Source organism: Pteropus vampyrus, unplaced genomic scaffold, assembly GCF_000151845.1.
Source record: "Pteropus vampyrus isolate Shadow unplaced genomic scaffold, Pvam_2.0 Scaffold818, whole genome shotgun sequence".
In the NCBI taxonomy this organism is placed as follows: domain Eukaryota; kingdom Metazoa; phylum Chordata; class Mammalia; order Chiroptera; family Pteropodidae; genus Pteropus; species Pteropus vampyrus.
This window is the reverse complement of record NW_011889599.1, coordinates 794472-860752: the sequence shown is the minus strand read 5'-3', so window position 1 is coordinate 860752 and position 66281 is coordinate 794472. Positions and strand designations below refer to the sequence as shown.

Sequence of the window (66281 nt, the reverse complement as noted above, 5' to 3'; positions counted from 1 at the left end):
TATATACAGAGAGAGGTTTATTTTTAAGATATTGGTTTATACCATGATGGAGGCTGGCAAGTCCAAAATCTGCAGGGTCGGCTGGCAGTCTAGAGACCAAAGAAAGAGTTAATGTTATAGCTTAAGTCTGAAGTCCATCTGCTGCAAAATTCTCTTACTTGAGGGAGGTCAATCTTTTATTCTATTCAGGCCTTCAACAGATTGGAGGCAGCCCTACCCACATTATAGAGAGCAATCTGCTTTACTCAAAGTCCACTGATTTAAATGTTCATCTCATCCAAAAACAGCCTTACAGAAATATCTAGAACAATGTCTGACGACATATCTAGGCATTATGGTCCATGGATGTTGTCACAAAAAAATGAACCAATACAGTCAGTAATATTTATTTGTTTAATCATATACCTAATCATAATGAAAATTAATCACAATGAAAACTCTCTTTTGGTGGGTGCCAGCTATTTGTTTTTACATATATTATCATTACATGTGCATGCTATATATTGTTCCCAATCTCAGACAACCATTCAAGATAAAAAGAATTATTTTAGATAAGAAAACTTAAGCTTAAAGAAAGTTATCGCCCAAAATAGCTGATACTTGCGAGAACTGGAATTCAAACCCATCATTAGTTAACCTAAAGCACCACAGTAATTTCCAGCCACCCCTGCCAGGGACAATTAGATGTGGTGAAGACTGCACATTTTCCATCAGTATTACTCTCCCCTTCTTTCATGGGAATAGAATTTTAGCCAAGCACACAACCATCCAGAATAAAGACTACATTTCCCAGATGACTTGAGTTAGCTGTGGACACATGACCATGTTCTAGCCAAAAGGATGCAAGCAACTTCTTGGTCTTGCCCTAAAGAACTTCTTGGTCTTGCCCTAAAGAAGAAGAACTGCCCTCTCTCCTCCTTTCCTCTTAATATAGGTTGGTATGCAGATGCTGTCCTTCTTGGACAATGCAGCATGAGGCGATACCTCAGAGTTGTCAGTATACTGCACAGAAGGCACCATATGGATCCCCCAACAATACTACTGATCCTGTTCTGTTTTTGTTCACATTGTTACATGGACATAGAAAAAATCCCATTCCTTCATTTTAGTTAGGTTTGTGTATCCCTCCTAAGTAGAAAACAAATGTGAAGTTTACAAATATCATAAGAAGAGAAGGCAGGCTCTGAAGTTCACCCAACCTGCTGGTTTCTTTATCTAATGCTTTGAACTGCTTACGTTAGTGGGGGGGAAAAAAAGCAGAAGAAGGAGAACATGCATACTTCAGTTGATGTTCTAGATTCTAAAAGAACTCTATGGAAATAGGAGTGATGTCAGAAACATGGTGGCATGAAGGATCACCCTGAAACTCTCCCTTTGAAATAACAAGTTGAACATCTACAACTCAACAAATAACACCCAACCTGCACACAAAGCACATCTGAGAGATCTGCACATCTGAGCCTCTGAAGGTGGGCAAATCCATGCAAGTCTAGGAGGCAGGTTAGTAGTGAGAAACAAAGTCTAAAGTCCATGCAGGAGGAGGGGAAGAAGACATTTCGTGGCTGGGTCTTGGCCCTTTGAAGCTCAGAGCAGTGATGCCTGAGTGATCAGCATATTCCACGCAGTAGAGCCCAGTGGTCAGGGCAGAGAACAGAGCAGAGACTGAGTGCAGAGGAGCAATGGCTGTGGCTTAGCAACAGCTGTTGCCAAACAGAAGTCTGAGTGAGGGGAGCCTGGCCATGCCTCCCGCCCCATATCTTCTCAGAGCTAACATCATGGAGCCCTAGAGGAATTTGTGCAACCAATATTGAAATATACACTACAGTCTGTACCAGGAACAGGCACGATGATATCGAAGGAAGACAGCTGAAACCGAGGGGACAGTACTAAGGGAAAGAAAACAGCCACACACACCACACTCTCCTAATCAACCCCATCCCAAGTCAGGCTGAGTCAGAAGGAAGCAGCAGAATATTGCATCTACCTGTTGGAGCGGTAACGAAACTTCAGACCTCTTCAGAGACTCAGACTCCCAACACCCTTCACACTCTTTCATGGGGCTGGAGCCCTGGGGCAGAGGTGACCAGATAGCAGAGGAGACACACAGACACATACCAGAGAGAAAAAGGCATTTTTGGCCTCAAAGCAGAGATCCAAGAGGCTCAACTCCACCTACTGGAAATCGAAAGAGAAACCCCTTCTTAACAACCAGCTAAAAAGAGATCACTATCTAATAAATTTTCTTTAAAAAAAAAAAAGAAAAAGAAAAAGCATAGTACACTGCCATTTATTTCCAGATAGAGAAGTAGGCCCTCAAATACCATGGATAACCAAAGTGACAAGGCAGCTCAAAAAGAAAGTAAGAGATTAGAAAAAAAGCTCAAAAAACATAGAAATATGCAATTTAAATGACAGAGAATTCAGGATTGCACTTCTGAAAAAACTGGGATGCAAGAAAATTCTGACCTACAATTCCAAGAAATTAGAAACAAAATAAACAAACAAAGTGAATACTTTACCAAGGAGATTGAAACCTTAAAATAGAACCAAATAGAACTTCTAGAGATGAAAAACACTTTAAAAGAGAAGAAGAATGAAATAGCAAGCTTATGAAAATAGAGCAGACCAGATGGAAGGAACAATTAGTGATAACAAAGACAGAAATCTGAAAATGATGCAATGGAAAAAGAGAGACTTGAGAGTGAAAAATAATGAAAGAACTCTATAAGAACAATTTGACACCATCAGAAAAACCAATATAAGAATAATGGGTATACCAGAAGGAGAAGAGAGCAAGAAGGAAACAGAGAGGCTATTCAGACAAATAATTGACGAGAATATCCCAAACCTATGAAGAGAACTGGATCTTTGAATCTAATAAGCAAACAGAACACCAAATTATCTCAACCCAAAAAGGCCTGCTCCAAGACACATTATAATAAAATTGTCAAAATTTAACGACAAAGAATGAATTTTCAAGGCAGCCAGGGAAAAGAAGATGGTAACTTATAAAGGAAAACCCATTAGACTATCATCAGATTTCTCAGCACAAACCTTACAAGCAAGGAAAGAGTGGAACCAAATATTCAAACTATTGTAAGAAAGAAAATACCAGCCAAGAAGAATATATCTAGCAAAGCTCTTCTTTAGATATGAAGGAGAAATAAAGAACTTTCCAGACATACAAAAGCTGAGGGAATTCTCCACTACGAGATTTATATTACAGAAAATATCAAAGGAATCATTCTACCTGAAAGAAAAGGACAAAAAATACATAACTATGAGTAAGATGACCAACAGGCAGACAAAAGCAGGAAAGTGCAACCCTTAATGAGAACACAGTATTAGAAGCTTAAATATTACATAATGACTAAAGGCCAAACAAAAAAAAGAAGATAACAACTACTGCAACATAGAAATGAATGTTCCACATATATAGCGATAATTTGAGACAATAAAAACAGAAAAATGAAGGGAGTAAAAATCTAAATCCAAGAAGGGGAATAGAGATAAGCTGAATGCAGAAGAAAATGAACTACTGTATACACACACACACACACACACACACACACACACACACACACACATATACGTGTGTGTGCGCACAAACTTAATGGTAACCACATACCAAAACTCCAGAACTGAGACACATAACATAAAACAAGAGGGAACAGAGGGAAAATTTATTAAACACCACCAAATTAAAATAACAGACAGAAACATTAGGACAAAGAAACAATGGAGACACTGAGCTGCCAGAAAACATAAGATAAAATGGCTATAGGAAAATCTCATATTTCAATAACCACCCTTAATGTAAATGGACTGAATGCACCAATACAGAGTAGCAGATGGGATCAAAACACAAAACCCAACCACATGTTCCCTAAAGAAACACATCTCAGCTCCAAAGACAAATATAGATTCAGAATAAAAGGGTGTAAAATTATACTCCAAACAAATGGCATTCAGAGAAAAGCATGTGTAGTCCTACTTATACTGACAAAATAGATTTTGATATAAAAAGAGTAACGAGAGATAAGGATGGCACTTCATAATGATGAAGGGAACCATACATCAAGAAGACATAACACTTATTAATATTTATGCTCCCAACCAGGGAGCACCAAAACATATTAGGTGACTATTATCAGCATGAAAGAGAGAAACTGACAAAAACACAATTACCCCACCGCCAGCTATGGATAGATTATCCAAACAGAAAATAAGGAAATATCCTTAAATGACATTATTAGACTAACTGGACATAATCGACATTTACAGAGCCTTTCATCTAAAAACAGCAGTTTATATTCCTCTCTAGTGCACATGGAACATTCTCAAGGATAAACCATATGTTGGTACACAAAACTGGCCTCAAAATATTTAAGAAGATTGAAATCATATCAAGCATGTTATCTGACCATAATGTTTTGAAACTAGAGATCAACTGCAAAAAGAAAGAGGGAAGAACTACAAATACAAGGAGATTAAACAACATGCTACTGAAGAATGATATGATTGGGTCAGAGAAGAAATAAAAGGAGATCAAAAGATACATAGAAACAAATGAGAATGAAAATACAACATATTAAAATTTTCGGGACACATAAAGCAGTACTAAGAAGAAAGTTCATATCATCACAGGCCTAGCACCAAAAACAAGAATGAGCCCAAATAAACAACCTAAAATTATATCTTTAAAAACTAGAAAAGAACAAAGTCCAAAGTCTGCAGAAGGAAGGAAAAAATCAAAATTAGAGCAGAATCGAATAAAATTGAGAACAAAAAGACAATACAAAAAATAAATGCAACAAAGAGCAGGTTCTTTGAGAAGATTAATAAAAGTGACAAACCCCAGGCTAGCCTCACTAAAAAAAGAGAAAGGACACAAATAAACAAAATCAAGAATGAAGAGAAGTTATGACAGATACCACCAAAATATAAAGGATCATACAAGATCTATGAAAATTTATTGAAAAATTATATGAAAAATTATTCAACACTAAATTTAATAACCTAGAAGAAATGGAAAAGTTCTTAGAAAGACACAACCTTCCTAGACTGAATCATGAAGAACTGGAAAATCTAAACAGACCGATCAACAATAAGGAAATTGAAACTATCATAAAAAACTTCCCAAAAAGTAAAAGTCCAAGACTATATGGCTTCACCAGTGAATTCTACCAAACTTTAAAGAAGATTTAGTACCTATTGTCCTTAAACTTTTCCAAAAAATTGAAGAAGAGGCAATACTTCCTAACTCATTTTATGAGGCCAATATTACCCTGATACCAAAACCTAGTAAAGATAACACAAAAAAAGAAAACTATAGACTAATATATGTCATGAACACAGATGCAAAAATCCTAAATAAAATACTAGCAAATCTAGTACAATAACACATTAAAAAGATTATACACTGTGATCAAGTGGGCTTCATCCCAGGGGCACAGGGATGGTTCAACATATACAAATTGATTAATGTGATACACCACATAAACAAAATAAAGAATAAAAATCATATGATCATATTAATAGTTACAAAAAAGCATTTGATGATACAGCATCCATTTATGATTAAAACATTTAATAAAATGGGTATAGAAGGTGTATGACAAACTCTCAGCTAACATCATACTTAACGGTGAAAAACTAAAAATTTTCCCTCTAAGATCAGGAATGAGACAAGGCTATCCCCTATCACCACTATTATTCAATATAGTATTGAAAGTCTTAGCTAGAGCATTCAGGCAAAAGAAAGAAATAAAAGGCATCCAAATAGGGATTAAGAAGCCAAATTGCCACTTTTTACAGATGACATGATTTTCTAGATAAAAATTCTAATGACTCCACTAACACACAATTACAAACAATAAATAAATAGAGTAATATTTCAGGATACAACATCAATGTTCAAAAATTCATAGTGTTCCTATGTTCTAACAGTAAATTTTCAGAAGAAAATTCCTTTTGCAATTGCAGCAAAAAGAATAAAATACCTAGGAATAAACCTAACAAAACATGTGAAAGACCTATATACTAAAAACTATAAGACATGATTAAAAAAACTTGAAGAAGACAATAAAATATGAAAGATATCTTGTGTTCTTGGATTGGAAGAATCAACATATTTAAAATAACCTTATTATCTAAAGCATTATACAGATTTAATGCAAATCCCCTCAAAATCCCAATGACTTTTTTTAAAGAAACAGAACAGAAAATTATGAGATTTGTGTAGAAACACAAAACATCCCAAATAGCCAAAGCAATCTTGAGAAAAAGGAACAAGGCCAGAGGTATCACTCTGCTTAACTTCAAATTATACTATGAATCGACAATAACCAATAGCATAGTATTGGCCAAAAAAATAATAATAATTAAAACACACACACACACACACACACACACACATACACACATACACACATACACACACACATGCACACGCACACACACACACACACCAATGGAACAGAATTAAGAATCCAGAAGAAGTAAACCCTGCATATATGGGCAAATAATTTTTAACAAAGGAGTTTTAGCTCCTTTGTTACAATGGAAAAAGGAAAGCCTCTTCAGTAAATGGTGCTGGGAAAACTTGAAAGCTACATGCAAAAGAATGAAACCAGACTGTTGTCTATCACACCGAAATTAACTCAAAATGGATTAAAGACCTGAATATGAGACCTGAAATAATAAATTGCATAGAAGAAAACATAGGTATTAAACTCATTGACCTTGGATTTAGAGAGGAATTTATTAATTTGACCTCAAAGGCAAGGGAAGTAAAAGCAAAAATAAATGAATGGTACTACATCAAACTAAAAAGCTTCCGCACAGCAAAAGAAACTGTCAACAAGACAAAGAGACAACCATCCAGATGGGAAAATATATGTGCATACAACGTCTCTGATAAGGGCCTAATATCCAAAATATATAAAGAACTCATACAACTCAACAGTAAAAAAAAAAAATCCAATTAAAAACTGGGCAGAGGACCTGGACACTTCTCACAAGAAGAGGTACAAATGGCCAATGGACATATGAAAAGATGCTCAACATTGCTAGCTATTAGGGAAATGCAAATCAAAGCAACAATGAATAACATGAGACATCCCCAGATCTCTCTCCTTGGAACAATAAGCTGAGCATCTAAAACTCATCAAAAAAACAAACTGCACACCGGCAAGTCTGAGTGTGGGATCTGTGCATAAGAGCTACCACAGATCAGAATCCCTGGGTGTCAGGCAGTGGACAGGAGATAAAAAGAAGCTGCCCAACACAGCCAAAGCTCCTTGTAAGAGGAGGGGAAGGGGAGAAGGTGTGGTGACTCCCCCGAACAGCACAGCCAGAGAGAGCTGTGAGCTCCACACAGCCCACAGTGCCCAATCATCAGGACAAAAAGCACAGAAATGGAGACAGCAGAGAAGCGGGGACAGCAAGAACCAACAGTTGATTTTTACAGGTCCCAATTGCAAAACTGAGGCTGAGCCGCAGGCCCCATGCCCCAACCCAGAAGGCTGCTCCCCCCATAACCTCCAAGACCGAACACCATGGAGCCCCAGGGGAATCAGAGCAAATGATACCAAAACTCTTGCTAACACTGACAGGGACTGAAATTGAGGGTAGCAAATGTGATTAAATATCTACAAGAAAGTTTAAAGGCATTATTAAGACTTTACATGAAGCAGAGATCAAAGAAGCTTAGACATTACCTACTGGAAATCAAAAGAAAAATGCCTTCTTTGCAACAGGCTAGAGAGACCTATATATAGTAAATCTTCTTTCTGGGAAAAAAGCAGAATACATTTCCATTAATGCCCAGGCAAAGAAATAGTCCATTAAACACCATGAACAACCAAGGTGGCAAAGCATCTCAGAAAGAAACAGAAAATAAGCTTACAGATATAGAACTATGTGACTTAAATGACAGAATTCAGAATGGTACTTCTGAAAAAAACTCAATGAGATCCAAAACGAATCATATTAACAATTTCAGAAACTGAAAAATCAACTAGATGAGCAGAATGAGTTCTTTAGCAAGGAGATTGAAACCCGCAAATCAGAATTGAACTTCTATAAATAAAGAAAACACTACAGGAGTTGAAAAATGAAATAGCAAGCTTGAGAAATAAAGTCAACCAAATTGAGGAAAGGTTCAGTGATATCGAAGACAGAAATCTAGAAATATATCACAAGGAAGAAGAGAGAAAATGAAGAATGAAAAATAATGAAAGGGAAATACAAAAACTAGCTGATACCATCAGGAGAGGAAACATAAGAATAATGGGCATTCTTGAAGGGGGATTAGGAAGAGCAAGGATTAGAAAGCATTTTCAGACAAATAGTTGACAAGAATTTTCTAAATCTAAAGAATGAGCTGTAGCTTGGAATTCAAGAAGTCAACAGAACACCCAATTATCTCAACCCAAAAAGGCCATCTCCAAGACACATTGTATTAAAGTTATCAAAAATCAACGACAAAGATAGAATTCTCAGGAAAAAGAGGACAGTAACCTATAAAGGAAAAACCATTAGATTATCATCGGACTTCTCAGCACAAACCTTACAAGCCAGAAAGGAGTGAAATCAAATATTCAAAATATTAAAGGAAAGGAACTATTAACCAAGAATAGTGTGTCCAGCTAAGCACTCCTTTAGATATGAAGGAGAAATAAAGACCTTTCCAGCCATACAAAAATTAAGGGAATTCTCCAGTACAAGATCTGCATAAAGGAAATACTGAAAGGTCAGCTCACCTAAAGCCAAATGATAAAAAAAAATAAATACATACATAATTATGAGTAAAGTGACTAGCAGGCTGATAGAAGCAGAGAGTGCAACCCTTACTAATAATATGGCATTATAAGCTTAAACAATAAGAAGAGATATGCTATAGCTAGATAGTAATGAACATTCAGCATACATAGGGACAAACTGAGATGACAATGACTGAAAAGGGGAGGATTCAAAGATTCACATTTGTGAAAGTGAATGGAGATAAGGCACACAGAGAAGAAAATGGACTACTATATATCTAACTATCTTCTACATACTTGTAATTGTAACCACACACCAAAAGTTCAGAACTATAATATATAACACAAAACAAGAAGAACTATAGGGAAAACCCACAAAAGCCAACCAAAATAAAGAAAACAGAAACACCAAGCTACCAGAAAGCAAAAGATAACACGACTGTAAGAAGATCTTATATTTCAATAATCACCCTAAGTGTAAATGGACTGAACTCACCAATAAAAAGGCACAGAGTTGCAGAATGAATCAAAAAACAAAACCCAATCATATGCTGCCTCCAGAAAATACATCTCAGCTCCAAAGACAAATATAGACTCAAAGTGAAAGGGTGGAAAATGATATTTCAAGCAAATGGCATTCAGAGAAAAGCGGGAGTAGCAGTACTAATATCAGACAAAATAGTCTTCAAAATAAAAAAAGTAAAGAAAGGTACTGAGGGACACTTCATAATGATAAAGGGAATCGTACACCAAGAAGACATAACACTTATGAATATCTATGCTCCCAAACAGAGTTAAACAAAATATGTAAAGCAATTACTAACAGAACTAAAGGGAGAATCGGACCAAAACACTATCATAGAAGGGGACCTGAATACCCCACTGTTGGATATGGACAGATCATCCAAATAGAAAATGAATAAGAAAATTATATCTTTAAATGACACATTAGAACAACTGGACATAATTGACATTTACGGAGCCTTCCATTCCAAAACAGCTGCTTATACATTCTTCTCAAGTGCACATGGAACATACTGGGACACAGAGATAGCCTCAACAAATATAAGAGGGTTGGAATCATACTAACCATATTCTCTGATCATAATGCTTTAAAAGTAGAGGTCAACTGTAAAAAACAAAACAAAACAAGAAGGACCACAAATACATGAAGAATAAACAACATGCTACTGAAGATAAACTGAGTGAGAGAATAAATAAAAAGAGAGATCAAGAGATACATAGAAACGAATGATAATGTAGTACAACATATCAAAACTTTTGGGACATAGTAAAAGTAGTACTAAGAGAAAGGTTCATATCATTGCAGGTCTATCTCCAAAAGCAAAAATAGCCCAATCAACAACCTAATGCTTCACCTTAAAAACTAGAAAAGGGAGAACAAATGAAGCCTAAAGTCAGCAGAAGGAAAGAAATAATTAAAATTACAGCAGATAAATAAAACTGAAAAACAAAAAAGAAAAAAGAAATGCAAGAAAGAGCTGGTTCTTTGAGAAGGTTAATAAAATTGACAAACCCCTGGCTAAACTCACTAAAGAAAAAAGAGAAAGGGCACAAATAAACAAAATCTGGGATGAAAGAGGGGAAATTACATCAGACACAGCAGAAATACAAAGTCGCATACAAGAATACTATGAAAATTTTTTCAACACCAAATTTAATAACCTAGAAGAAATAGACCAGTACTTAGAAAGATACAACCTTCTTGGACTAAGTCAAGAAGAATTGGAAAATCTAAATGGACCAATCAGCAATATGGAAATTGAAACAATCATCAAAAACCTACCAAAAAGTCCAGGACTATATGGCTTCACCAGTGAATTCTACCAAACATTCAAAGATTTAATAACTCTTCTCCTCAAACTCTTCCAAAAAACTGAAGAGGAGGCAATGCTTCCCAATTCATTTTATGTGGCCAATATTACTCTGACACCACAACCTGGTAAAGATAACACAAAAGAAGAAAACTACAGACCAAGATCTCTCATGAACACAGATGCAAAAATCCTAAATAAGGCACTCGCAAACCGAATACAGCAACATATTAAAAAGATTATACAAGTACCACGATCAAGAGGGCTTCATCTCAGAGGCACAGGGATGGTTCAACATATGCAAATCGATTAATGTGATACACCACATTAACAAATTAAAAAATAAGAAGCATATAATCATATCAATAGATGCAGAAAAAGTCTTCGACAAGATACAGCACTCATTTATGATCAAAACACTTCACAAAATCGGTATAGAAGGAAAGCACCTTAACATAATAAAGGCCATGTATGACAAACCCTTAGCCAACATTATACTTAATGGTGAAAAACTAAAAACGTTCCCTCTAATCAGGAACAAGGCAGGGCTGTCCACTATCGCTACTGCTATTCAATGGAGGTCCTAGCGAGTACAATCAGGCAAGAGAAAGTTATAAAAGGCATCCCACCGGAAACAAAGAAGTCACACTATCTCTATTTGCAGATGACATGATTCTCTATATAGAGAACCCTAAAGACTTCACAAGAACACTACTAGAAACAATAAGCAAATATAGTAAAGTTTCTGGATACAAAAGCAACATTCAAAAATACATAGCATTCCTATACTCTAATAACGAAGTGTCAGAAAAAGAAGTAGAAAAATAATTCCTTTTGCAATTGCAACAAAAAGAATTAAATACCTAGGAATAAATTTAATGAAACATGTGAAGGACCTGTATAATGAAAACTATAAGACCCTATTAAAAGAAATCGAAGAAGATACAAAGAAATGGAAAGATATGCCATGTTCTTGTACTGGAAGAATCAACATAGTTAAAATGACCATATTACCTAAAGCATTATACTGATTTAATGCAATCCCCATCAAAATCCCATTGGCTTTATTTTTAAAGAAATAGAACAAAAAATCATCAGATTTGTATGGAAACACAAAAGACTCCCGAATTGCCAAAGTCATCCCGAGAAAAAAAAGAACGAGGCTGGAGGCATCATTCTGCCCAACTTCAAATGATACTGCAAAGCAACAGTAATTCAAAACACATGGTATTGGCAGAAAATCAGACACATAGACCAGTGGAACAGAATCGAGAGTCCAGAATTAAACCCGTATTTATATGGGCAAATAATTTTTGACAAAAAAAAAAACCAAAACCATACAATGGAGAAAGGAAAGCCTCTTCAATACATGGTGCTGGGAAAACTGGAAAGCCACCTGCAAAAGAATGAAACTAGACTGTTCTCTATCACCACACACCAACATTAACTCAAAATGGATTAAGGATCTGAATATAAGGCCTGAGACAATAAAATGCATAGAAGAAAACATAGGAACAAAACTCAAGGACCTTGGACTTAAAGAAGATTTTATGGATTTGACCTCAAAGGCAAGGGAAGTAAAAGCAAAAATAAATGAATGGGACTACATCAAACTGAAAAGCTTCTGCTCAGCAAAAGAAACCACCAACAAGATAAAGAAACAACCATCCAAATGGGAAAATATATTTGCAAGCAACACCTCTGATAAGGGCCTAATATCCAAATATACAAGGAACTCACACAAATCAATAACAAGAAAAAAACAAAGGATCCAATAAAAAAATGGGCAGAGGACCTGAACAGACACTTCTTCCCAGAGGACATTCAAATGGCCAACAAATGTATGAAAAGATACTCAACATCACTAGCTATTAGAAAAATGCAAATCAAAACCACAATGAGATACCATCTCACACCTGTTAGAATGGCTATAATCAACAGCACAAGATATAACAAATGTTGGAGAGGATGTGGAGAAATAGGAACCTTCATACACTGCCGGCGGGCCCACAAACTGGTACAGCCACTATGGAAAACAGTATGGAGTTTTCTCAAAAAACTAAGAATTGATCTACCATATGATCCAGCAATCCCTCTACTGTATTTACCCCAAAGACTTGAAAACCCATATCCAAAAAGATATTTGCACACCGATGTTCATAGCAGCATTATTCATGGTGGCCAGGACAGGGAAGCAACCGAAGTGTCCTATGATAGAGGATTAGATAAAGAAGCTGTGGTATATATATACAATGGAATGTTACTCCCATAAAAAGAGATGAAATAGTGCTATTTGTGACAACATGGACAGACCTCAAGATAATCATGCTAAGCAAAATAAGCCAGCCAGAAAAAGTTGAAAATCACATGATATCACTTATAAGTGAGATATAAACCTAAAAGCAACAAATGAACTGGACAAACAGAGACTTATGGACATGGACTATAGACTTGTGGTTACCAGAGGGTAGGTGGTAGGGGAGGAGGGGGTAGGTAGACAGGTAAAGGGGGTCAAATGTAGGGGTTTGGGGGAGGGTGAAGGTGGGTAAAGGGGATTAAATACATGGTAGCTAAAGGAAACTGGACTTTAGGTGGTAAACACACAATAGAATATACAGATATCAAATTATATTGTACACTTGAAAATTATATAATTGTATTAACCAAAGTTATCCCAATAAACTTAATTTTTAAAAAGTTTAAAAAATTTTTTAAATAATAAATTAGAATTGGGGTCACATTTTCATTACCAGTCTGGGCACTACCAAATTAAAAAAAAAAAGTGGATGATATTGTTAGAGTCTTTACATTTTAACGTTGACTGTAGAAAGAAAGAGAAAGATGAAAAAAAAAGAAAGAAATAGTGGGAAGGAAAGGAGAGAGACAGAGAGCAAGGGAGGAGGAAGGAGAAAGATGGTACTTCTCTCTCTAACCACTTGGAGAAGTTCTGATCCATTGATCATTGGGGTTACAGCACATGCTACAGATGTTACAGCTAAGATGATGCCACCATGTGGCAATAGCACAAACACAAATAAAATTCACTCAGCCTTTCTGCTGCCATTAGTTTTAAAAATGTTAAATTCTTGATACATTTTTTTTTTAATGGGATGTGTATTACTTCAAATTTTGGGCATTGAGACATTACAAGTATTTTCGAATTGCTCCATTTTAAACAAGCATAATTCAATTTCAGGTAAAATGCCACTGTGCTATTCAGGAATTTACCACCAAAAGAGAAGAAATGCAGGGTTGTTTTTTTTTTTTTTACAGCTTTATTGAGGTATAATTTGCATACCATAAAATTCACCTATTATTAAAGGTGTTGATAAATTTCCTGAGTCATACGACCTCCATGACAGTCCGATTTTAGAATGTTTCCATCACCTCACGAATGCAAGCTGGGCTTTCTGGCAAAATCCACGTCTAGACCAACATGCCCACCCCACCCCAAACTAATTCCAGTCAAGACCAGCCACTTGTCTACCTCACCCCTCAACTCTCAACATTCCTCCTTCCTCTCATGCCTCCAGTTGGTGACAGCCTTGACTCATCCTGGCTCCTGGACTCACCTTTCCTTCCCCCTTCTCCACCTTGTGCTGTAGGTAGCCACTCTGAGCTGGAAGCAGATGTTGTTTTCTGGGGTTCTGGGCTATGACATGGCCCACTTTCCCAGAGCCAACCCCATCCCATCCCATCTGCTTCTATCTTGGAATGAAGGCTATTTCCTGCCGCTCCAGCTGTCTGCTCATGTCTGACATATCAAAGCTGTGCTCCCAGAATTGCTTGTGCATAGCATTTTGGAGTTTCCTGTCTGGTACTGTTGGATATTTCCCATGGCAGTGGAGTTCAAACTCTTCCAGAACAAATTACTCTTCCACTTTTATCATGGGTCTATCTTTGCCTCCTCATTCAGTCTCTTCCCTACTTGGCCAGTAAAGCTGGTGAGGGGTCCTCAAGGGTACTGGTCCTGGTGGACTTCCTCTCTGTGGTCTCCTTAAGCTACGAGGCCCCCTTCCTTTTTCTAATGAGCAGGGTATGGATTTTTGTCTGCTCTGTTCACTGATATATTATTCCAAGATCCTAGAATGATACCAAATCTATAGCAGGCATTTAACTTATTGAGTTAAATAGAATTGGAGAGCTATAGTCTCCTTATAAGGGTGCTGTCTGAAGAGGGTAGGAATGTTCTTAATTCTCTTCCATCTAGGTAGCTGGAAAGCCCTTTGGGAAATAGGTTCTATTTTATCTATTTTAAGCTTCTTACAGATATTTGGATCTCATTTTTCTGAGGATCCCTAGCTCACTGGGCCATCTTGGGAGCTGGTCTGCCCTGCCAGAGAACTCCCTACAAACCTCCCCTGTTCCTCTGCTCAGGTTAATCTTTGATGTTTTACAGCTGGGTCAGTTCCCCCAGCTGGACCCATAACCCCAACTGAGCCAGCCCATCCTGAGACATTCAAGCAGCTGCTTCAACAGCTAGGCTGCCTTTTAGAGTTAGTATCTCCCAACTCCTCTTTCTGGCCTAGCCTTCCACCGAACAGGGCTTCCCAATTCTCCTCTCCCTGGAGTCCTGGGAGGTCATGTTGAGTCAGAGTTTCAGGTCCTCTCCACAAGGATTCTGGCCTCCTTCCCAGTTTTGTAGCCAGCTTAATTTCTGGCCTCACCGAAGAATTCTTTCCTACTTGTAGTGTGCCACCAGGCTTCTCCCTTCTTCAGTGCGGCAACATGCTACCACCTCTCCCACTCTTCGTTAGAGAAATTCTGCATTGTTGGCCGTTAGTGTGGGCACTAAGGTGACACTACTGTGGTTGTTCCCTTCCCCAGTGATCGACTCTAGAGGAACCCATTCTGGGTCCAAGTGCTGGGTTAACAGGCCCACGGAGACCCCACCATTCCCTCAAGCCTGCTCCTGACTGTGGGTCTGGAAGAGCAGCAGGTAGGCGAGCCCAGGAAGGCTGACCAGGCCTGGGGAAGGGGGAGGTGGGGCGGCGGCGCCGAGACAAGGACCTGGCTGGAGTCCTGGCTGGAGAGTAGCCTAGGTGAGGAAAGGTCTGAGGTGGGCAATGGTTTGGGGGCTGTGCAGAGGGTGGAATAAATAGGCGAGGGGGGTGTGAGGCGTGCTGGGGGCGGTGCTGAGAGCGGTTCTGAGGGCGGAGTCAGGCTGGGGAGGTGCTGTGGGCAGTGCTTAAGGCGGACCTGAGGGCGGGACTGGCCTGGCTGAGAACTGAGGGCCGGTCGCGAGCTTCGCGGAGGGCCGGGCTAAGGGAGTCCGGGGCGGAGCCCAGGCCGCGGCAGAGGGTCGGCGGGGGCGGGCCCGAGCCTGCGGTCCGCAGCGACCCCGCTTCAGGTGTTGCAGCGGCTCCACGTCGTCAGGCGTCTGCGGCTTCCGTGAGCCCAGGCCGCCCTCAACGTCCCGTGCGGCGGCCCGTGGCTGCCGCGCGGCCATGGCTGGGCCGGGCCCGGGCCCCGGGGACCCAGACGAGCAGTATGATTTTCTGTTCAAGCTGGTGCTGGTGGGCGACGCGAGCGTGGGCAAGACGTGCGTGGTGCAGCGCTTCAAGACCGGCGCCTTCTCTGAGCGCCAAAGCAGCACCATCGGCGTCGACTTCACCATGAAGACGCTGGAGATCCAGGGCAAGCGGGTCAAGGTGGGAGGCGTGGCCTGACTCTCCCCGCCGCTGCGCAGCGGGGGCACCAGGGGCGGCCGGGTTCCCTAGAAGGTTCTCCCTTAGCGGGGGTGAGGGCCACAGCTGGCGTCCACGATTGTCCTGAGGTGTCTGGCAAACCCCTTTCGCTTCTCCTTTCCTTCTTCCTGTCGGAACAGACCTGGCCTTTGGGGTCTGGGCCAAGTTCGGTCCGCAAAGCGCCGGCCTTAGGGAGTGCGTGCGTGCGTGCGTGCGTGCGTGTGTGTGTGTGTGTGTGTGTATGTGTATGTGTATGTGTGTTGGGGGCTAGTGTGAGGGGGAGGCCCTGCCCTCGTGAGCTCACACCCTGGGGGACTTTGCTCCAAAATAACTTCGCCAATGTAAGGCAGTAGAGCGCCTGGCTGTGCCGACCCTTCCCCACCGCGGTCGAAGACCCCAGCTTTGCCCTCGGTGGGGAACCCAGCCAGAAAACTACACCCGCCCCCACGACTAGAGCGATCAGGAAGTAGTTGCGTCTAGGACCAGAAGGCCAAAACTTTTTGTCAGAATTTCCGGCCTGGCCACGCCTCCCTGCAGTCTCTTTGTGAACCTGGTGGTGGAACTTTACTCGACTAGGGCCAGCATTGGGTCCCCTCCCCCAGCTGGAGTTTAATAGAAACTGAAAACTTCACAGATACTGGAAGGTAGGGAAGAGGACCACTCTTTGACAGTGGCTCGGAATAGAAACAGCAGGATGTAGTTGCCACAGTCTTCTGGCAATGGTTTGATAAATATTTGTAATTGATGAATCAGAATTTCTTAACCTGGGTGTCAGCCCTCTCAAACAGAGGAGACGGAAGCCAGGACTGAGCATTGTTCTTGCTCAGTAACTTAACTGCATTGTACAGAAATCCTTTTCCATTCTTTCATGGGTTTGAGTTCACATGATCTCCAGGACAATTCAAGAGCACTGGGCAGGGGCAGTACAGGGTAAATGTTATCTCTGTGTTTTCAATAAGTTGATCCCTGATGCCGCAGATCTCTGCCTCCTTGGTCTGCTGTAAGTCTGCTCATGGTTGCCTTTGGCCTGAATAATTAATTAGCTCTTTGTTTCAGCAAAATTTGGGTGATTTCTCAGTGTTGCCTTTCTCCTGCCCCATCATGGAGAAAAAGTAAGCCAGCAGTCTTTACATGACCACAGTGCACCTAGAGTAGATGTGACTGTGGAAGCAGCAACTACCTGCCTGAAGGGTTATTTTATTTTATTTTCTGGTCTCCTTGGGATACAAAAAAAAGAGCAAGATGTAGCGGGCAGCTTTGAATCATTATTTGGGACCACCCCTTCAGAGTAGGTGGTGAGGGAAGAGCAATGTAATGGGTGGGATGTATCCATGGGTGAGTTTGTACCCTTTGATGATGCCGGCAGCCACAGAGAAAGTGGAGTATTAAAATATGGGCATAAACAGCAGTGTGTTCTTGCAAGCTGTCAGCCTGCTCTCACTCCAGTGTTTGTGGTGACCCATGCTAACGGTGGTCAAGGAGGGGGAAGGGTGTTCTTGTTTACCTGGCAAGATAACAACCTGTGCCCCTTTGGAGCCCAGGGTGTACTGTGTACCCAAGCACAGGTTATGCAATGTAAAACAGGCAGTTCATTATTTCTTTTCCTTACTGTCACCTCCAGATTGTTCTTAGGAGACAAGCAGGTGGGACTAGGAAAGGGAGAAGAGTGGGTATGGTAAAGCTTTTAATAGTTACAATCATTGCCCTTCTTGAGAGTCTGTTGTGTGCCAGCTGTTTTATTGTGTTCTTATTATTAACCCCTTCTTATATAGGATGGACTTGCCCCAGAACACACATCTAGTAAGTGACAGAAGTGGGAATTTTTCTTCCAGTTTTTCTGACTCTAAAGCATTGAGGTTTTTCTTCCTAAACCAGACCATTTCTTAGAATCTGATTGTTTGGAGTAGCAAAGCTCTTGGCAATTATTTACCTCCTCACTTTGCAGTTAGAGAAATCTGTAGCCCAGTGCTCTGAATTAAAACTGAGCAACAGTTGATAGGGGACAGACAGTCTCTCAAGTCAGGATTTGGGGGCTCTACTGACTCATCAGGAGCAAATCATTTTTCCTCTCTCCGAGTTTGTTTTCTCATGTGTAAAATTCCTCTGCTATATCTTCCAGCAGTGTAATTTTTTTTAAATAAGGTTATTGAGGTTTAATTTACACACAGTAAACTTCACCTATTTTTAGATAAAGAGGTCTGTGAACTTGGACAAATTCATACAGTCCTATAACCACCGTCACCATTAGGTATAGAATATGTCCGTTAACCCAAAAAGTTCCCTTGTATCCCTTTGTGTCATTGCCCTACCTTCACCCCAGCTCCTGGCAACCACTGATCTATTTTCTGTCCCTATAGTTTCAACAATGTGATTTTAACTGGAACCTTTGATGAACCAGACTTTTTTGTTGTTTCTGCAACAATAAAATTCCACGTCAGGGATTTAGTTTAGAACCTTTCCAGGATCTGTCCAAGATCCAACAAGCATCCAGTGTGATCTCCTAAACTTACTTTCCCTGTAATGCTGGCATTTGTTAAAGCTTGAGGATCCTTAGATGTAGATTACTTCGTAGTTTTCCAGCTCCTCTGAGCTCCAGTGCTTGGGAGTATGGTAGGATGAAAGGGGAAGGCCAAAAGGCCACAGGTTCAGAAGAGCCTTAATTAGCTTCTCATGCACCCGGAACAATACTACTTTTATCTAGTTTTATATTGAAGTTCCACTTGTTTTTATTTGACCAGGGAGTTCGGCTGCTAAAAAATAAAGTGTGAAACATCACAGATCTAATTAAATTCCTTTATTTCTATAGTCACTTCCCATTACAAGCAGAATAATATCCAAACTCCTTAGCAAACCCTTGCCTGTCTTGCTGACTTTCTCTCCCTTTGTCCCTCACTCACTACTCTTCAGCCCTTTCTGTCCTTCAAACACACTTGCCTCAGCCCTTTTGTATTTTTGCCCCTGTCTGTCATATTCTGTCCCAAAGGGATCTGTCCCTAGAGCCCCATGTAACTACTGCTTCATCATTTGGCTTCCAATGAGAATCTCACCTCTTAAGAGAGGCCTTCCATGGCCTCTCAGACCCTCCTTCCCATTACAGGATAATTCAAGTGTAAGTTTATAGCACTTACTAGAACTTGAAATTATTTTGTTTATTTGGTTTCCTCTTGTATAGTGTCAGTTCCTTGAAAGCTCAGGGATCCAGTCTATCTTGCATATCAGTGAATTTCCGCACCTATATCGGTGTCAGACAAATGGTGTTAAGTACATGTCTGTTAATTGATTTTTATTTATAGAGGGGAAGCCGAGGCCAAAATAAGTGAAGTGACCAACCTGCCCGAGGCCATACACGAGGCCGTGGCAAACTAGAACTTAAACCCAGGGTCAGCTTGGCTTCTAAGCCCGGTACCCAGTTTTACACTTGACCACCATTCTGAGTTCCTCTGAGTTCTAATGATGACCCTGAGATTCTGCAAGTTAATTAATCTAGTAAAAGTGCAGTTGTAGCCACTGCTCTTTGAGAGAAGAATGTGGACTTGGCATTTTATAGATGTTCAACAGTAAAGATTGAAAACTCAGTGAATTTCAGGGTGTTTGTCAGCTAACAGAACATCTAGCCAGTCCCAAACAGCTCATATAGCCTGTTCTACTGGTTAGTAGGCCTTTGTATGTAGTGATGAGTTCCTGTGCCCTATCCCATGTGGATTTCTTCTTCTCTAACTATGCACACTGAACTTCAAGAGTGCTGCTAATCTTTCAAATTATAGAGTCTCTGAGCAGGAATACTGGATTAGGAGTCTAAAGGTCTGAATCTTATGTTCAACCCCACCACAACTGTAGCCAACTCCTTTTCCCTTCTTGGAGCCCCTGGCTTTCTCATTTGTGGAATGGGTCTAATGATCTTTATTCTCCGTGCTTCTTAGGTTGTTGGAAAACTATGGACGTGCTTAAAATAGATTAAATTCCCTTTATATATTTTTAAATACATAATTCATCCACATGGTTTAGAACTTCAAAATTTCAAAGACATGAAAGGGCATTCAGTAAACAAATCTCCTTTCTGTGTTTGTCCCCCAAGCCACCCAGTGCCCTCTAAGAAGAGGCCGTGTTAACTCATTTCTTATCTGCCCTGAAAGTGCTGTTGTAAATAAAACCAAGGAGTCATAACTATAAGGAATTGTTTTATTATTGCTGTTGTTACCATTTTCCTTCCTAAATTAAACAGATTATTTCTTAACCTGCTCTCTCCCACTCCTCCCCGACCTCCCTGTCTGCCAGGAAATCTCAGCAGGTTCTAAATCCTTAAAATATTCTGACTGTTCCTCTACTCACTCTTATCTGGGACAACACAAAGGCCTGTTATGTAAACTTGTTTTTGCCGATCACTGGGGACATTGGCCTTAAGATTACACACAGAAGTTCACCTTATAAAATTGTACCCCATTTATTCAGCTTTCTCTCAGGTTCATTATCCCCTTTTTGGGGCTGCTGCCACAGAAGTAAAGTCTATGCCCTTAGGCCTAGGCCTCCCGAATTTAGGACCTTCACCCTTGACTTTCAAACTTCCCTTGGCGCTAAAGTCATCTTTGTTTTATGGCATTTCCAAAAGGGACAGGATAAAAGGAACCAGCTTCTTTTAAAAGTTTACATCCTCAGGCCTTCCAATCAGGGGTCCACAAGCCTGCATCTGCAAGCCTGTCAGGGGAGGGCTCAATAAAGGAACAGTGTCCTCTGCCAGCACTTCTGTCTAGGAGAAAGCTACCCCTCCAGCCTTCACCCTGAAGCCAGACAACTCAGTTCCTTTCCATATGTTCCTGGCACCTTTCGAGCTGTTGCCTCAGCACTGGAGCTCAGAACAAGTGAGTCCATCACCAAATAAGTCCACATGCAGGCCCCTTAAGAAGAAAGTCTGCGGCTCCCTCAGCCCTCCGTCTCACTCAGCCACAGTCTCCACTGGTTTTCACAGCCAGAAGTTGTGGGGACTTCTCTTCGCAGTACTGGAACCCTAGGCTGGGGAACTTGTAGTGGGGCCGGGATCCCTCACTCTTCCAGGGGAACTTCTGCAGCCAAGATATTTTTCCTGATTCTCAACCACTACACACAGGTGTGGGACCAGCCTGTTTCACATCTCCACCCCTCTTACCAGTCTCAAGGTGTCTTCTTCTTTGTGTTGCCAGTTGTAGGATTTCTGTTCAACTAGACTTCAGGTGACTCCCAATGGTGGCTATTTTGGAGTTTAGTTTTAATTTTGATGTGGTTGTGAGAGGAGGCACAGCATTTACCTATTCTGCCATCTTGACTGGAAGCCTCCTGACTTCTTCAATTTTGATCAGAGATAGTAAAAGAACTGTTAGATAAGAGAGAAGTTCTAGGTCCTGCTAGTTGTCTGAAGAAATCTGTTCTTGAGACCATTGACAACCATCCTTACTGCAAAACAACAGTCTTCAGGCAGCATGTGTAGTGGAAAGACAGTGGAAATGGGACCAGTGTTAGAGCCAAACCGCACCAGGTTAAAATCCTAGTTTTACCACATGGCCTTGGGCACATGACGTCACCACTTCTAATCTGCTTCACCTGCAAATACCCTAGCTTTAAGGACCTGAGGTATAGTGGATCATCAGTAAATGGGAACTGACATTAGCATGGAATCACCTGAGAGAGATTGTGTTGTGGGGAATCAGGAAGTGTGGGGCTGCCCAACTGGCTTTGTTCAGGTTACTTCGCTGATCTCTTATCAGTGAAATGAAGAAAAGATTCCCTGTCTTACCTATCCATATAGGGTTTCTGTGTAAAAAAAAGGCAAGAGCCTGGCCCCTGGGGCAGATCTGGGCAGAGATTTCACACTGGTTAGGGGGTCACAGTGGGACAAGTCACACAAGGCCTTTAGCACCTTGCCTGGTCCGCATTACAGCTCAGTGTCGACATGTCTGTCTCCTTTACTCACTTTTATCTCTTTAGTCTTTAATCTCTTTTGGAATTTCTTCATTTTCCATTGACCTTTTTGTAGTGTTACGTCTATGGTAGGCCCTTGCTGAGGCCTAATGCTGAATGTGGTTTTCTTTTGATGCTTTGAGTGTAAGGAAATAATAGAGTTGAGTAGTAATAGGGCAGCCCTTCCTCTTTCATGTACTGCATCTTCTGTTTTCACCATTATTCTCATACATTGTTCCACTTGATCCTCGCAGTGGCCCTGTGAGAGAGACCCTCATTTTACAGAGGGAGAAATAAAGGCCTGTGTGTAGCAAGTCTGAACCAGAACCTAGCCTTCTAGCTCCTAGTCTGGTGCTTTTTCCTCATTGCTGTATTATGCCCTCTATCACTACCAACATACACATACATGTATGCACACACACATACACACACACACGTATGAAAAGGTCTGGGACAAATTTAATATGTAGACCATCATATATCACTTGTATTTTACATTTTGATGAACAGTGTTATATGAAAATCCTAATGCCAAGTGCTTATTAAATAAATCCTTATGAATTGGGAGAAATAGTACATATGGCCAGTGAGAACAAAAGAAAAGCTCATTATCTAGAATGACCTACAAAATGCTGCTTTATTGAACATATAGTAACAGAAGCCAAGCAAGTGCTATTAGATAGAGGGCTTCTCTAACCTGCTTCGATGAATTAATAAATAAGGACCACTTATCATTAATAACTCCTGTCTTTATACCATTACAAATATGTCTTCCCCTAATCTCACTTGCAGTGCTTTGCCTTGCAAACCTCCCTTTTCTGGATTAGAAAAGGCAGACTTAATCCTAGGTAAGGTGTGTGAGCATTATCAGTTCTTAGAGGTTTTCACACACGTTCATAGTGATACCATCCCAAATATGAAGTGTAGCTAAAAAGTATAATGGCTGATTTTTAAAAAATGACAACCTAGAAATTAAATGTGTAAGTAGGTGCTGTCCCTTTAAAACTAGTCTCCATTCAAGAGTGTATAAGTATTTCCCAAAAGTTTATAATCAGCTATGATGATCCTTACTCAAAATCTTCAGAACCTGCAACTCTTTCTTTAGGCAGGTCTTTCAGAGGTAGATTTGATGACTAATAGCAGAAGGCCACTAGAGACTACCACAGTGTTAGCAGGTCCAAAATGAGGTTTAACCATAAAATCACAGTTCTAGTTCACATTAGGCCAGGTGGCTTGCCCAAGGACCGTGAGGGCAATTGCTGTATCTTTTGGGCAGTGACAGGTCATTGGAGTAAGTGTGCTGCCTCCTGATGTGACTACTTTTTAAGGAGACAAGGTTTATTTTGAGTTGGGAGGCCTAAAAAGTTGGTCTCTAGCTCTCAGCTAATAGTGGGTCATTTCCCCTCCCTATGTCAGTTATCTTGTTTGTGACATGAGGATATTGGACTATGCTATCTTTGAAGGATTCATCATTCACTGAAAAAAAAAATTCCTTGTAATTTCAAGCCAGGTAATCCACACCCCTGCCATTTTTATGCCTGAGAAGTGTACAAATCAGATATTTTTAAAATTAAAATATTCTATTTACATTTTCCAGTGAGAAACTTTGACTTTTTTTGTTTTAACTTGTTTTTTACTCTTGGGTTTTAACTCTGTAATGGATACACATATAGTGGGTTGTTTCATGATGAAAAACATGGATCACAGCTCTCAGAATAAACTTCACTTTGCTAGCTATCTGTCATGTTTACATTATAGATGAACTACATAGAAAAAAATCAATTTTATTATTGAAATCACAAGGTAAATACCTCAATATAAACTGACTCTACAGTTTTCTTTGAGTTATTTTCTCCAGAATAAGCCCTTGACAAGTATTGGCTGAATGAACAAGCAAGTGAGCAAGAGCGAAGGGAGAGGCACATCTGGATAGGAAAGTGTCAGTGGATCTGTAAGCACTGCTTCAAGAGTGGGATTCATGCAAAAGTTGGAGGGTACCTGAGCACAGAGCAGGAAATGAATGTGAGGTGAAAAGAGGGACCTTGTGGAAACTCGGGTTTCCCTGATACTGGAAAGGAGAGTGGTAATAGATGGAAGGCCCTGGTGTGTTAAGATGCTTTGGGGCAGTTTGCTCTGCATGTGTATACATGTATGTATATGTCAACAGATTATTATTTTGCTTTACATAAGTTGGCCTTACCTGATTATCCTGCCTAATGTAGCACTTTACCAAGTTCTCTTTTTAAAAAAATCTTTATTGAGATATAATCCATTACCATAAATTTCCCCATTTAAAGTATACAGTTCAGTGATTATGTATGTATGTATGTATGTATGTATGTATGTATGTATGTATGTATATACTCACCAAGTTGTGCAGCTGTCACCACAATTATCTCAGGATGTTTCCATCACCCCAAAAAGAACCTTGTACCGGTTAGCAGTCATTCACATTCCACCCTCTCCCCAGCCCCTGGCAACCATTTGTCTACCTTCGCTCTCTACAATGTTGCCAACTCGACATTACATATAAACTGAACCACACAATATTAGAGGTTTTCTTGTGTCTAGCTTTTTTTTTTTACTCCAAGCATGATGTTTTCAAGGTCTGAGTTACTTTCTTTCCTTTCCTTGTTTTGCTTTGTTTCTAATTCCCAGGACTTACCACCACCCTAAGTCACCCTTGCTTATTTGTTTTCAGGCCTGAGAAGGAATGTGATCTCTGCCTGTGGGCCCACACCTAAACCTGTGCCTTCCCTGTTTGTTGTTGATGAATGACTGAAGCACTCTGCCCTCACTGTTCAGTGACTGACTTTTTCCACGTAACAAAGTATATTTTAGTATTTATTGGATTAATTAGTTGTTTCTCTTTCTTGTCACCTCTAGTAATTTGGAAATATTTATATGCTACTTCTACTTATGTTGTTAAATTTTAAATGCATATTTAAACTTATATTTTTCTATCTACGGTCTATAATTAATATCTATTTTTTGACCTGAAGAAGACAAGAACCCTGGCATGCTTTTTCTCCCTCCTCATTGCCTCCATCCCTACAACTTCCACATTAAAATCATCTAGGATTTGAATTCCAAAACATTATTAATTTTTTGACATTTTGCATCAATAGTTAGACTTAATTCTAAGTTTTATTTATGGTTTACTTTACTTCTTTGATTTATTTTCGTTTTGTCTGAATTGTTTCTCAAGTGCAAGTCTATAATTGATCAACTTGCAGTAACCACATGTCCAAAATTAACTTTATTCCCCTCTCCTCCTTAAATGTTAGCTTGGCTAGATATAGAAATCTACTTAGAAAATAATTTCCTCAGAACTGTGGTGATATTGCACTACTTTAAAGCACCCAATGCTGCTGATATAAAGTCTAAGTCTAGCTAAGTTATTGTTTGTTTGAAGTCAACTTACTTTGTCTTTTCGTAAGCATTTAGGTTTTTTTTTAAAAAAAATGATTTCTGATGTTCTGAAATCTTACCATAGTGTGCCTAAGTTGTGGGATATTTTTCGTCCTGCTCTGAACTCAGTATGTATAATCAATATAAAAATGCCTATATTTTAATTGCACAGGACAGAAGCTAGAACCTAAGTTCTATCCTCAACATCTCTTACTTTTACCTCCATCCTGAAGCTTGTTCTGTTGTGCTTTGTTCTGGACAACCCCTGGGCTCCGCCTTCCAGCTCACTGATTTACTTTTTAGCCGTATCTCTTCTAATAGTCATTTCATCTTTTGGTTTCTTTATTTTGACAATGACATTTTTCATTTCCAAGATCTCCAGTTGGTTCTCTTTCATATCAGTAATATTTTTATTTGGAGGATATTATTCATACTTTTATTTTTCACAACTTTTCACTATGAAAAATTTCAAACATATAGAAAAGTTGAAAGAATAACGCAGTGAACCCCATTCATACTCCACCTAGATTCAACAGCTGTTCATGTTTTGCTGTATTTGCTTAATCTTTCTATGTATGTAATAGAAATATTTTTATTTCAAAGTAAGTTTCAGATATCATGATATTTCACCCCTGGATACATCAACATACAACTTTTAAGAATAAGCATAATACCCCTATCACATCTAAGCAAATCAGTATTCCTATAATAGCATCTACTATCTAGTCCATTTTTAAATTTCTCCAGCTTTCTCCAGAATATGTTCTATAGTGTTTTTCCCCTTGAACCAGAGTCCAGTATGGGTTTAGTCCAGAACAGTGCCTCACTTTTTTTTAACGTCATTGTCTTGTTGTTTTTATTGTCACTTAAGAATCACTTTCTGGATTTGTCTCATGGTTTCCTCGTGGTGTCTTTTCATTTGTTCGTTTATCTCTTATATTGCCTGTAGAGGCCTAATTAGACTTGGGTAGAATGGTTTTGGTGAGAATGACTTATTGGTAATGTTGTATACTCCACATGGCATCACAGCAGACGGCATGTGATGCCAGGTTATCCCACTGGTAGTGATGCCAAGCTTAGTCACTTGGTTAGGGTAGTGACCACCAGATTTCTCCATTTATATTTATTGTTAAAGATTCCTCTTTGTTCTGTTAACTTCGTTTCTTGGGCTATCATTTAAGAACCATAGCCTTGAGCTGGCCTTTTCTGTCTGGAGCAGTGGGCAAGTTGAAAAGAGAATCATGCCTAAGACTTGGAAGGTGCTCTGTTGAATTTAATTACAGTTGTTGGCTAGAAGTTACCATATGACACCCTGAGGCATACACTACATGTCAGGGAGATTATTAAATGGCAACAAGTTCACAGTTTATGCATCTATTCAGTAACTATTCTTTCCCAGGCATTGTTGTAAGCACTGATGAAAAAAAAAAGATAAATAAGATACAGCACACATCTGGTTGGGGGAACAGATGTGTAAATAAATAGCATGCAGTGCTATTAATGCTGTTTCTGTAGTGACTGTAATTTCTGAACCAAGAATTGGAACATATGGCCTGACAAGTACATGTGTGTTTATTGTGGTGACAGAAGGACTGAGTATTTAAAACTAGGACTGTTCCATCAAAGCAGGGCCCTGTGGTTGCCATGGCTGTTGTAGGGATGTGTGCTCAATGTTGCAGGGGCACAGAGGAGACAGCAGTCTGCTCTCCCCAGGGTCATAGAGGTAGTGAGGTTTGAGCCTGACCCTAAAAGATAAGTGAGTTTTCCAATGGGGAAAGACAGAAAGGGCTTTGCTACCAACATCATATCTGTACAAAGCCATGGAGGTATGAAAGACAGCATCTGTGTGTTTGTCCAGTCCGGTGTACTTGAAATATGGGGTTAGTGAGCCCATGGGCAGAGGTTAGGACCAGCGTTCTGATCATACTAGTAAGTATGTCAACTGTGTCCTAAGGAAGCACACTGGTCAGCTTTGTCTGGGAGACCCACTGTTTGTCTCTGAGGGTTGACATGGGCTGGAGGCATAATCAGCAGGAATTATGGGGCAGCGAAGGGGTCAAGGCTAGTGGGGCTCCCAGCTTGGCCCATTCTCCATTAATCCAACTAGCAGGGCACAGGAGGGACTGTTCGAGGGAAGGCAAAGTTCACTTTCGTTCATAAGGTATTTGAATCCCTGGTAGGCCAGGCCCTTGCTTATGAGGAGTTTTGGGGGAAAACTGTCTGATGGCAGGCCTGGGGCTTTGGCAGTGCTTGGCTGCTGGGAAAGTGAGGCCTCTCTTGGCTTGGCTTTTCCCATCTCCTTTGAGACACAGAGGGCATTTGAGCCAAGTGATTGGGCCTCCTCTACTAAGCTTTCTCTGCAATCCCACAGTAGGCCCATTTTCTACCCAGCTACCCAGGTGATACTTCACAAAAAAAGAAGCAAGTTGGGGTTTCAGGGAATTATTGTGGAGGCTATGAGGGCTCTACAAAACCATTTACCAAGGAAGTCAGAACTTGTAGTTGTGTCTCTAGGAATGCTGCCATTGCTTGCTTTCAGCATGCACTGTTGCCATGAGGAGCTTGCAGTCTACCCTGTTTGCTGCTGACTCTTCCCTGCTCATCTGGAATGAACTGAGTGGAAGGGCTTCTGGCATCCTGCTTTGAATGGTCACCCTACGTTTCCCCATAGTGCACAAAGTGGCCTGTGAGTGTAGTTTGGGTGGTGACAGGGAAGAGGGCCATGGAGGAAAGGCTTGGATAGTGATAGATGGTCTCAGCTTCCCTGGAGAGGGGAGAAAGGGGTCCCTGGTAAGCTGATGGCCCTTTGTGAGTGACTGGGGCAAGATTCATTGGTCAGAGGTGAGGGTCCTTTCCTACATCATGCCTTTTTCCCACCAAGACTGTTCAGGAAAGGGTTTGACTGATTCCTGCAGAAAATGTAAATCATCAAGATTTCTTAGAAAAAAAAGAAATGGATATGATTTGTGGAGGAACTGTGCATACATTATAGGGTATGAGGTTTTAGAGTCAGACAGTGCTCTCTGACACTTCTTTCCTGTGACACTGTGACCCCTCATCTAAAAATAATAAGACTTACCTTCTGGGGCTATTGTGAGGATGAAATGGACCAACAGGCATGAAGCAGTAATAGTGCCAGTGCCTGGAGGTTCCCAAAGCACATTGGAACCCAACCTTCACCCTGTGCTCCCACCAGCCCTGCAAAATAGGGCTTGTCACTGCTGTTCCCAAGTTACTGGTGAGGAAACACAGACTCCAAGAAGCTACTGTGACAATCCTTGATCACTTAGCTGATCTCTGTTTCATTCAAACTGCAGATGGCCCTACCAAGGAGAGCTGCAATGTGACAGAGGACAAAGAAAATATTCTCTGATGCTGGGATCTTGAGTAACTATCTTTAGGGGGTGGGATGAATTTATGCTCAGTGGTCCGTCCCCAGCCTTACTGCCCACTGCAGAGGAGCAGTCTTGCCCATCTAACACTGTCTGTATGAGGTCCATGTTGCTTGCCTCTCCCTGCGTTGCTAGCCCAGCATTCTCACCTTTCTCTTCCTCTCTTGATCTCTGTTTAGTTCCTTGACTGTCTTTAACCTGCTAACATACTGGAGGTTTTGCAGCATTTTACTATTGTCCTAACAGTACACCCATGTCTCGGGCTGTGGCTTTTTTGCAAGCCTGGGCCAAGCTCTTCCCTTGGAGAACTGAGCCAAGAGAAGTGACAATGTTGGCTTGGAGGAGTAGCCCACAAACAACACTTCCTGGTTCTACTCACCACATCCCAAGACACCATGAAAAATAGCCCAGGAACTCGTATTTGGGTCTGTCTGTCCAGTTTTCAGAGTTTTGTCCTCAGAACTAAGTTTTCCAAGGTCCTTTTCTACTATGAGTAGCAAAGAACTTTCCATTACCTGCTTTGTCACGCAGGAGAAAGACTGTTCAAATACAATCCTCTTTTCTTTCCACTGGGACGGGCAGTGCTGGACACAGATTCTGAGAACTGAACCATGTATGCTTTTAACATAATAAGCAGCATTGATTTCCCACTGGGGCATATGCATACTCACTTCATAAGAATAGCAGCCATGAGACCCTGGAAAGTAGTTTGAACCTCACCACGCCTCAGGTCTCCTCACTGGCCTGACTACCAGGACCTGCTTTCGGAAGGCTTCCTTCCTTGTTGAGCACCTGCTGTGCACCAGATTACTGGTGGCACAAAGGAATAAGGTGGAGTCTCTCCTCTCAAGAGTCCGTTCTGGATAGTGAGAAACAGACTTACAAACCAGAAGCCACCATGCAAACAGCCCTAGGGCAGTTCCCATTATGAAGCCCATTTTGTTTGGCCTACAGAATGGCAATTTGCTTGTTTGTATTTTTATTGTATTTGCTTTAGGCAGGATGTTCTTTTCTGTCAGCTTGCTGTATTTTATATTCCCTGCCTGGCCCCCAAAGACATTCAACATGTCTATGGGAGCATGAAAGAAAGGAGAATGAATCTGCTTAGGGTTGGAGCCCAGGCTAATGTCAAGGAAAGCTCTACTAACTAGGTGACTTTGGAACTGGGGTCCTGAAGGTTAGGTAGGAGTTTACCGAAATGGCAAGATGAATACAGCCTATCCTAGAAAAAGGAGATAATGACAAGAATGATAATACCCCATCATGGGTGTGGGGACTCAGAGGGACAGTATAAACTGGGAGTCATTAGATGTGGAGCGTAGAGGAGAAAATAAACCTCATGGAGACTGTGCTTCCCCGACTGAGGCAACAGTTGGTGGACCAGAGCCTGCCTGCCACCAAGGCAAAAGAAGGACCAAAACCAGGCCTTTTGAAACCCCCACCCCACTCTACCCCTTTGAAACTTACCACCTCCTGCTGAGTGAGAAGGGGTCAGTTCCTGTCTTCTGAGCCGATGCCTTCTGGGAGCCATTTCCATCCTAGCTGGGCCTCGCTCGTACCCTCTGTGCCAAGCAGATGCTTCTGGGCTTTGCTTTAGATAAGAGTAGCCCAGGGAATTTCCTCTAAAAAGAAAAACTGGCAGGGAAGGGTTAGAGAAGCTGACAGTGTGCCAAGTGGGAGGTTAGAGAGTTAGGGAGAGAAGGCTCAGGTATAATTCACAGTACAAAGTCCCTGTATATTTGTCAAGTGAAAGTGCAGGAAGAGAACTTCCAGGTGGTAGGGGTGGTAGGTGGAGAAGTAGGCAAGGTAGGGTGGCGGTTTCAACTTAGCAGATGTTCTAAGTAGTTTAAGGCTGATTATGTGATCTGGTAGTGAAATATTCCGAGTCTCATCAGGATGCGAATTACCCAACAGTTAGCTTTCCTAAACTAGGGCCTAGAGTCTAGCTACTAGATGAAGAGCAGATGGGGCAGGGTAACAGGCTCTGAGGGCAGAAATGGTACTCATCCATTCAATATATATTTACTGAGCGCCTTCTGCATGCCAGGCACTATGCTGAGTGTTGGACACATGCAGAAAGCCAGACGGACACATGCAGAAAGCCAGACAGACACAGCCTCTGCCCTTGTGAAACTCATATGAGGGAGACACAGTTAATATTTAAAAAGTGCAAGTTGGATGTGCATTATGGCAGGCAGCGGAGTGCACTGAAGAAAAATAAATTGAGGTGAGGGGATAATATGGGCTGCTCTTTTAAAAAAGGGTAGTCATGATAGGACTGTCGGCAGAGGCGATATTTGAATGTAGATTGGAATGAAGGGAAGAAGTCGGCATGTGGAGAAGAGCACTTCAGGGGAAACATCAGGGCAAGCATTTTGACATAGAGACCTCAAGGAGTTGACTCAAGGACCAGTAAGGAGGCAAATATACTGTGGTGAGGCTACAGAAGGTAAAGTTGGATCCTGTGGGTCCTTTTATCTGGGTCCCAAGGACCTAGGGGATGCCACTTGAGGGGGAGTGCAGAGGAGTGACAGGATTTCAACACTGTTTTAGCAACTTCACATTGGCAGCTATGTCGTCAATTGGGAACATTGGCAGAAGCCTGAGCAGGTTTAAGGCTGTCTTCAGTGACCTGGTGTCAGGCTAGGTAGAGGCAGTGGCAAGTATGAATGGGAGGGAGCAACAAAGGCAGAAGAGTGGAGACTCAGTGCCTTTGGTTTACTGCTCACCAGGCCCCTGCTGAGGACTAGAAACAGGGAGGTAGGCAGAGAGACAGACAGACAGACAGGCTTAGACTCACTTTTGTGCTGAATGCCTTCAGAACCAACCTTTCTCCTCTGTGACATTGGGCTTTTGGTCTCTGCAGGTCCAAGTGAAGATTCTGTGAGATGTCCCACATGCCACTCCAGAACCCCACAGTTTCTACACGGTTGGCTTTGCTCTGGTTTCTGAGACCTAGAGCTTAGAGGACTAACCGTCCTTTCTAATAGATAGTTCAGGATGATGCTAGTCAGTTTGCCTGCCTTCTCAAGTAGCTAAGGTGGCTGATCAGACGCATTAAACTTTTCACCTGGTCTCCCTTGGGGCCCTGCCTGATGGCAGGCCAAAGGCTTTGGCAGTGCTGGGAAAGTGGGGCTTCTCTAGCTTAGCTTTTCCCGCCTCCTTTGAAACACAGAGGGCATTTGGACCAAGTAGTTGGGCCTCCTATACTAATCCTTCTCTATAATCCCACAGTGGGCTGATTCTCTACCCAGCTACCCGTGTGATATTTCGTAAACACCAATCAGAACACATCTTGTCTTAGCTTGAGTTTTTCCTGGAAAACAGCCTAAGACAAGGGCTTGCATGTAGCTTACTTGTTTTGGGGTCTAGAGAGAGAAGAAAGGAAATGTTATACAAGGTTGCATTCTAAAGTTGGTCACTGCCATGGGCAAGTAGGGTTTAATCTGGCCTGAGCATCCTTTACCCCTGGCAAAGGGTTGATCCAAAGGGTGGTACATCCCTGTCACTTCTGGGTTATAAAAACATGAGTGCTTGGTGATTTCCAATAGACCTCCTGGGCAAGAATCAGAGGCTACATGGCAGGCAACAAGGCATGCCAGGTGCTGCAAGGAGTTTTAAGTTGTTATACTGTGTGAAGCTGGTTGCTGCTGTGATGGCCGGAGTACAAGGTGAACTGCTAAGATATGTGAAGTAGAATAAAAGAGGCGTCTGATACATATTTCCCTTCTTCAGACAATGTCCAATGGCTTCCCATTGCAATAAAAATAAAATTCACTCTTGACGTTGGCCTACAAGATCGTACATGCTCTAGCTTCCTCTGACTGCATCTCCTTCCAAATTCCTTCTTTGCCGCCATCTGTCCACACTGCCCTTTCTGTATCTCGAACATGGCTAACTTTGTCCTGTTTCTGGGCCTTTGCTCTCTTTCCTCTGCCTGAACATTGTCCCAATGGCTCTTCCTCATCAGGCCTCAGCTCAAGTGTCACCTTCCATGACCACCCTAGGAGTCCCCCAGAACGGGAGGTTCCTCCCATTACTTTGATTTTCTTTAGAGTGCTCGTTATCCCCCTCTGCAAGTATCCTATTTACATTCTTCTTGTCTGCCTCTTTTTACTAGAATGTGAACTCTGTTTTTGTTTCATTCCCTGCAATAGCTCCAGTTCCTAAACGGGCTGGGACATGGCAGAAGCTCAGTACATAATGACCTGTGCACACAACCCAATGTATTTTTCTTTGGGCACTTTATATATTCTGCTTTGTATTAAAGTTTCTTTGTATATATTAAAAATACTAGCCAAAAATTGTAATAGCTCAGTAGATAGTATTAAATTGATGCGTTTATCCAGCACCTTCTCTGTGCTAGGCACTGTGCACATTGAATCTGTTATTTTACCTTTCCAGCACCTTGTTTTACAATGAAACACTGAATTAAGTTTTAGCCCAGAGACACCAAGCTGGCAGATCTCAGAACTGGTTTATGATCTCAAGCCTGTTGGACTCCAGAGCACTGACAAGGCTCTTTATTTTCCCCTTTCTTTAATATGGGAGAATATGATAAGAATACTACTAGTCCTGAAAAGGATCTACTTTCTAAAAATATCTCCTCCATTACTGCCCAAATTTCACCAATTGGTTGACCTAGATAATGTAATCTGTAGCTGTTTTGTTGGTTTTTAATTTAGTTTTTATTTTTATCAGAGTTATACTCATGTATGGTTTAAAGAGTCATTTGGTTCAACCAGGCTTGTTACAAAAAGGTCTCCTAATACCCCTAACCCCAGTCTACAGGGGCAATCACTTGCAACTCTTTAGTTGATAGGGTTTTTCTATTTTTCTTGCTTATATTGCTCCCACCTCATTATAGGCATAATCTGTTGACTTCCCGCTTTGGAAGATGAGGGTTTAACTAACTCTCAGCATCACCTCAGCCCCCGTCACACACATACACCCTTTGCATCCTCCCAATAGACGTGTGGTAATACTGACTAGATCAGCATTAAGTTCCTTTCAACTCTATTCTTGAAATATATCCCAAATTCAATCACTTCTCCCTACTTTTTACTGCTACCGTCCTGGTCCAACCACCATGTCTTACCTAGATTATGGCCATAGCCTCCTAATTGGTCTCCTCATTTCTGTCCTAGTTCTCCTTTGATCTGTTCTCAGTACAGCAATCAGAATGATCCTGTTAAAAAGTAAATCTGATTAGCTTAAAATTCCTGTGGCTTCCCACCTTCACTTAGAATGAAGGCCAGAGTTCTTACTATGGTCTATAACAGCAGTCGTCAACCTTTTTGGCACCAGGGACCGTTGCTCCTATGAGAATTTAATGCCTGATGATCTGAGGTGGATCTGAGGTGGTGATGCTGGCACTGGGGAGCAACTGTAAATACAGATGAAGCTTCGCTCAGTTGCCTGCCACTTACTCCTGCTGTGTGGCCTGGTTCTTAAAAGGCCACGGACTGGTACTGGTCTGTACTGGTTCCCTGACCTATAAGGCACTGCATAATCTTGCTCCCTTGATACTTCTCTGTCATTCCTTCTTACTCTTTCCCTTTTTACTCTGTTCCAAATACAATGATCTTCTTACTTGCTTTGAATGTACTAGTCATATCTACCTCAGGACCTTTACACTTGCTCTACTTCTCCCTAGAATGTTGTCTGCTAGACATCTTTATAGTGATTTTCCTGCACAGCTAGATATCTGCACAGTTAGCTAATTTTCTTCAGATCTTTATCTAATAGTTATTTCAAGAAGGATTTCTTTGGCCATCCTATCTAAAACTTCATTCCTCACCATTCCTCATAATTTCTTCCCCTGCTTGTTTTTTCCTTCTTATCACTATTCAGAAAACTTGCCATTTTTATTAACTTATTTTATAATAAATATTTTTATATTATATGTTTATATATAAATATATTTTATAATAAATATAAATTTAAACTTTTTTTCAATTACGGTTGGCATAGAATATTATTTTAGTTTCAGATGTACAACATTGTGATTATTTATATAACGTATGAAGTGATCAATCCAGTAAATCTAGTACCCATCTGACACCATACATAGTTATTACAATATTATTGACTATGCTATATTTTACATGACTATTTTGTAACTACCAATTTGTACCTCTTAATTTTTTCTGCCCATCAACCATCCCCCAACTCTCTTCCCATCTGGCAATCATCAGTTTGTTCTTTATCTCTATGAATTTGTTTCTGTTTTGTTTGTTCATTTATTCTGTTTTTTAGATTCCACATATAAATGAAATCATATGGTATATGTCTTTCTCTGACTTATTTCACTTAGTACAATACCCTCTGGGTCCATGTTGTTGCAGATAGCAAGATTTCATTCTTTTTTGTGGCTGAGTAATATTTCATTGTGTATATGTACCACCTCTTTATCTCTTCATCCATTGATGGACACTAGGATGTCTCCATATATTGGCTACTGTAAATAATGCTGCAATGAAAATATGGATTCACCTGTCCCTTCACAGTGGTATTTTTGGTTTCTTTGCATAAATACCCAGAAGTGGAATTACTGCGTCCTTCTTGTCTCCTTTTATAGCCTTTGTTTTAAAGCCAGTTTTGTCTGGTATAAGAACTGCCACCCAGCTTTTGTTTGTTTCCATTTTCATAAAATGTCTTTTTCCATTAATTTACTTTCAGTCTGTGTGTGTGTCTTTGGATCTGAAGTGAGTGTCTTATAGGCAGCATATGTAAGGGTCATGTTTTCTTATCCATTCAGCTACCCTATGTCTTTTGATTGGAGCATTTAACCCATTTACATTTAAAGTAATTGTTGATAGGTGTGTAGTTATTGCCATTTTATTAATATTTTTAATCTTTTTTCTTCTTAAGGAAGTTCTTCTAACATTTCTTATAATACTAGTTTGGTGATGATGAGCTCCTTCAGCTCTTTCTTCTCTAGGAACCTCTTTATCTCTCTTTCTGTTCTAAATGATAACCTTGCTGGGTAGAGGTAATCTTTGTTGCAGGGCCTTGCTATTTATCAATGAATATTTCCTGCCAATCCCTACTGGCCTGTAAAACTTTGTTGAGAAATCAGCTGACAGTGTTATGGGAGCTTCCTTATAGATAACTGCTTTTCTCTTGCTGCTTTTAAGATTCTCTTTGTCTTTATCCTTTGGCATTTTAATTGTGATGTGTCTTGCTGTGGGACTCTTTGTGTTCATCTTGTTGGGACTATCTGTGCTTCCTGGACTTGCGTGTCTATTTCCTTCACCATGTTAGGGAAGTTTTCCATTGTTATTTCTTCAAATAAGTTTTCAATTCCTTGCTCATTCTCTTCTCCTTCTGGTAACCCTATGATGCGAATGTTGCTACTCTTTATATTGTACCAGAGGCCCCTTAAACAATTCTCATTTTTTGGATTCCTTTTTCTTGTTAACATTCTGATTGGGTGTTTTCTGCTACCTTATCTTCCAAATCGCTGATTTGATCCTCTGCTTATCTAATCTACTATTGATTCCTTCTAATGTATTCTTCATTTCAGTTATTATATTCTTCATTTCTGACTGTTTGTTTTGTATCTCCTTTTTTATATTTCCTATATCTTTGTTGAATTTTTCACTGAGATCATCGAGCATCCTTATGACCAGTGTTTTGAACTCTGTCTGTGTTTGTCTCCATTTTGTTTAGTTCTTTTTTCTGGAGCTGTGTTCTATTCTTTCATTTGGGATATGTTTCCTTGTATCCTAATTTTGGCTACTTCCTGTGTTTGTTTCTATGTATTAGGTAGATCTGCTGTGTCTTCCAGTCTTGTTATAGTCACCTTATTTAGCAAGTGTTCTGTGGGGGTCCAGTGGTGCAGTCTCCCAGGTCACCTGAGCTGGCTGCTCCAGGGATGTGCCTTGTGTGGGTTATATGTGCCCTCTTGTTGTGGTTGAGCCTTGATTGCTATTGGCACATCAGTGAGAGGGATTGACCCTCGGCCTGATTGGTTTTGAGGACTATCTGTGACTACAGTGGAAGAGCTGAGATTTTTTTTTGTTTGGTTTTGTGTTTTAACTTTTAAAATTTTCACTTCTAAGAAAGTATCTCTTTTTGTATTTACATTATACAATTCAATGAGGTTTTTTTTTTTGTTATACTTGGTGTACAATAATATATTAGTTTCAGTTGCACCACATAGTGATTATAGAGATCTATATAACTCACAAAATGATCACCCTACTAAATCTAGTACCCCTTTTCCCCCTTACATATTTATTACATTATTAACTATTTTCCTTATGCTGCACTTTATATCTCCATGTCTATTCTGCAACTATTCATTTGTACTTCTTAATCACTTTGCCCTTTTTTGCCATCACCCCCACCTTCTCCCATCTAGTAGCCCTCAAAATATTCTGTATCTCTGAGTTTATTTCTATTTTTGTTGTTGTCATTTATTTCATTATTTAGGTTCCATATGTACATGAAATCATGTCTTTTAATCTGATGTGAGTTTCTTGTAGACTGTGTATGTAGGGGTCTTGTTTTCTTATCCATTCAGCCACTCTCTCTTTTGGTTTGAGCATAATTCTATTCCATTTGAGGCACTTGTTGATAAGAATGTAGTTATTACCATCCTTTATTCATGTTTTTGATACATGTTTTTTCTTCTTAAAGAAGTTCCTCCGATATTTCCTGTAATACTCGCTTGGTGGTGCTAAATTCCTTTAGATTATTTTTGTCTGGGAAGCTCTTTATCTGTCCTTCGGCTCTAAATGATAGCTGTGCTAAATAAAGTATTCTTGATGGTAGATCCTGGGTTTTCATCACGTTGAATATTTTGTGTCAGGCCCTCTGTCTTGCATAGTTTCTTTTGAGAAATCGGCTGCCAGTCTTATGGGTGCACTCTTGTAGGTAACTAACTGCTTTTCTCTTGCCACTTTTAAGATTCTTTGTATTTAACTTTTGGCATTTTAATTATGATGTATCTCGGTGTAGGCCTCTTTGGGTTCATCTTGTTTGGGACTCTCAGAGCTTCCTGGGGTATGTCTAGTTCCTTTACCAGGTTAGGGAAGTTTTCCATCATTATTTCTTCAAATAGCTCTTCAAATTCTTGTTTTCCTTCAAGTATCTTTATGACACAGATATTTTTACATTTAATTGTGTCCTATAAGCTCCTTAAATTATTATTGTAGTCTTGGCTTCTTTTTTCTTGCTATTCTGATTGAGTGTCCTTGGCTTCCCCATCCTCTATATTGGTCATTTGATCCTCTTCATCCACTTTGTTGATTCCCTCTAATGTACTCTTCATCTCAGATAATGTGTTCTTCATTTGTGACTGGTTCCTTTTTATAATTTCCATTTCCATTTTTATGTTTTTTATCACTTCGTTAAAATTGTCACTGAATTCATCTACACTTCCCCTAAGTTCATTGAGCATCTTTATAACCAGTGTTTTGTACTCTGCATTTGTTAGATTGCTTGACTCTATTATTCCTGGATCTCTGTTCTGTTCTCTCATATGGTTTCTGCTTCTTTGTCTTCCCATTTTGGCTGCCTTTCTGTGTGTGTTTCTATGTACTGAGCAAAGCTCCTAAGTCTCCCGGTCTTATTAGCGTGGCTTTGTTTAGTAGGTGTCCAGTGACACAGTCCTTAAAGGAGTTCAGCTTCAGGCCAAGTTTAGCCCCAGCCTTGGTCCCTCTAGGGCCACCTGTTAAGATTTAGTAAGCAATCCACAGATGCTATGCTTATAGTTGCCTCAAGAGGCTATGCCAGGAACCAAGACCAGCTGCCACCAGTGTGTCTTGGTGTTGCTCAGCAAGGAGTACTGAACACTCCAAGGACACACCTGGATGTGGCTTTGATGGGGCTGTGAGTTGGGAGAGGTGGAGTTTCAGGGAATCCTCTGGGTGGAGCGACCTCTGTTATCCAGTTTGATGTGATCTCAGCTATGGCCGCGGCACTGCATCCACACACTCCACACACTGGGAGTGGGGAAGGCTCAGCAGAGGAACAATGGATATTGCCAGCACCTCTGCCCAGGAGAGAGCCTCACTGCCGCCCTCACTCTGACAACTCAGTGGTCCCCTGTAAGTCCCTGGTGCTCCCCCATGCAGACTACCGGGCGCTAGTGCTCAGAGTAAGCAAGTCCATCACCATGAAAGTCCTGTCGCGGACATGGCCCCTTTAAGAGGTATCTGCAGTAGCCTCTGTCCCACTCAGCCGCTGGGGACCAGGCTGCCTCATGTCCTGGCCCCCTCCCACCTTCTACCATTGTGGGTCAATTCTTTCTCTCTCTATTTGTAGTGCCTCTAATCCCAGGCGACTTTCCTTGCTGTTCTATATTTCTGTTACAACTTTCATTTGGTCCCAAGAGAGATGAACAAAGCCTCTATCATCTGCGCCATTTTTCCCCATCTCCTGGAGGAGCCATTTTGCTGGGGCTGAACTCACAAAGCAGGATTCGCTTTAGTGAGGCTCTAGTGCCTTCCCAGTCTGCCATTTCGGTCTGTTGTTTGTGGAAGTTGTTGGGTGGTGCTCTCGTGTGGTCTAAAGCTGGCCACCATGTGTGTTGGTTGTGGGGCCCCTTGGAAGGAGTTCTGTTGCAGACCAAGGTCAGCCACTAGCTATGGCGTGTTCGAGTCCATTTAGTATGAGCTACACAGTGATCTGTAGATGGTTGCCACTTGTGCTCGGTGGTCCCTGAGAGAGATTAAGATGCATACTGAGGCCAGCTGCCAGTAGTACCCAGCTGCCAGTAGTAGCTTGGAGCTGCTTAGCAAGAGGTATAGGGCACACTGAGGCTAGATGCCATTCATTTGGGGCTTGTGAATCTTTGAGAGATTTTTTGAAAAGTCTGCAGTCTGAGCCAAGACATGACATTTGTATGGAAAAGCCACTGGAAGGAGGTTGGGTGGGGCGGGGTCTCGGGGAATCACCAGAGCGGGATGAACAATGTAAGCTGGGTTGATGGAGACTCAGATATGGAGCCTGCCTGCATGTGCGGGTAGGTGGTGGCAGGGCTCAACAAAGGAACAGTGGTTCTGCCAGCATTTTTGTCTAGGAGAAAGCTGCCCCTCCAGCCTTCACCCAAAGCCAGACAATTCCCCTGTGTCCCTAATGCCTTTTGAGCTGTTGCCCCAGGGCTGGAGCTCAGAGTAAATGAGTCCATCAGTGAGTAAGTCAGTGCATGGGCCCTTTAAGAGTAGTGCCTTGGACTCCAGTTGCCCTCTTTCTTACTCAGCTACAATCTCTGCTTGTCTTCATAGCGTGAACTCGTTATAGGGATTTCTTTTCCCATCACTGGACCCATGTGCTGTGGAACCTGGTATGGGACTGGAACCTCTCACTTATCAAGGGTGACCTTTGCAACTGAGATAGCCCTCCTGATTTTTAACTTCCATACATGGGTGTGGGACCAGTCTGACCTGTGTCTCTACTCCCTCTACAAGTCTCAATGTAGCTTTTTCTGTATATGCTTAGTTATAGGACTTTGGTTCATCTAGACTTCAGGTGACTTTTAATGATGGTTATTCTGTAGTTTAGTTGTAATTTTGAGGTGGTCATGGGAGGACGTGAGCACAGCATTTATGTACTCTGCCATCTTGACCATCTTGATATAAATCTTAGTTAGTATCTGTCTCCTGCACTAGACTGTAAGCTTGAGGACAGGAATTTGCATCAGTTTTGTTGGCCCTCGTATCTCCAGTATCTAGAACACCTAGCAGCTGTTCAGTAAATACTTGTTGAAATGACTGAATAAACACATTATGATTAATAAATGCTGTTTACAGCTAAGTGGTGTAATTTGCTGCCATTTTTTTTTAACAATTTCCATGTTCACTAGTTTTTCCTGACCCTAATAATAGTCTAGTTTTTGCTTGAGATGTCTATGTATTTCCCATTAATTCACATCCAGACCGTCTCCTAATTAGTATAACTCTTTATCTGTCCAACATATTGTGTAACTCTCCACTCAATATATTGCTTTCTCTCAGTTCTATCTTCTTGAAGAAATCTCTCCCAAAACTTTCCTAATTTCTGTTTTAGTTGTGTGTGTGTGTGTGTGTGTGTGTGTGTGTGTGTGTGTGTGTGTTTAGAGTAATCTGTAAGAATTCAATCTTTTGAAATTTACTGAGACTTATTTTATGTTTTGTCTTGGTGAATATTCAATGTCCTCGTGAAAAAAAAATATGCTGTTTTGCAGTAAACTGGTCTCGAAATCTCAATTGATAATGTTGTTTAGATATTCATCATACTAATTTTTTTGTCTACTTAGCTCTATTAATTACAGAGAAAGAAGCGTTAAAATCTCCAACTATGATTGTGGATTTCTTTCTCCTTTTAGTTGTGTTAGTTTTAACATCATGAAATTTAAAACTCTGTAATTAGCTGTAAAGATATTTAGTATTATTATGTATTTCTGATAAATTGGTCTTTTATCATTATAAAATATCTTATAATTCTTTGAAGTCTACTTTGCTATTACTATAACCATCATTCTTATATTTTTTATTCTTTTGGTATTATATATATTCCTCTTTTTATATGTGTTTTCATTCTTTTAATGTCTATTTGTTCGTGTCTTTATTTTTAAAGTATATCTAAGAAAAAGCATATAGTTAGGTCTTGCCTTCTTTCCAGTCTGACAAACTGTGGCATTTTGGTTTTGTTTTGTTTTGTTTTGTTTTGTTTTGTTTGTTTTGTTTTGTTTTGTGGGTCCTAATCCAATTTGATATTTATATTTCTATTTTTTTCCATTATAGTTGACATACACTATTATATTAGTTTCAGGTGTACAGCACAGGGATTAGATATTTATAAACTTTTGAAGGGATCACCCTGATAAGTCTAGTACCCATCTGACACCATACATAGTTATTACAATACTACTGACTCTATTCCCCATGCTATACTCTACATCCCCATGACTATTTTGTAACTACCAATTTGTACCTCTTAATCCCCTCTTCATCTATTCCCTCACCCCCTGAAAACCATCAAAATGCTCTCTGTATCTATGAACTTGTTTCTATTGTTTGTTTGTTTATCCTATTTTCTGTATTCCACCTTTGACATTTGTCTTTCTCTGTCTGACTTACTCTACTCAGCACAATACTCTCAGGTCCATCCATGTTGTTTCAGATGGCAAGATTTTATTCTTTTTTATGGCTGAGTAATATTTCATTGTATATAAATACTACTTCTTCCTTATCTATTCATCCATTGATGGACACCAAGATGCCTCCATATTTTGGCTACTGTAAATAATGCTGCATGTGGATTCACATGTCCCTTCAAAGTAGTGTTTTGGTTTCTTCAGATAAATACCCAGAAGTGGGATAAGTGGGTCCTGCTTTGTGTCTTGATATAGCCTTTGTTTTAAAGTCGATTTTGTCTGGAATAAGTATTGCCACCCCAGCTTTTTGTTTGTTTGTTTCCATTTTCACAAAACATCTTTTTCTCATCAATTTACTTTCAGTCAGTGTGTGTCTTTGGATCTGAAGTGAGTGTTTTGTAGACAGCATATGTAAAAGTCTTGTTTTCTTATCTATTCAGCCACCCTATCTTTTGATTGGAGCATTTAATCCATTTACACTTAAAGTAATTGTTGCTAGATATGTAGTTATTGCCATTTTACTATTCATATTTTTAATCTTTTTTCTTCTTCTTTTTTTTTTTCCTTAAGGAAGTCCCTCTAATGTTTCCTGTAATACTGACTTGTTGATGATGAACACCTTTCCTTTAGCTTTTTCTTGTCTGGGATGTTCTTTATCTGTCCTTCAATTCTAAATGATTGCCTTGCTGGGTAGAGTAATCTTGGTTGTAGGTTCTTGCTTTTCATCGCTTTGAATATTTCCTGCCAATCCTTTCTGGCCTGCAAAGTTTCTGTTGAGAAATCAGCTGACAGTGTTATGGGAGCTCCCTTGTAGGTACTAACTGCTTTTCTCTTGTTGCTTTTAAGATTCTTTGTCTTTATCCTTTGGCATTTTAATTATGATGTGTTTTGGTGTGGGCCTCTTTGAGTTCATCTTGTTTGGGACTCTCAGAGCTTCCTGGGCTTGTATGTCTTATTTCCTTCACCAGGTGAAGGAAGTTTTCTATCATTATTTCTGGAAATAGGTTTTTAATTCCTTGCTCTCTCTCTTCTCCTTCTGGTACCCCTATGATGCAAATGTTGGTACACTTGATTTTGTCCCAGAGGCCCCTTAAACAATCTTCATTCTTTTGGATTCTTTTTTCTTGTTGCTGTTTTGATTGGGTGTTTTCTGCTACCTTATCTTCTAAATCGCTGATTCAATCCTCCACTTCATCTAATCTACTGTTACTTCCTCCTAAAGTATTCTTCATTTCTGGTTGGTTCTTTTTATGTTTCCTATCTCCACTTTTATGTTTTTTGTCTCTTTGTTAACATTCTCATCGAGTTCATCTACTTTTCTCCTAAGTTCATTGAGCATCCTTATAACCAGTGTTTTGAATTCTGCATCAAGTAGATTGCCTATCTCCATTTTGTTTAGCTTTTTTTCTGGACCCTTGTTCTTTCATTTGGGACATGTTTCTTTGTCTTCCCATTTTGGCTGCCTACTTGTGTTTGTTTCTATGTATTAGGTAGGGCTGCTATGTCTCCTGGTCTTAGTAGAGTTGTCTTATGTAGTAGGTGTGCTGTGAGGCCTAGTGACACAGTCTTTCCTAGTAACCTAAGCCTGATGCTCCAGGTGTATCCCCTGTATGGGTTGTGTGTGCCCTCTTGTTATAGTTGAACTTTGGTTGTTGTTTGCTCATCAGTGGGTGGGATCGACATTTGGGCTGATTGATTGCAATAACTGGCCATTACCAGTGGAGGAGCCATTGTGCAGGAACTGACTCTACAGATCGGGATTTGCTTTAGCAGGGATCTGGTGCCTGCCCTTTCTGCCCTTTGCGTGTGTCGTCCTCAGATGTAACCCCAAATGGTGCTCCAGCTCAGACTGAAGCCAGCCAGCCACTGGGCGAGCAGGCAGGGGACCTCTTAGGAAGGGTCCCGCCTCAGGCCAAGTTCAGCTGCAGCCTGTGCCCTGCCCAGGACCACCCGACATGAGTCATCAAGCAATCCACAGATGGCTACCACCCACTTTGGGCTTTGATGTGCCTCGAGAGGCCAAGCTGCAAACTGAGGCCAGCTGCCATTGGTGCAAGGCTTGGGGCTGCTCAGCAAGACGTATGGGGCATGCTGAGACCAGATTCTGCTTGTTTGGGGTTTGTGAACCATTGAGAAGTTTTAGGAAAGTCTGCAGCCTGAGCCAAGACAGGCCATTTGTATGGAAAATCCACTGGAAGTGGCTTAGTTGGGCCCACAAGTGGGAGGGGCAGGGTCTCAGTGAACCACCAGGGATGGGTGACCAGTATCAGCTATGTTGATGGAGATTCAAATATAGCACCCACCTGTGACTGCAAGCCTGCCAAGGGAGGACTCAACAAAGGAACAGTGTCCTCAGCCAGCACTTCTGTCTGGGAGAAAGCTGCCCCTCCAGCCTTCGCCTTGAAGCCAGACAACTCAGTTCCTTTCCATATGTTCCTGGCACCTTTCGAGCTGTTGCCTCAGCACTGGAGCTCAGAACAAGTGAGTCCATCACCAAATAAGTCCACATGCAGGCCCCATAAGAAGAAAGTCTGCGGCTCCCTCAGCCCTCTGTCTCACTCAGCCACAGTCTCCACTGGTTTTCACAGCCAGAAGTTGTGGAACCCTAAGCTAGGGAACTTGTAGTGGGGCCAGGACCCCTCACTCTTCCAGGGGAACTTCTGCAGCTGAGATATTTCTCCTGATTCTCAACCACTATGCACAGCTGTGCAACCAGCCTGTTTTGCATCTCCATCTCTCCTACCAGTCACAAAGTGGCTTCTTCTTTGTGTTGCCAGTTGTAGGATTTCTGTTCAGCTAGACTTCAGGCGACTCCCAGTGATGGCTATCTTGTAATTTAGTTTTAAGTTTGATGTGGTTGTGAGAAGCAAGCACAGTGTTTATCCCAAACTCTGGCTTTTAATTTGAATGTTTAGTCCATTTATATTTAATGTAATTATTAGTAATGTGTAGGCTTCAGAGTGAATGTGGCATTTTAAAAAACCTTCATTTTTTGGACCTGCATATTTAACTGTTTTAGAAGGCAGTTGTTTCCTTATTAAGTTTCAAATATACGACTGCTACAGTCATATCACAAAAAAAAAAGGTCATTACATAATGATAAAGGAATCTAAATTGATACAACAAAATAGATACAACAAAAACCACCAAACAAGGATATGCACCCAACACAAGAGCACCTAAATATGTAAAGTAAATATTGACCAACATAAAGGGTGATCTGCAGTAATGCAGTCACAGTAGGGAACTTTAACACCCCCCATTGACACCAATGAACAGATCTTCTAGACAGAAAATCAACAAGGGATTGATAAATCAAGAAGACATAACCCTAGTAAACAAATGCACACCCAATATAGGAGCACCTACGTAAATAAAGCAATTATTTACTGACATAAAAGTAATACTTCAACAGTAATACTCATAGTAGGAGACTTTAACACACCATTGACACCAATGGACAGATCTTCCAAGGAAAGAATCAACAGGGAAACAATGGGCCTAAAAGACACACTAGACCAGATGAATTTAATAAATATTTTCAGAGCATTTTACCCCAAAGCAGCAAAATATACATTCTTCTCAAGTGCACATGGAACATTTTCCAGGCTAGACCACATGTAGGACACAAAACAAATATCAATAAATTTAAGAAGATTGAAATCATGTCAACCATCTCTGATCACAATAGTATGAAATTAGAAATCAACTACAAGAAAAAAAATTGGAAAATATACAAACACATGGAGACTAAATAACATGCTACTAAATAATGAATGGGTTATCAATGAGATCAAGGAAGAAATCAAAAGATACTAGAGAGAAATGAAAATGAAAACACAATGACTCAAAATCTATGAGACACAGCAAAAGCAGTCCTAAGAGAAATTCATAGCAATACAGGCCTACCTCAAGAAACAAAAAAAAAAAAGCTCAAATAAACAATCTAACCTTACACTTAAGAGAACTGGGAAAATAACAGCAAACAAAGCCCAAGGTAAGTAGAAGGAAGGAAAAAATACTGATCAAAGTGGAAATAAATGAAATAGAGTCTAGAAAAACAATACAAAAGATTAATGAAACCAAGAGCTGTTTATTTGAAAGGATAAACAAGATTGACAGATCCTTAGCCAGTTTCATCAAGGTAAAAAGAGAGAGGACTCAAACAAATAAACTCAGAAATGAAAGAGGAGAAATAACTATGGACTCCACAGAAATACAAAGGATCATAAGAAAATACTATGAGCAATTATATGCCAACAAATTGGACAATCTGGAAGAAATAGATACAACAAAAACCACCAAACAATCCAATTAAAAAATGAGCAGAAGACCTGAACAGATACTTCTCCAAAGAGGAAATATAGATGGCCAATAGACACATGAAAAGATGTTCAAGGTCATTAATCATCAGAGAAATGCAAAATAAAACCACAATAAGATATCACCTGACACCTGTCAGAATGGCTATCATCAGTAAATCAAAAAACAAAGGTTGGTGAGGATGCAGAGAAAGTGGAACCCTCATACATTGTTGGAGGTATTGCAAATTGGTACAGCCACTGTGGAAAACAATCTGGAGGTTTCTCAAAAAATGAAAAATGGATATACCTTTTGACCTAGCAATTGCACTTCTGGGTATTTATTCAAAGAAAACCAACATAATAATTCATAAAGATCTATGTACCCCAATATTACAGCAGCACAATTTACAATAGCCAAGATGTGGAAGCAACCTAAATGCCCACAGATGATTGGATAAAGAAGTTATGATTCATATATACAATGGAAAATTACTCAGCCACTTAAAATATGAAATCCTACCATTTGAAATGACATGGATGGACCTAGAAGTTATAATGCTGAATGAAATAAGTCAGGCAGAGATAAATACCATATGATTTCACTTATATGCGGAATCTAAGGAACAAAACAAACAAACTAATCAAAAACCAACAAATATAGAGGAAAATTTGGGGATGGGGGATGGGGGTTGGGGGTCTGAGAGAATGAGGTGAAGGGTTAAAGAAGTACAAATTAATAGTTGATAGATGGTCACAGGGAATGGGAGCACAGCATAGGGAATGCAGTTAATATTATTATATTGACTAGGTGGAAAACCAAAGGAGAGAAGGAGCAATTGGGTTTTACAAACTATATAAATGTCTAACGTGCTGTATACTTGAAACTAATAAAAAAATTTTAAGAATAAACAATAATATTTTATATACACTTATTTACCATTTCTGGTGCTCCTCATTCCTTTTGTAGATCTGAGTTCCCATTTAGTATCATTACCCTTTATCCTGGAAAATATCTTTTAGCATTTCTCATTGTGCAGGTCTTCCATGAAGATTCTCAGAAAATCTTTATTTCACCTTTAATTTTTGAGAGATTTTTTTTTCCTGGACATAGACTTTAATGTTGAGAGTTGTTTCTTTAGGTACTTTTTTGTCTTCTGGCATTCATTATTTTTGATAAAAAGTCACTTGTCATTTTTGTTATTGTTCTCCCATTTATAATATATCTTCTTCCACCAAGTGCTTTAAATTTTTTCTTTTATACCTTTTTTTTTTTTTTTTTACTTGTGGTTTTCATCAGTTTGGTTATGATCTGCCATGGTATATTTTATATTTCTTCTGCTTGGGGTTTGCTGAGCTTTTTTGATCTTAATGATCAGTATTTTCATCAAATTTGCAATTGTCAGTCATTAGTTCTGCCACATTCTCACTATCTTCTGGGACTGCAGTTATGTGAATATGAAATTGTTGTCTCAGTTTGATATAGTCTTCAATCTTTATTTTTTTCTTTTTATTCTTCAGATTGAATAATTTCTATTGATTTTTCTTCAATTTCACTGATTCTTCTTTTTGCCATCTTCATTTTGCTGTTAAGATCATCAAATGAATTTTCCACTTCATTTATTATACTTTTAAGTTCTAAAACTTATAGCCTCTTTTAAATGTCTTTAAAAGTAATTTCCATTTCTCTGCTAAAATTCCCTATTTACTCATTGTGATCATATTTGCTTTAATTCTTTGAATGTGTTTTCCTGTAATTCTCTGATCACATTTAAAATAACTACTTTAAAGTCTTTGTCTATTAAATCTAATATATGGGCCATTTTGGGATCATTTCTTACTGACTGCTTTTTTCTTCGTGGGTCATATTATCCTGTTTTGTTTTGTTTTGTTTTGTTTCCTGTTTAGCAATTTCTGAATGTAAACTGGAAATAGTAGTTAATGTCTTGTTAAGAACCGTATATTCTGCTATCTTCTTTTGAAGAGTGTTGATTCATATCTTAATAGTCAATTCAATTACTGGCTGATCACTTTGAACCTGTGTAGGTTTGTTTTTATGTTTCGTTAGGTCAGATAGGTTGAAGTTTGAGGATTTTTTCTCTTGCCTCTCTAACTTGACAGAACTCAGCCTCCAAACCTGAGACTTGAGTTGGGTCTTGTTTTTAGGTTTTGTTAGGGTAGATTTATGGAAGACTTCCTCTAGCCATTGTTCTCACTCATGGAGTACAGCCTTCCTGATGTCTCAGCTTAATATCAGGATCATTAACAAGATGCTAAAGAGACCTCTTCATCATGTTTGGGTTGGAACTTCAATATCTTATAGCAATGCTCCACTTCTATGTCTATGTCTGGTTAGTTCTCAACCCCGTAGGAGCCACTCTCTGGTGGGATTATGGTAGACCCCCCACATAGACTTTTGGGCGCTCTCTTTCCCTGCATTGCTCTATCACATCTGGAGACTCTGGTCTTTGCCTCCCTGCCTCAGTGGGACCACCATTCTCTGCTTGGATTCTACCCACTGTCCTGTGGTCAGGAAACCATCCCTAGGTAGAGATCATGAGATGCATTTCATGAGTATTGCTTCTTTCAGGATTATAGTTTTGTGCTGCTTAGTGTTTATATCCTGAAAATGGCAGCTTCCCCTATTTTTCTCAGTCTAATAGTTATTTATGGAGGGAGGACTCACCTGCTACTGATTACTCTGCCAGAGCTAGAAGTGGCCCCAGAGCCCAGGGGCCTGCTCTGGATGGATTGATGTCCAGGCTCGCTGCTTGGCTGTTGTCTTGGGATCTCCCTCTACTACCATGCAAGGGATTCCTTTTTTTTCCTCTTTTGAATTCTCTGTTTTCTGGAGCCCACATTTTTTTTTCTATTTTTGGTAATTTCTTTAGGTAGAGGAACCCTCAGTAGTTTCCTGAAAAGAGATGGCAGGAAGGTAAAATTTTTTGAGGCCCACATGCTGAACATGCCTTTATTAAACTATTGCACTTGACTGGTAGTAGGTTGGATAAAGAATTCTAGGTTGGAAATAATTTTTTCTCAAAATTTTAGGCATTGTTTTATTGAATATCTTAAGCCATGTGGATCTTTTGTATGAAAACTTGAAATCTGTTTTTTTCTTCCTTCCTCTCTGAAAGTTTTTCAGATATTTTTCCTCACTGTTCTGGAATTCCCTGTCATGTGTTTTGTGTGGGTCTGTTTTTCTCCATTTTGTGTGTGCTTAGTGGGCCTTTTGGAATTTTCTTTTACTTTTACTTTTCTTTTTTTCTTTTTCTTTTTTTTCCCTGAAACTCTTATGCCATATTGGACCTCCTAGACTTGTTCTGCAATTTTCTTTTCTCTTTTCCATCTCTTTGTATTTTTTTCTTTACTGTGGATTTCCTCAACTTTATTTTCCAACCCTTGTGTTTTTCATTTCTGCTGTATTTTGGATTTTCAAAGCTCTTTTTTCTTTTTGAATGCTCCTTCTAGTTAAAGTGTTCTATTATTGTTTCATGGATTTTTTTCTATTTCTGAAAATGTTAATGATTGTTTTTGAGATTGTTGCCTTTGCAAAGGTTCTATATCCTTCAAGTTGTTTTTCCCCATGTTTGTTTGGCCTCTTTTGTGTTATATGCTCTCCTCTGGGGTATAGAGATGAGTTCCTAGTCATTTGGATCCTAGGTTTGTATAGTGCCAAAGTTCACATCTTTTGCTTCACCCTATGCATGAGCTAGCAGACACCATGAGTTATGGAGTATGGAGCCTGGTTTACTTGGAGCCTCTCACAGCCGAGGAGTAAATAGGATATCTCAGGACTGGAGGATTTTATTTGGCATGTTGTGGCCCAGAGCTCGTTAACTCTCGGACTTCTCTCAGTGGGGCCTGGGGAAGAGGTCACCTCCACAGTGCCAGAGTCATTAACCCTGCCCTCAGGAGCTGTCTGAGGCCTCTGGGGGGGTCTCTCCACACCCCAGACAGACTAGGGAGTCTCTCACACCTTGAGAACTAGATAAAGAGGCACTGAGAGTGCTTGTGCTAGAGAAGGAGCATAGATAGACAGCAGCTTGATGTAGACCAAAGGTTCATGTTCATCCTCAGAAAGCCCCCAAGAACCTGTGATTTATGGAGCAGCAAAAGCAAGCCCTGAGCTCCTGAAAGCCCTGGTACCTACCTGCTCTGATGCCCATCCACAGTTAATCTCTTCCAGTACCAGAGCTGGTAATCTCTGCCTGGAGTGGGAGACCTCCTAGCCTGGGCACAGTGTAGGTCTAGGTCTGCCCTTTATCAGCCCCTCCCCCTGCTCTATCTTATGTCTGTCCTGTCAGATTGCTGCTTCTACAGAAAGCCAGGGAAGCTCCTGCCACACACGAGCACCTCTCATCCATGGCCAGTGTCCAGGAGGGCAGGGTAGCAGGCACTGATGGGTATTTGTTAAGTGAAGACATGGACAGGAAAAGATGCCAAACTTCTTGTCTTTGACCACCCTGGATCAGCTGATGGTAAAGGTGCCACAAGAGGACTCTGCCCATTGCTTTCCCCAGGCCCTCATTTTGCCTCAGCCTAGGCCTCCTTACCCTCGGGTTGTGAGCATTTTCCCACGTGTTGCTGAGGAAGAATTAGAGAACCCTAGTTCTGGGGGAGACTTATACACAGCCAGGTACACCAGTGCATTTATAAGCCCAGAGAGGGGAAGGCACTGGAATTGCAGATAGCCAGCATCATGGCATACCTGGAGACAGCTCACCGGACTGTGAGCTGCTGGAACTCTTCTGGTTCACAGTGAGCCCAGTGTTCGTGGGAAGGAGAGCACACAGAGACCCTGGGTCTAGTGCACTTCCTGCTGCAGTGCAGAATACATCCCTGTCTTCTCACTACCTTTCCCTGGGGACTCTAGAGGGCAGAGACGGGGCTGCCCACCTTCCCTTTGCATCCGCCTGTCCTCAAAGTTGGGCCACTAAGTTGCTTTCTAAGGGCCCAGAAGGCCTTCTTTCTCTCCTGTCCACTTTCTAGTCCCTCCTGTGATAGGCTAGTGGCCTGCCAGTTGGAACCAGAGCTTTGGCCATGGGTGTGTGGGATTGCCTTTCCTATCCCCTGAGCTCAGCCATATCACTAGGTTCATGGGAAGCTCCCTATTTTTTTAGCTGCAGATCTGGGACACAGCCGGCCAGGAGCGATTCCGCACCATCACCCAGAGCTACTACCGCAGTGCCAACGGGGCCATCCTTGCTTATGACATCACCAAGAGGAGCTCCTTCCTGTCAGTGCCTCACTGGATCGAGGATGTGAGGAAGTATGCAGGCTCCAACATTGTGCAGCTGCTGATCGGTGAGCTGGGGGAAACGGGATGGGAGCTGGCAGTGTTCCTCAGGGCCACAGATCCCATCTGTCCATCTTTCTCTCTCCTTTTTAAATAAAGGGCAAGCCAGAGAGGGACTGAACTTGTTCAGGCAGGAATGGAGCGAAAACTTGAACCATGATCTTGCAAATTCTGCTCCTGCTAATCACTTATAAAATTATATTCAAAATCTGAATTAGAAGAAGGAAGAAAGGAAGCTAACATTTGCTTTTCGGTGTTCATGTATCCGCACAGTAGTTAACACGGGTTAAATCTTCACACGTGTCTTTGAATTTAGTTCCCATAATCATAGCTACTCCTTGTTTGTCAGGGAATGGAACTAAGGCTCAGAGAAGTGAAGTAATTTCTCCCAGTTCACACAGCCTGTAAGCATATACCCGTGAAATTTGAGTTCAGTTCTGCTGATCGTAATTCAGTGACTTGCTCTGTCATAACACACTGTATAGCAGGGCTTCTCAAATGTTTTACATGCCTCCAAAGCCTTAAAGCACAGATGCTGAGGACTACCCTCAGAGCGTCTGATTCAGAGGGTCTGGATAGGGCCCATAAATGTGCATTTTTAACAAGTTCCCAGGTCACGCCTGTGACATCTGTGTTGTCATCTCAGGAACCACAGTTTAAGAACTGCTGCCACAGAGGGATGCTGTTACCTCCATTTTTCCTTTTCCTCCTACATAAACTTCCTGGGCCTGGGCCTTGGCTCAAGAAGCTTTGGATCATTTGCGTGGTCCCTGGGATTCTCACCCCAACAGTCAGGCTGATTTCTTCTAAGATGAGACTGTACAGATGGGGCTGGATGTGGCTCTAGCTGGGAAGAGGGTAGCACTTGGTTCCACACAACCTACCTTACATAGCCTGCCTGGATTGGGCTGTGGAAGCGCTCAGCAGAGCTGTCCTCCCTGGGCAGGAATGTAGCTCTCATTACCTGGCCTTACACTGCCACTTCCCCATCCCCACCTTTTTAAAAGAATTTTAGAGTGGTTTATTATTTGAAAAAAAGTCAATGAAATTCATAACAGTAACAGATATAAACAGGAGAAAATTCATATGCTCATTTCAATAAATGTAGCAAACACATTTGATGAAATTCAAAACCCATTAACCATTTTTTAAACTCTAAAAAGGAAACAAAGATAAAAACAGCAAGAAATTGGATAGAAAATGAAATAAAAATAAATAATTTGTATTTATTATTTACTATGGAATAATACATCAAAATTATGATTTTATAAAAAGAAATAAAAGAGAAAACCACTAGTCAACTTAATCAAGGAATCAAGGGAAACAACAATATATAAAATAAACTAAATTGGGAAACAACCATTGAAACAGATAAAATAAATATGAGACTACTGAAAGTGCTTAACAAATATATTTGAAAATCTAGGAGATGGATACATTTTTTTAATTTAATTTTTTTTTAATTGACACTAGTAGAAATTTTTTTAAAAAATTTTTTTCTAGATGCCTACAGCACCTGGTATTTCCAGGTGGTCTCCCATCCAAGTACTAACCAGGCCCGACCCTGCTTAGCTTCCAAGATCAGATGAGATCGGGCACATTCAGAGTGGCATGGCTGTAGACTCTAAAATTTTTAAATACAATTTTTTACATTTCCCTTTTATCCAGGACATTTAAAATAAAACATTTTACACAAGAGCATTTTACACAAATGCAAAAATAAAACAATGTAATGAACTTCAGATACCTTTCACCCTGCTTCAGCAATTAGCAATTCATGTTCCTTTTCATCTCATCCCCTCCCTCTCTTGTATTGTTTTCAGGCAAATCTCAACACCAAACTATTTCATCTATAAATATTCCAGGATGAATCTATAAAAGGTGCAAACATTTAAAAATATATAACAACAATACCATTTTCAAATTTAAAAATATTGACATCTCCTTAATAAAATCAAATAGCTGATCTGTGTTCAGATTTATAATTACGCATAAATAACGTGTTGTTCTTTTTTTCCAGTTTGTTGGAATTAGGATAAGTTCCACACACTGAAAATGGTTACTACATCATTTAAGGTTTCCAAAGAAATTTTAGATCTTTACAGACACTTATCTATTTTTTATCCTCCCTATAATCACATAACAAAAGTCAACCAGTTAGAAACTTTAAAAATTCTTTTAAAGATTGGGTCAAGGAGCAGTTTACCAGATGATTTAGAATGTAATGAAACGCCTTCTACCTATAGGAGAAGTCAAAGGAGTACTCTCAGGTCAAGTGATAGTCTGTGCTCTTACTATCAGAAAAGCAAAGTAACCAAAACCCCCAGTCTTACAGAGAATTTAAAAAATGTCAAGGGAAAATAGGAGAAAATACATAATAAGCATAATGAAATTTTAACCAAAAAAAAATTCTTTAGCAATGCTAGATTTCTGTTAATTTCTACATTTATGGAGTGCCTACCAAGTGCCAGTTGTTTTCAAGTTTATTGTATCATTTACTACCTATACTACCGAAGGTGGCATCATAGATGGGGAAACTGAGACTCAGAGATGAAGTAACTTACCTAAGGGTCACACAGGAAGTAAAAGGAAGCTGGAGTTTCTACACAGATTTTCTTCCAGCTCTAATGTGTTCGTTTCACTAAATTTTACTGCTTATATAAGTCTGGCAAAGATTAAAAAAGAGAGAGAGAGAGACTAAAGGATAGAGTAAAAAAAGCTTTAAATTACAAAGTTGTTGTTTTTTTTAAAGATAGATTACCATTCACAACTGGTTAGTTGACAGAGGGCAGGGAATGGCATTGCATCTCTTGGCCCTGCCAAGTAGGACAGGGCTTCCCTAGAACCTGTGGGCCTCACCAAGCTGTCATTGGCCTTTCCCTACAGGGAACAAGTCAGACCTTGGCGAGCTCCGGGAGGTCCCTCTGGCTGAGGCACAGAGCCTGGCAGAGCACTATGACATCCTGTGTGCTATTGAGACGTCTGCCAAGGACTCGAACAACGTGGAGGAGGCCTTCATAAGGGTGGCCACGGAGCTGGTCATGAGGCACGGGGGCCCTCTGCTCAGTGAGAAGAGCACCGACCACATCCAGCTGGATAGCAAGGACATTGGAGAAAGCTGGGGCTGCGGGTGCTGACCGGCATGCAGGGCTGGCAGGCAGGGGCCTCCCCACTTGCTTTCTCTCTGGCCTGCCAAGCCCAGTACTCAAAAGCTGGACCTCCAGGGTACCAGCAATTCTAGAGCAACTGGATAAAGTTCTAGAATTATCCATCCCATGGCCTGAATGCTTGATCAGAAAGCTACCCCAAGGAAGGAAGAAGCAGGATTCCTCCTGCAGGAGGCCTGTTGGCACAGGGTAGGTTATGGGGCCCATCCTGTCAGTCAACGGCTATTCCTTCACGCTCTTTACATACCAGGGCTAGCCCAAGCCTGCCAGTGTGGACTTGCCAGTGTGGACCACAGTGGGAGAGGGGTCAGGAATGTGCCTCCCCTGCTCCACAAGTACTAATTCTGTCCATTTCACACCTTGTATCTGCTGTAGCTATGGCAGCAGGTTGCTGCTTTCCAGGGAAGTGGCTGGTGCCCAAGGTTGTCCCAGATCATTCCAGGGCCTCCTTATTTAGCTGCAGAGAGCAAGAGCAACCAACCCAACAGACTAAGACTGGTTCCTGAGCACAGCCCTAGGGATCCCTTAAATCCAGGTGAGGAACCTCTCTTCACTGCCAGCTCTAAGCTCACAGACAGCATTGGGCCCAGCTCACTGGCTTAGCAAGACCTCTTAAGTTTTCTGGTTTTCCACGTAGCTTTTTGTTTTCTTCTATACAAATGTGGGGTCATGGCCCACAGCCAAGCGGGGACTGTCTGCTGTCTTGGGGCCCAAAGTTTTGCCGTTCAGATTGTAAAACCAGCTAATTCTTCAGTACCAGCTCTCAGAAGCCTGGGGATAGGGGGAATGAGATAGGAACATGGACATTTAAGGGAAAAGTAAAAGCCTACATCTTTGAGGCTCAGGTCTAGGAAGTCCCTCAGTACACCCAGTATTACCCCATGTGCAGAAATCTTTCCTGCCATGTTCAGTGTCAGCTCGCTCACTGCTCCCAGTCTAGCTTATAGTTTCCCAAACAAAAAAGGCAAGGCCATGGAAATCCTGGGTCTGCCCATTTCACTCCCCTAGGCCTACCTGCCCTCAACAGCCTCAGTGTGCACTGAGTGCTGAGGTTAGAAGGCAGGTTGAAGCTGAGATCACTGGGGGCCTTGGAAGCAGCACCAGTCTCTGTGGAGTGGCTCAGAGGATCATAGGGGTTGGACCAGGGTAAGCCAGTGTTCTTCCCAAGCCAATTCCAGTCTCTCCATTCAGCCCAGTCCAGCCCCAGAGTGGAGGCCTGGGAAATAAATTGTTCTCAGAGCCATGTACTAGGCCACATCATGGGGAGGCAGCTCAGGGCTCAGTACCAGTCCTCAAAATGGGCTGCAGGCCTCCCATCAGACTCCCCTTGCCTTCCGTTCTAAGTACTTCGGTCTGCACTGCCCCCTCTCCCAGGCAGACTGGGCTGCAGAGCAAGGAGCCCAGACTTTTTGCAGCAGCCCCACAACAGTCTGGGGAGGCAGGGATGGGCATGGACAGCTGAGACCAAGACACACAGGGTTGGTGGCTCCCTTTCAGGCTGGGAGGCAGCCATGGAACAGCTGAGCCTGGTTCTGGAGGGGAAGGATGTTGGCCTGGTTGGGCCAGAAGCTGCTGAGCATGGGTCTGCACTGAGGGAAATCAACCCACTGTTGGCTGGGGTAGGATGGGAGCTGGGAGCAAGACTGCCTGGTTCCTTCCTCAGCAGCCTTGCTGATGGGACAGTCCCAGTTGCTGGGAGGGAAAGTTGGCATCTGCTTGACCCCTTTGTTGCAATGCCTGCACTCCACCTGCAGAATGGAGAGTGCCTGTCATTGAGGAGTTTGCAAAAGGGGGTTCCATTTAGGCCTAGGGCAAAGGTCCTCCAGCCCTATGATCTCTCTGCTAGGGGCTGATATTTGGGCAGAGCTAGTTGTTCAACCCAAGGCCCCAGCTGTAAAATAAATCTTATGAAGCCCTACCTTGCAGAGACCTGCTGCTTTGGGAGGTGGAGGGACATACAAGGAGTTTTGGAACAGAGGCTTGGGCCTGCACCCCTGTGATTGACTTGCAGCCCCAGTTCTGGCCAGGTACCGACCCTGCTCATAGCTACCTGCTGCCCCTCTCTACTGGGGATGGTCCTCAGCTGTCTCATAAGGCTTGGGAAAAGAGGGAGGCACTTTTACCCTCTTTTCACATGGAAGCCTTGGGCTGCCATGAGGATCCAGGGTAGGTACAGAAACAGGTAGCTGGCTGGGGCCGGATTCATTTGTCACCTTGGAATATAAGCCATCCCCCTTTTTCTCCCACCCTAGGGCAGGAGACCTGAAACCCTTGCAAAGGCTTGGCTTAGAAGGGGGAAGTAATAATTGGCCCAGCCTGGGACCAGAGGAGGTTTCTTCTCACTAGTGACCCTTTACCCATAAACCAAGGAAACAACACTTCGCTTCCTACCCTTTCAGAATCCCAAGATGTCTGAAACACTGGGCGGAGTGGATCTCCAGCCACCCCATCCTCCATGCATGGGAGCAGAGGTTTAGCCTAGAAATTGGGGGTTACCTTGGGCTTCTTACTTTCTCCCTACACCCTAAGTGTTGGGATCCCACTTCCACAGTGTGCTGCCCATCCTCTCACTTGGACATCTCATTGACCTTGGCCCCTGGGCTTCTGGCATCCACTGCCCCAAGCCATCTTCCTGCTGCTGTCAAAGTGACAGTTGTCAAAGGTTACTCCTGGTTGGGTCCCTCCCCGCCCCCAACATCTTCCAAGTGTCTTAAGGCACTGGAAATGCTGTCCACATTCAACCCAGATGTCCAAGGCCTTCACAGCTCTGCCCTGGCTTTTCTCCAGCACCTGTTTGTCCCCCAGGAGCATTGGCTGTTCAGGCTGACTCCTTCCCGCCCTCCCCCATTTACTGACTCTGCTTCTTTATTCATGTTATTTATAATCCCACAAATGACCCATCTGGACACCCCCTGAGAACTGGCCCCACCCCAAGCTAGTCTTTTGCTCATAATATTCTCTAGCAAGAATGAGTTTCCCCACCCCTTGGCCTGCAAGGTTCCCCAACCCCCCACTCCCACTTTCCAGTCTGTTTCCTACAGGCGCTAAAGGAAATGTTTCCCTGGCCCGTGTGTGGTACTGACTGCATGCCATGTGGGGTGACTGCTCTGCAGTGCCCCATCAGGCCTGGGCCTCGCTGCCTCTCTGGGCCTTCGTCCTGTGTCAAATGGGGTAAGAGAAAATGGGGAAGTGGGAAGTTATGTGAGACAGGAAACAAGACTTGCCTCTCCTCTCTCAGCCCAGGGCCTCTGGGGCAGGAGAAGTTTATTTTCTTTGTTTATAAATTACCTAAAAACAGGCAGGAGCTGGTGGGACCGGGGACCAGGGTATGGAAGGAGAAGGAGGAGAAGGGGAGCCAGGAAGTGTCTCGGCAGCCCAGGCCTGAAGGAGGGCAGTCTGTGGTGTGTGGGGGGCTGGTGTGAAATGGGCAGAATAAGAGGGAAGTTGGTGTTTTATACTCACGAAAGGATGAGTAGAGTGGGCAGGGGATACAAATCCTGACTCCTAAGGCAGGGAGGTAGGTCCCTGTCCTCCCAGAAGGGGGATTTTTGATCCCAAAGACACAGGCCCCAGCAGACTTGGAGCTGGAGGAAGCTCCTAATTCATATTGAATTCAGTTACTTTCTTCTCCAGGAAGGCTGCAGCCCCAGGGACCCTCTGAGTTCTGCCCACCTGGACTGTTGGGGGCGGGAAGGACCTCAGCCAACCCCAGGATGTCATTTGCATTTGGGAATTTTTCATGTTATCTATTTATGAATATATATATCTTTATATCAAATCTATTTTTTAAAACGTGGAAAAGTTGCCTTTATGGAAACAGCAGAGCCAGACTGTACACATTCCTAAACCATTAAACAGTTTCCTCTAATGAGTTAACAGCACCCAAGACTGGTTCTCTTACCTTTGAGCCCAGAGCCGGCCCAGGTGGCCACCTCCCCACACATGGTCCCACACGCCCAGCTTCCCGACTAGTCTCCAGGTCCGGGGTGGGTGAGTGGGCCTACACTGCCTACTACTTGTCTGTTACTTGAAGCACTTTGCCCAAAACCAATGTGGTATTCCCCCAGGCAGAGAAGCAGTCAACTGCCTAAGGAAGGAAGTTGAGTTGGGTCCCATCTCTGCTGGGGATACCTGTGTACCCTTGGGCAAGCAATTTTACCTCTCTGGAGCCAGGTTTCTTCACTTGGTTTGTGTGGGGAGGTAGGTTGGGGAATACTGTTTGGTTATTGCCAGGGGCACCAGGCATCCTTCACACTTATACCACGCTGCGAGGGAGGTGTTACTATCCTTCCAATGTCTTTTTCAGGTGAGCCAACAGACTCAGGGGATAGGAGTTCCTTTCCCAAGCCTTTCAGCCACAACAAAGTAGAGCTCTTATTCCAAGTCAGGATCTGGGAACCCCCATGAGGGCCAAACTGTTTTATTCACCACTACATTCTCAGTCCAGAGAATGGTTAGAGCCACATGGGTCCTCAAAGAACTACTGAGTGCCTGAATTGTATCTACTTCTGGTCACTCAAAATGAGACCTCTGCTGAAATGGAGGCTAGATAAGGACAGCAGAGCATGACTGCTAATGGAAGCCAGGTGGTACTGCATCCTTCCCTGCCAAACTCTGTTCCAAAATAAACTGACATCATGGGGCTCAGACCAACCTCCATTCAAATTCCTGGCCTGCCCTGACCAGTTGTGTGACCATGAGGAAGTCATTTCTCCACTCAGGGCCTTAGTTTCCTCAGATGTGGGACACTAATTCCTGTTCTGCCTGCACCTGGGGAAGCCACAATGAGATCCTGGTGAAGAGGGCCCTTGTAAACTAAAGGGCTGGAGCAGGGAGCTCCTGTTCCTGTCTCTATCCCAGGTGGTTTAGCCAGCTCAATTCTGTTGACTGAATGAAGTGAGCCTAGAGCCCTGGACAGTCCAGATGGTCCAGAGTCCAGGCACTTGCCAACCACCTATTCCAGGGAGAAGGAATGCCTGGTTGTCTGAATTTCCTGCTCTCACCAAATACAAGGCAGTCCCAAGCCCACATGCCCCTTGAAAAGAAGAAAACCATAACTGGGCCCATTTGAGCTGGGCACCCCAAACCCTTCCCAGAGATTCTGATGTGAGCCATGCTGTCCTGAGGGCCCTCCATTGCCTCTGCCCACACCAGACACTGCCCAGACCCTGGGGCTAATTCACAGGACCAGTGCTGGATTTTAAAGCCAGGGGCCCAGAGGGACTTACTCAAAGCCCCCACTGAGTTTGCTACTGAGTCCTCCTACTCAGGCCAGGCCTGGGCTGGGTGCTGGATCCCAGAGCTGACTCTGACCCTGCCTGGCTTCCAGGGGATCTGCTCCCAGAGCTCGGACCTCAACCCTCCTCTGTATCCTGCACACATTCACTGAGGGGCTTGGCTGGCGGGGGTGGGGGTGGGGAGCACCAGCACTTCCATCAGAGAAACCAGGATGCAGGGTGCCCCTTCCCTAGTTATGTCCCCTCTCCTCATCCTCACCACTCTGAAGTCCCTCCTCTGGCACCTTCCCCACATGGCCACTCTGCACCTCACCCAGCCTCTATCTGACCTGGCACCTGCCTCTCTGGTCTCCACAGCTGGCTGCAGGCCAGGTCACCTTGTTCAGAACTCTGCACGGCTCCCTGCCACCTTCAGTTTCCCTCAAGAAGGGCCTCCAGAACCATCAACAGCCTGGCCACACTCTCCCCAATACTTGCCACCCACAGCCACACAGGGCTGTTATGTCCAGAATGTGCTGCTTCCAGGCAGGCAGACCATCCCCTACCCAGATGAAGAACTGAACCCCTACTGTGTAATGGGCTTCTCCAAGCAGGACTTCCTGTTCACGAATAGCCCAAGCTGGGGTCCTGACCCAAAGGACAGCCACCCGGTCCTGACACTGACTCCCAGACACTCCTAGGACCCCTCTGAGCATGGGGAAGGCCCCTTGCCATTGCCCCCAGAGGCTGCAGCCTTTGCTGTTGGTTCTCCCCATTAGAAAGAAAAGACCCAGCTCAAATGGCAGGTTTGGATCCAACTCATGCTTCCTGGGCATCCATGGTGTACTTTCACACAGGCCACCTCAGGGGCACAGTGAGGATGGCTATGCCTACCTACCTCAGCTCCCAGACAGAATCTGGGACTGGTCACAGCCTTCCCACACTTGGGCTGTATGTTTTTGGACTCTCTCCCCTGCAGTGATTCTGAACATCACGTTTCAATGCAACCATTGCCTCCGTACAGGGAGCCCAGGGAACAAGCTGCAGACATGGAGGTTTCTCCCATATATAAAAATCTTTTAATAAAAATATCTCTGCAGAACCAGTCAAAAAATAGAATTAGCAAACTCAACTTCCTGCCATCTGAGCAAGAGGGAATGAGCCAGGCCGAGTTGGCCATAAAGAACTGTGCCTTGCCCAAAAGGGACAGCTCTGGCTGGCTGCTGACACACGGGATTTAGGCTCAGGGTTGACAAATCTCATTTTTCAAGAGGAGTTACAAAGATGTCTTTTTAATAAAAACTACATTTTTTTAATGATGGTCACTAATTGATCACCCTCCCCACCCAATGAGAGTAGAAGGCTAAATAAAACATTTATAAGCAACCAGTTAGCAGCCCATTTCGCATATCAAGGATAACAAAAAGTGAGTTCATACAGTAGCAAAACGCGTACAAAGGTGATGGCTAAAGTGTTTAGCATGTAGACAGCCTCCCAGGGAGGCACAGGGCAGACTCCTCCCAACATTAGTAGATGAAGTCAGAAAGATAAGAGATGAATAAATGATCATAAGTAGCAGGAAGCCTGACAGCACTAGCCTGCCAGCCTGCAGTCCAAGGACAGCAGAATCCAGCTGGGGCTGAAGGACTTCTAGCAGATTTCCAGACCCCAAGGATAGCCCTTGCTCGGCCCTAATATCCCAGGAGTCTTTTGGCCTCTTCGCTCTGGGCCTGCAGGGTCTCACTTGCATACTTCTGGAGGAGTTCCATCTTCTTCCTTCGAACAAGTGCCTCCTCAATCTGTGGATAGCAAGAGTAAAAGGCTCATGCTTCATTCCTCAGTAAGACCCTCCATGCCTTGCTGGAACCCAGCCAGGAGGGAGTACCTGAGGGGGATGTCATCGAGGAGCCCAATACCCAGAGCAGTCGCCAAGGTCCTGCTCTCTCCCACTGGAAGTATGTGAATAGTGTTTGTCACTTTTCTCTACAGCAAATGAAATCAACCCTGCCTTCTTTGGATTCCCCAACCTATTATGAGCACAGTGACCAGTGCCATGTGCTCAGGAGTCAGAGCTGCCCAAATGGATAGACAGAATAAAAAAACCCAGTAAAGCACTGTGTGGAGTCCTCTTTAGAGGCAAGGCCCCTGGCACTGGGGAAGCTCCACCTGCAAGGGCAGTTCACAGCCTCTACCCTACCTCTTGCTGCGATGGCACAGGGACATGAGCGATGAACTTCTGCTGCCCGTCTTCCCCTCCTTTCTCTTGGCTGCCTTCCTCGTCAGACTACAAGCAGAGAACAACCAAAACTCCGTGAGTAGGAGACCGTGAAATAAATGTTGGTAGTGCTATAAAATGCATTACTCTGCAGCTGATTAAAGGGGGGAAAAAAGGAATGAAGAAGTTCTGTATTCATCCAGAAACACAGCAAAGACATCAAGTGCAAAAATCAACAAAACATTTTGTGTATTATGCTACCTTATGTATTGAGAAAGAAAATAAAAACTAGTGACAGCAGTGAGGACTAGGTAGATGGAGGACAGAGCTAGGAAAGAGTGTCTTTGTTGACTATATATACTATTTGGTTCTTGAACTTTATGAATATATTATTTATTTTTTAAAATTAAATTTAGAATCTGGTCAAGATGGCGGAGTAGGAACAGACTATGGTCATCTCCTCCCATGACGACATCAAAATTACAACTAAATTACAGAACAATCATTGAGAACCACCTGAAGACTATGTCAATAGAATTCCTGTAACTAAAAATATAAAGAAGCCACATAGAGAAGAGTATGAGGGGTAGAGATGCAGAACCGGCTGGCCCTCCACCCACAGTGTGGCGATTAAGAATAAGGAGGAATATCTCTGCTGCAGGGGTCCCCCCTGAGGAACGAGGGATCCTAGACCCAAACTGGGCTCCCCAGCCCCGGATACCAGTGCCGGAAAAGAGGAGTCAGCATAACAGCTGGCTGTGGAAACCAACAGGTATTACATCCAAGTGAGACAGAGGGCTGCAAGAGATGGAGGCACTCCTCTTGCAGAGCCTATGCATAGAACCACTTGCTCTGGGCTCCAGTGCTAAGGCAACAGCTCGAAAAGTGCCCAGGACATGTGGAAGGAAGTAAATCGACAAGTTTCAAGACAAGTGCTCGAGGAGTAGGGATCGGGGCAGCTCTCTACAGACCAGAAGTGCTGGCAGGAGCCACTGTTTCCTCATTGACCCTTCCTCCCATCTAGTTGGCAGACACAGGTCGGTACTAAATATGAGATCTCCATTAACCTGGCTAACAAGGTTCTTGCCGCCCTGGTAATTCCCTGAAACCCTTCCCCAACCAACTAGCTCACCGGACCTGAGCCTCCTAAGGCAGCTCCAGATAAGCCTCATATTGAAGTCTTTCCTAAAATCTCTTAAAAATATACAAACCCCAAAAAAGCAGTGACGAGCCTTGACATGCCCTGTCCCTCTTGGAAAGCAGCCCAGAGCGGACATAAGCAGCAACTGGTCTCATGGGCAGCAACCAATCACATATTTTGAAAATCCTAAGAGGAAGCCCCAAACCACAGAAAAAGAAGCAGTGGCTAAACATGACCTGCACTGGAGCTCCTCTGAAGAGGCTCCAGAACCAACACACCTGATAGCCAGGTTAAGACCACACCACAGCATCACCCAAACAGCTCCACAAACCACACACCCGAAGGGCGCACTCAGCTGGCACCAGAGCCCTGCTAAAGTGACTCGAGCTCCATGGGGCCAGACCCCGTATAACATCTCACCTGCGACAGTCACGGGCACCCTCACAGCCAGTAAGCCTGACAGTCAGTCCCACCTACTGACATGCCAACAGCAACTGAGGCTAAACGACAAAAAAAAGAAAGGCACACACGAGGGAAAACCACAAAACACCCAGGTCAGCTGAACAGGGAGACTGCGCCATTGGGTCCCACAAGACACCTACTAAAGGCCACTCTACTAAGACTGGGAGATGTAGCAGACCTACCTAATACACAGAAACAAACACAGGGAGTCAGACAAAATGAGGAGACAAAGAAACATGTCCCAAGTGAAAGAACAAGATAAAACTCCAGAAAAAGAACTAAACGAAATGGAGACAAGCAATCTACCAGGTACAGAGCTCACCGATTATAGGGGAAGAATAGATGAATTCAGGGACAACTTCAACAAAGAGATAGCAAACATAAAAATGGAGACAGAAAACAAAAAAGAACCAGTCAGAAATGAAGACTACATTAGATAGGATCAACAGCATATTAGATGAAGCAGAGGATCAAATCAGCGATCTGGAAGCCAAGGTCATGGAAAACACCCAATCGGACAGCAAAAAAGAAAAGAAAAAAAGAAAATTAAGATAGTTTAAGGGACCTCTGGGACAACATCAAACAGTCACATCATAGGGGCAGCAGAAAGAGAAGGGAGCGAGCAAGGGATTAAAAAACCGATCTGAAGAAATAATGACTGAAAACTGCCCTAACTTGGCAAAAGAAATAGACATAAAAGTCCAGCAAGCTCCGAGAGTCCCAAACAAGATGGACCCGAAGGGGCCCACACCAAGACACATCAAGACACATCATAATTAAAATGCCAAAAGTTAAATACAAAGAATCTTAAAAGCAGCAAGAGAAAAAGCCAGAAGAAATTAATACAAACTATTCAAAGTGATGAAAAGCAAGGACCTAAAACCAAAACCAATACTCTACCCAGCAAGGCTATCATTTGGAATCAAAGAACAAAGAGTTTCCAGACAAGAAAAAGCCAAAGAACTTCATTGCCACCAAACCGGTATTACTATTACAAGAAATGTTAAAGGGTCTTCTTCAAGAAGGGGGGGAGGGGAGAACATAAGTATGAATAATAAAATGATAATAACGATATACCTCTCGATAATCATTTTAAATGTAAATGGATTAAATGCTTCAGTCAAAAAACAGAGAGTGGCTGATTGGATAAGAAAACAAGACCCACACAAGAGACCCACTTCAGATCAAAAGACACACAGACTAAAAGTAAAGGGATTAAAAAGATATTTCCTGCAAATGGAAACCAAAAAAAGCTGGGGTAGCAATACTTATATCAGACAAAATAGACTTTAACAAAGGCTGTAACAAGAAACAAAGATGGGCATTTCATAATAAGGGGTCGATCCAACAAGAGATCTATGCACCTAACGTGGGAGCACCTAAACATATAAAGCAAATACTGACGGACATAAAGGGAGATATCGAGAGTAGTACAGTAATACAGTAATAGCAGGGGACTTTAGCACTCCATTGACATCAATGGATAAATCATCCAGACAGAAAATCAACAAGAAAACAATGGCCTTAGATGACACATTAGACCAGATGGACTTAACTGATATTTATAGGCCATTTCACTCAAAAGCTGCAGAATATACATTCTTTTCAAGCGCTCATGGAACAAATTTCAGGACAGACCACGTGTTAGGCCACAGAATGAATCTCAATACATTGAAGAAGACTGAAACCATATCAAGCATCTTCTCCAATCACAATGGTATGAAACTAGTAATCAATTACAAGAAGAAAACTGAAAAGCACACAAACACGTGGAGGCTAAATGACATGCTACTAAACAATGAACACATTAACAAGACCAAGGAAGAAATCAGAAGATACCTTGAGACAAATGCAAATGAAAACACAACTACCAAAACCTATGGGACACAGCAAAGCAGTTCTAAGAAATTCACAGCAATACACCCCTACCTCAAGAAACAAGAAAAAGCTCAAGCAATCTAACCTCACACCTAAAGAAACTAGAAAAAGAAGAACACACAAAGCCCAAAGTGAGTAGAAGGAAGGAAATAATGAAGATCAGAGCAGAAATAAACAAAATAGAGTCTAAAAAAAATAGAAAAGGTGAATGAAACCAAGAGTTGGTTCTGTGAAAAGATAAAAATGGATAAACCTTTAACCAGACACATCAAGAAAAACAGAGGGCCCAAATGTATAAAATCAGAAATGAAAGAGAAGCAACAACCAACAGCACAGAAATACAAAGGATTACTTAAAAAAAAAAAAAATACTAAGAAAAATTATACGCCAACAAATTGGACAACCTGGAAGAAATACACAAATTCCTAGAAACATACAACCTTCCAAGACTGAATCAGGAAGAAAGAGAAAATCTGAACAGACTGACAACTACCAAC

General features: G+C 41.9%; 2 protein-coding genes and 1 non-coding gene across 5 annotated transcripts in view; 1 reads left to right on the top strand and 2 right to left on the bottom strand.

Moving 5' to 3' along the window:
- The first annotated feature begins 15803 nt into the window (after nt 1-15803).
- Nucleotides 15804-58753, top strand: RAB43 (RAB43, member RAS oncogene family). 3 transcript variants are annotated; one of them, XR_002778334.1, is made up of 3 exons: nt 15804-16237; nt 51530-51713; nt 54592-54824. XR_002778334.1 is itself a non-coding variant. In XM_011385890.2 (3 exons), the coding sequence occupies exons 1-3, from the start codon at nt 16048-16050 to the stop codon at nt 54840-54842; spliced, it is 633 nt and encodes a 210-aa protein (XP_011384192.1). In that variant the 5' UTR covers nt 15813-16047; the 3' UTR covers nt 54843-58753. The 3 variants fall into 3 exon arrangements, 2 of the variants coding, with proteins under 2 accessions (XP_011384192.1, XP_011384191.1); XM_011385890.2 differs by having other exon boundaries at nt 15813-16251; nt 51536-51713; nt 54592-58753; XM_011385889.2 differs by having other exon boundaries at nt 15819-16251; nt 54592-58753.
- On the bottom strand, nt 53210-53328 carry LOC111734147. Its single transcript, XR_002778336.1, has one exon. It is a non-coding gene; the product is annotated as a 5S ribosomal RNA (ribosomal RNA).
- A 2397-nt stretch (nt 58754-61150) lies between the features above and the next one.
- ISY1 (ISY1 splicing factor homolog) overlaps nt 61151-66281 on the bottom strand; it is a 33413-nt gene continuing 28282 nt past the window's right edge. The window contains exons 10-11 of the mRNA XM_011385888.2: nt 62286-62372; nt 61151-61887 (exon numbers count right to left, since the gene is read on the bottom strand). Coding sequence (XP_011384190.1) covers nt 61780-61887; nt 62286-62372 — 195 coding nt within the window. The 3' untranslated portion in view covers nt 61151-61779. The remainder of the gene's footprint in view (nt 61888-62285; nt 62373-66281) is intronic.

What these genes read in the sequence shown, in the direction of transcription:
- RAB43 (XM_011385889.2), top strand. Translation starts at nt 16,048, where the DNA reads ATGGCTGGGCCGGGCCCGGGCCCCGGGGACCCAGACGAGCAGTATGAT. An exon ending in TCCAGGGCAAGCGGGTCAAG is followed by an intron (nt 16,252 to 51,529) that starts GTGGGAGGCGTG and finishes CTATTTTTTTAG; the next exon opens with CTGCAGATCTGGGACACAGC. An exon ending in CATTGTGCAGCTGCTGATCG is followed by an intron (nt 51,714 to 54,591) that starts GTGAGCTGGGGG and finishes CTTTCCCTACAG; the next exon opens with GGAACAAGTCAGACCTTGGC.